We start from the raw sequence: 71,131 nt of genomic DNA, 5'->3' as shown, positions 1-71,131 counted from the left end.
GATTAGTGGCGACTCCTCGATATAAACCACTTGCATGTTAAAAACTTAAACCCTAAGTCGCGATATGGTATGGGCTTGGGAGAGCCCGAGTTAAGTCCCGAACCTAGACTTAGCACGTACCAGGCGAGCCCCTCCCTTTTTGCATGTTGTTTAAAAAAGGGCTCGGGAGTTCGGTCGCGACAGCATTCATTGTGCTAGCGGCAATAGGGAAGGTTAATGATCGAAGTGGCATAGAGATCGGTATTAGTCCTTGCCTTGGCGGTAGTGGAGTTGGCTGTAACGGAAACGTAATTGCGACAATGGTTTTGTAGAAGTGTTGCTGTTGGTGGTAGCGAAAGAGATCGGAGTGTTGAAGGATGATTAGGGTGAGGGCCGTCCTTGCCGTCCACAATGAGAAAAATAGAAATTATAAAAAAAAATTCAGAATTGTTTTTAAAAATTGCAAAAATTATTTACATCATCGCCGGCCATCCAATGTCAGCCACGTCACGTAGGACAGCTGGCATCCACATCAGCGATTTCCAATCAAAATTGATTAGAATGACTATATTGGTAAATCGTCAAAAGATTTAAAACTAAATTAGTCAAATTGAAAGGTTTAGAACTGAATTAACAACCGTACAATAGGTTTAAGACGTTTTTTAGGTTTAATGTAGTAACATCAAAGGTGTTGGTTTTAGAGGATGGAATGTCTAATGTTTTTTTACTTGGAGAACTAATTGGACTGTTATGAGCAGTGCAAACGGGGCGCGCTTCAATAGAATCACTCTGTACTGCGCCATCCTATCGGGAATAATAAGGGCAGCTTTGAATACTCAAAGTTTCATATCTGAAGCAAGTTTTCAAGAAACTATTCGAGTTTTAGCCAAAGTTGTTCTCTGGGGCCGTGTCGATTGGTTGAAAAGCCTAAAAGACAACGTTGTTATAGGTAGACAATACCCATAGGTACCGGATTCAAAACAAAAGATGGAACACAAAGAATGGAGAAAGAAAGTAAGTCTCTATTGCCCTACTCTTAAGCATTCAAAAATGGTGAAAGAAAGTAAGTCTCTATTGCCCTATTCTTAAGCATTCAAATGCCATTGCATTTCGAAGCTCGTTTTCCTAAAGTTGAGTTGTGTCGTAACTTAGAGATCTAATTCAATAGACCATTTAAAAGGTGTTATCTACACTAAATTCCAACAAAAAAAAAAACAAGTGATGAGACATTACAATAAAAAAATTTATTAGGTACTTTGAGATTTAGTTATCTATACTTTCTCGTTATAGGAAAAGAGTTAAATTCTAATAAAAGCTTTTTTCACATCTATTGCAAGCGAAAAATCTTCTCGAGACAACACATGTCCCAGACCAATACTTAGATTGCAACCTTAGGGCACTTGCATCTCGATTGAATAGGCCTTGATGTGCTCAGTTCAATCTAGAATCGATAGATGAAACAATAAGATTCACGAAATATTGGATCACAAATGAATAATCTCAAATGAACAATTAAGAGATGATCAATTGGTTGAGGATGATTCCAATGAATTTTCGAGGAACTCCGGCCATGGAGATGTCGAAGACTTGTTGAGGAAGGGTGGCGCAAGGAAGGACCGTCAGAACCTAGTTATCGGAGCGCCATAACCGGTGAGGGAAGGGACGGCTTCAAGGACCGACATGGAGCACGGTGATGTTGCCTAAGTGAAGATCGGGCTGGTTTGAGGTCATCTGGCGGGATTCCGATGAGACTTGACTTGCGACCAGCTTGAAGACAGCTTGAGGGAGATCGGAGTGACGGCGGCATGCCGAAAACCAGCCGGCAAGTGGCCAGCAACAACAAAGGAATTAGTGGCTGCGAGAGAGAGAGAGAGAGAGAGAGAGAGAGAGAGAGAGAGAGAGAGAGAGAGAGAGAGAGAGAGAGAGAGAGAGAGAGAGAGAGAGAGATCCTCAAATGGCTGAAAGAGAGAGAGAGAGATCTTCAAATGGCTGAACCCCCTAAATTTTGGAGGGAAAAATGCATACATAATATTGCATCTTCGAATTTTGGCCCTTAAATTAATCCAAAGGCTCAAGATGTTTGCTTCTTGAATAAGCAAAACCCCTATTGGTGGATTTTATGTCACATGGATTGATGACATGTCAAAATGGGTGGCCATTATTAAATGATGATGAATGGCCGAGATTGCATCCTTAATGATTAGGGTATGCCTCTCATTAGTTAAAATTTGGTAACAAGGATTGATGGCATAGCTTTAAGGGCAATTTTATAATTTCACCAATGAAAATTGTGTATTTTCTGCACATGGGAGAGGGAGTGGCTAGCCATGGCTATGGCTGATTGGAATGGACACCGGCCGGTCAACGCCAGGTTGACCCTGTCTACCTAGGTTGGACCGGGTTGAACCGACTAGATTGACTCAATTGGATTAAATTTGATTAAATTGGATGAATTTGATTTGAAATGTGGACACAATTTAACCAATTTTAACTTGTTTGGCTAGATTCCCCTCCAAATTCGGTAGAATTACATTACCAAACTAGACTAGTGAACTTAATTGAAGTTTAATTGGCCAAATTGAATCTCAATTTGTCAAATTAGTCACTAGTCTAGAATGGGTCAAAGTGAGTTGTGCTGATTAGACCAATTTTCCTTAAATTTCCCAATCATTGGATTGCCAAATTAGTCAAATTGAGTTCAACTGGTATGACTTTTTTGAAATTGATATCAGAATCGAGTTTTAGTCAATCAATTGTATTCAATTTTGGCTAATTTGAACTAATCATGAAGAATCGATCGCAATCACTAATTGGGGTCTAAATTAGGGGTTTTTACCTCTGCCTTGAAATCTTAAAATTGGCTTAGAAATTGAATGCGAAACAATCTTCTAATCAAATGTCTTGAAGGAAAACTATCCTAAAAAATGACTATAAATAAAGTAATTTTGATTTTGGTCGATTTCGAACCAAAATTCACAAATTGGTTAAAATTCATTTCAAAATCAAATTTTTGTAAAATTGATATAACCTAAGTCAAATTATGGTAAAAATGGGTTGATTTAGGGGTTTTTAATTTTTTTTCAATTTTTTGGGAAAGTGTTGACAAAAAATCAGCTCTTTAGTGATTTATCACTTAAAAGTCAATTAATGGGTCAACCTTCGATTTTTTTGAAAATTGAAAGTGCAAAAGTGAAATTGACACTGTTTTGGGACATTTCATGCAAAAGGCCAAATTTTGATTGAAAAGTCAATTATAAAGTCAACTTTTTGATTTTTCGAAATTAAAGGACAAATGGCTTGTAGATGAAAGGCCAATACTAAATGACTCTTTTTGGCAAAAAAGGGGGCTCGTTGCGATTAGGAATCCCTATTCTCAAGTTTTTACTTTGTGTGACGCATCGGCTAAAAATCAAGAGTGAACAATATGTATATTCGATTGTGGAGAAAAATGTTGGCTCTAACTATAATTATGCATGATATGAACATGAAAGAATGAGACAAGTAGTGAACAAGCACTTTTTTTGGACAGTGGCAAGCATGCATTATTCAACGATAATTTTTACAGTCTCTCAAATTTTTTGCCGTGTTTTGAGTGAAAACATATATCATTTACCATATTTCAAAGTCATTTTCTTTCACACACACAACGAGTGTGCCCATTTGCATATAATAAAATAGGATATTAATGCAAATGGTCTCAGGGCTTTGGCCTAATATGCGATGTCGTCCCTGAACTTTAATTTGCTTAATGTGGTTCATAAAATTTTGGTAAATGTTTAATTCGATCTCTAAAATTATATGAAGATCTGCAATTTTATGCTTCTATTAAATCAAATTTAGGGACAACAATGAACATTTGCATATAATCTAATGACTAAATTGATCATACACCAAAAGTTTAGGGACCAAATTGAACATATTTAAATTCAAGGATGAAATTGCATATTGGTTTAAAGTTCATGGATTACCTTGCACAAATAAAAAATTTAGAGACGACATTACACATTGAGCCAAATTTCAATGATCAATTATGTAATTTTTCCATAAAACAAACTCAACTAACTTTTTTCAATAAGTTCCCTCAAAAGCCAATGGTGACATTATAACAACAATAGAGGGACAAAGCAATAATTCAAACGTAAACCGAATCTCTAGCATTCATGATACCTTAAATTTTTAGCACTTTCCAAACTTGCTCGAATATTTTTCCTTTTCTTTTTAAGTTAATAAGTTTGTTATTTCAAAAGGATTACATTTCACTTTTCCAAATTGGTCAAATACTTAAAGACCTTTTGTCTAAGTACTTGAAATTTGTTATCATTTGGATTGAAAAGAAGTTTTTCAGTATATATTGTTGGACAACTCGGCCACCTCAAGAAGTTTCTTTTGGATCCATTCCTACTTGGAAGTGCCTTGAGTCATACATAACTTTTCTGTACTTTCTTCTTTGGGATAAGTACATTGAAAATCCTAAAACTTGTCATTAAAATGCAATTGAGTCCTAAAACTTTCAAAAAGTGTAATTAAGTCCTAAAACTTGTCACAAAGTGCAATTGAGTCCTAAAACTTTCAAAAAGTGCAATCAAGTCCTAAAACTTATCAAGTTAGTCCAATTGAGTTCTTCTTTTGATTGCACTTTTTAAAATTTTTGGGACTCAATTACACTTTTGTAACAAGTTTTAGAACTTCATTGCACTTTTTGAAAGTTTTAGGACTTGATTGCACTTTCATGATAAGTTTTAGGACTTGATTGCACTTTTTGAAAGTTTTATGATTCAATTGCACTTTCGTGACAAGTTTTTGGACTTCTAATGCGCTTATCCCTTCTTCTTTTGATGACTTGTTTCTCTAGTTTTTCCTTTTAATTTCATTTTGCATTTTGAATTTGTAAGATTTATTATATAACACTTTGGTCTTGGACAATAGATAGACCTCAAAACTATTTATGCATGTTGTGAACGTGGAATGAGTTTGCAAACAAATGGCTAACACGAACTCTTTTTTAAAATGCCAATCATGCATTATTTTCAGGAAAAGCTTTAGCATCTTAATGCTCTAATTTCCAGTCATACCTCGACTGCCTTTCTCCTTAATTAATAAATTTTTCGTTTTGAAGTTTATATGTATATTTGATTGTCGAGAATAACATCGGTTATGGCAATAATTATGCTTGATATGACCATGATAGAATGAGACAAGCGGCAAACATGCATTTTTTTTAGGATAGTGGCAAGCATGCATTATTCAAAGACAATTTCCGATCTCTCAAATCTTTTGCCATGCTTGATATAATTTATTTTTTTTATATTTTACCATCTTTCAAATGTCAATTTTTTTCACACACACAACGTGTGTGGCGTCTGCGAATATATAATAAAACAAACTCAAAGAAGTTTTCTCAGTAAGTTCCATCAAAAGCCTATGGTGACATTACAATGACGTAACATTAATAAGGGACAAAATCGTAATTGAAATGTAAATTGAATCTCTAAAATTCATAATTCCTTAAAATTTTAGAACTTTCCAGACATACTCGAATATTTTTATTTTTCTTTGCAAGTTAAATAATTTGCTATTTAACAAGAATTACAATTCACTTTTTCAAATAGATCAAATCTTTAAAAACCTTTTTTCTAAATTCTTGAAATTTATAATCAATTCGATTAAAGAAAAGTTTTTCATTATTTATTATCACCAACCCAGCCACCCCAAGAAGTTTTTTTGATCCATCCCTACCGATTTGTGCCTTGTGTCATATACAACTTTTCTTCTTTTTTCTTCTTTCAATTCAGTCTCTCTACTTTTTTTATTTAATTTGTCACGCCCCGAACCCCAACAAGCTCGCGACATCCCCTGCTCCGGTCGAAATGATGCGACGTCCCAAGAACATCGCCGACCCAACCCAAACATCAGAGCCACATGCGGAAGCGAATAACAAAACCCCGGACAAATAATGACGACAACGGGGTAGAACAACGTAACAATCCAAAGAACCACATATTCATACAACACCAAATATACAAACATCATATTACGTACATAAATACGTACTAACATCCTCGTCACCGTTTAAACAAAAGTTCGGGGGTTTGGTTATCTTAACTTCACTATCGGATAACCCAAGTTATACAACCCCTAAAACACCCTAGGGAAAAACCTAAGGGTCGCCCTCCTCCACGCTTCAATCTCCGGCTTGAATCTCCGGAACTCACCTGCAGCCTCCACCGGGCACCAACAAGTAGCTCCCGGACTTCCAAAAGAAAAGGCGCACTTCCCGGGTTTAGGGCCGGGGTCTCAAAGTGGCGCTTATACAACCGTGAGACGAATCTCAATAAGTGTACAACCCCAAACCCCACGTAGGCACTCACGTACCGCCAGACGAAAACACACATAACACACAACGATTGGCCAAACTAACAATCACATGCGACCCTACCTGGAATTCATCACGCACGTTCCTGCACGTTAGACAATAACACAGCCAATACATCACAGCAAGGAATCACAGACGCGCGCGTGCCCCAATTATAAGACAGAAACCACTTGGGCACGTCCCATACCGTGCCTAGCAGTTTCTACCCCATAATTAAGCATCACATCGCGCGATACAAACACACTCGCACGCTACTCACACCATGCGTCACTTTCCACAATCCTCTCGCTTGTCTTGCCAAATCCCACTCATTTTCAACCTTTCCACCACTACCGCGCCCGCGTAAAACGCATCAGGCCAACGGTCTTCTGACCTCATCAGGCATCGTCACCCCGTCGGGCCGGGCATCGTCACCTCGTCAGGGACGGCATCGTCTCGCGTAAACGTACACGCCTCAGAATGGAATCCTACACACACTTTCCTTCTACCGCGCCCGCGTAAAACGCATCAGGCCAACGGTCTTCTGACCACGTCAGGCATCGACACCTCGTCAGGCCGGGCATCGTCACCTCGTCAGGGACGGCATCGTCCCGCATAAACGTACACGCCTCAGGACGGATCCTTTCCAACCAATCTCACATTTCCATATCCTCGTTCCACTCAAACCACACTTACACACAACCAGCACACGCACGGCAAAACATACACGCCTCACACATACATAGCCACGCACCAAATTCACATCTCACGTACACTTCACAAACACGCATTCTCATCACACGAACACTACATGATCACCCACACTCGGCACACGAACTCAATGCATATTCACATGTCCACGCCACCACATCTCACGGCCACACACACGGCATAGCACCACATCACATTCGGCCCAAGCACAAACTAGAACAAGCCAATGACAGCAAACTACACAATTAATCCGATAAACCCAATCAAGCTAATACATTTCCAATTAATCACCCATTTAATTCCCGATCGATCCTCGACATCACAGCCTTAACTCAGCATTCCTAAACCTCGAATTTCGTTGCCCAATCAGCCCACAACCTCCAAACATTCAACCCCTAACTTAGTCCCGAAGACAGCCACGAAACAGCCACAAACAGTCCCTAAAATCACTTAAACCGAATTTCAAACGAGTCTAGAAATACTCGAGGTCCTAAATGACATTTGGGGAAAACACTTACCCAAAAAGGCGAGACAGAACGGGGCTGGAACGGGCCGGGACAGCGGCAGCAGCGTCGCCGGCGATGTACTGTCGGCGTGAACAGTAACACCCCCCCGCCCGTACGGACGCGGTGAACAGTGCCACCCCCCCCGTACGGACACTGTACGGACAGGCTGGGGTGGTGGCCGGCGAGGTGCTGGTGACAGCCGCGGCGTCCGAACGGTCCGGCGTGAACAGTGATATGTACGGACGGTGAACAGTACCCGTACGGACACTGTACGGACGGGTGCTGGGCGGCGACGTATGGACGTGCCGGACGGCCGGGTGTCGACGGAACGACGACGGAGTTCTAGCGAAGCTCCTGCAGACTGTTTGTAAAATGTAAAAATGAGAAAAGAGGGAAAAAGGAGAGAGAGGGCTGTTTCTGGAGTATAACCGGGGCTGTGGTGGCTGCTCTTGGGTGAAACTAGCTGCTGGTGGTGCTGGCTCAGCGGGGACAGCTCCGACTAGTACTGTTCCGGCGTGAACAGTACCAGGAAATGCAGAAACGTAAACTGCAGAATAGAAAACAGAGAAAGGAGAGAAAACTTGCGGGAGAAATGGCCGAATGGTCTGCTGGAGAGAGAGAATAACCTGGTCAAATATGGGTCAACAAGTGTGGGTGGATTCCAAGTGTCAAGATCTAGGGCTAATGGACAATTTTGCCCTTGATCCAAAGGCTAGGATTTGCTCTAATCCAATAATTTAGGGGTGAAATGGTCTTTTGTCCCTAACCATGGTTGACCAGACCTGGTTTAATCCCAATTAACCTTGGTTAACCCCAAAATTTTGAACAATTTTCGGAATTACTCAAAAATGGCCTAGGGGCATTTTCGTAATTTTCCGATCCTGAACCGAAATTCCAATTTTCGCACATATGTGTTCCATATGTGCGTGGCCAACATAATATGGCGTCGGAATCGCGAAATTCATCGCGCAAGCCCTCGAAAATCCACGTCAAAGTTTCGGGAATAAAATAATATTATTTTTTCAATTTTTGTCGAAATTCTAATTTTTAGCCAAAACCACTCTGAATGCACGTGGCCACCCCTAAATGACCTTGGCCGCGAAAAATAACCTCAAACGGCCTCCGAATCCAGCCTCGGTGCCGACAGGGGCAAAATCGTAATTTTTCCGGCCCCAGACCGAAATCCATTTTTTTGCAGAAATGGGTGGCCCCAAGGTTGGCCAAGCCAAAAACGTCATCGGCCGTCCAAAATTGTCACTTTCAAAATTCTCGATTCCCGGGCCCGAATTCTAAGAAATGACTAAAATTGGACAATTGCAACTTTAGCTTATCTCTGGCTAACGGGTGGCTCATTGGGATTACGCGCTCTCGACCCGTGACCGACACTAAGTCAAATCACGTTTAATTGCGAGGGTCTGTCACTAGTTCCCTTCGGACACGATCAATCAAGTAGACCGGTCTCGGTTGGCTCAAAACATTCCCCCGTCAATCCATATGGTCGAAGATCGAACCCAGGTCGAGTTCTTTGGTCGTGCGAACTCAATCCCGTAATGGCCCTACCCCTAAGGTTAGCATCCTGAGAATGCGCATTTCCGGGTGAGATCTCACTATAAGTGCATTGATCAAATTCATTTCCTAAATCCTGGGAAAATGATCGAAAATTCAGACTGTTACATAATTTATTTTGTATTTTAATTTGTATCATTTATTACATAACACTTTAGTCTTGGACAATACATAGGTGTCAAAACTAGTCACGCATGTGGTAAAAGTGGAAGGAATTTGCAAAAAAATGGCTAACATGTACTGTTTTTAAAATGGCAACCATGCATTATTTTATGGAAAAGTTTTAGTATCTTCATGCTCTAATTTCCAGTAATATTTGTATATTCGTTCATCGAGAAAAACGTGGCCTCTATGTCCATGAAAAAATGAGACAAGTTGCAAACATGCACTTTTTTGGGTAGTGTCAAGCATGCATTATTCAAAGAAATTTTTTTTCAGTCTCTCAGATCTTTGGCCATGTTTGGAGTGAAAAATTTATCTTTTACCATTTTTCAAATGTCAGTTTCTTGAACACACGCAACGTGTGTGCCCATTTGCTAATATATAATAAAACAAACTCAAAGAACTCTGGTGACATTATAATGGCATAGCATTAACAGAGGGACAATATCGTAATTCAAACGAAAACTGAATCTCTAAGATTCACGATTCCTTAAATTTTCAGCACTTTCCAAACTTACTCTAATATTTTTCTAATTCTTTTTTAAGTTAAATAATTTGTTATTTCAAAGGAATTACAATTCACTTTTTGAAATAGATCAAATCATTAACGTTTCTCTAAATACTTGAAATTTGTAATCATTTGGATTAAAGAAAAGTTCTTCATTATATATTGTCGGCCAACCCAACCGTCCCAAGAAGTTTCTTTTGGATCCATCCCTACTTGGAAGTGCCCAATTTCTCTATTTTTTCCTTTTAATTTCATATGCATTTTGAATTCGTACCATATATTACACAACACTTTAGTCTTGGACAATTGATTGGCCACAAAACTAGTTATATAGGTGGTGAACTTGGATGGAGTTTGCAAACATATGGCTACATGTACTCTTTTTAAAATAGCAACCATGCATTATTTTATGGAAAAGCTTTAGCATTCCGATGCTCTAATTTCTAGTCAAACCTGAACTACATTTCTCTTTAATGATAAATTTGTCTTTTGAAGTTTATATGTACATTCGGTCATCGATAATAACATTGGCTGTCGCAATAATTATGCATGATATGACCAGGAAAGAATGAGACAAGTGTCAAACATGCAGTTTTTCGAAATATTGGCAAGCATGCATTATTCAAAGACAATTTTCAGTCTCTCCTACATTTATCTTTTACCATTTTTGTTATCAAAATCAATTATCTTTTGCCATCTTTCAAATTCAATTGCATTGCTCAAACTTATGATCTTGTAGTAAAATGTACAACCTCCTTACCATTGTACTCAGTGGTATATTATCGACCAATAAAAGGGTGAAATTTTCGCAATACATAAACAAACAAGCGTAGCTATCCGTTTTGTGGGCCTCACTTTACACCTCTTTTTGTCACCATGAAACTGAATGTGGAACTTGTGCCTTTGCTGCTCCTATTCTTCAGTCTTTCTCTGTGTGAGATGGCATATGTTTCCAAAGAGGATGATTTAGACTTGGAAAGACAGGTTAGAACTATGAACAAGCCATCCATCAGGACCTTTTCGGTAATTTTCCTTCAAACCCTCTTTTGCAATAGTCTCATTTAAATTTCATGGAGATATTGGAATTTATCTGGTTAATCTTTGAAATATGATTGCTTCTCGATGAACGACTAACTGTGTTTGATTTTATGAAGTCTAAAGAAGGAGACACAATTGACTGTGTTGATATAAACAAACAACCAGCACTCGATCATCCTCTACTAAAGAATCATAAGGTTTAGGTAATAGTTATCATTTCATCCTAAATCAATTGATAAATATGCAGACCAATATCGAATAATTTAGGTGAAATGGTCTACTTGATACTTCTATAATTAGTTTTTTCTTCCTGTAGACAGAGCCGAATCTACATGTCACTAACTTGCGCAAAACTTCTTCGAATGGAACATCAGTAAGATTTGGGTTGAGAGAACCTTGCCCCATTGAAACAGTACCCATTCGTCGAGTAACAAAAGAAGATTTGATGAGGGCAAGATCCTTGCCCAAGATACTGTCCGTCGCATCTATGAGACAAAGTATTGTTTCTTCAAATCAACATGTACTATCCCTCTCTCCCATGCTCACATGCATATTTACATACATAAGATATCGTTAGTGATTCTTTTTTTCAAATCTATTAATGAGGTTATGTGCATATGAATTTCGTGAGACTACATGTCAAATGTCGACTTATGACAATCTCAAAATCTGTTATTTCCATCATTTATTTACAAAAAGAAAATCAATACATATTTTAAAGTAAGACGGTAGGCACAGGTGAATAAGAGATTATTTAGTTTTCTTTCACTTTCTAGTAGTCTAAGTTACAAATTATCATTTTCAGGTGGTTTCTCTAACGGACAACATGATATAAAATATTAAATATGGAGTAAGTAGAGGTACGACGGTCTACAAGCTTAATGTCGCTCCCAACCAACTTAGTGCACATAATATGTGGATTGAAACTGGTCCCCCAGAGCATATTAGCATGGTTGTAGCTGGTTGGATGGTAAGTGATTTTTTAAGTAAGTCCATGTCATAGTTTCTTTTTCACACAAGAAGTTCAATATACGGTAAAATGATTTGAGAGAAAAATCTCTTATTTTCCTAGGTTTCTCCACAGTTATTTGGCGATATTCGTACTAGGTTTTTCACATATTGGACGAGTGATGTGACATTCCGAATTTCGACCCATTTTTGGGATTTATAAAACGTGTATTTTGTCAGTGTGCTTATGGTAAAATCTCGCCTGGAACTGATCACTTTTGGGTTATTTTTTTAAAATAGAGATTTCGCTAGAATCGCACTCGATCGAATTTGGCCGTTATTTAGAGCCCGAACTTTGGTGTCGAATTTCTCGAAGTTTCGTGACGAATTTAATTAGACGGTGTCGATATTATTGTGGCCAGAGTTGATATTTCCCGGAATTGGTGAAAAGTGAAATTTGGACTGGTGCGGATTTTGAGTAGTAAACCTCCCCCTTAGTGTATTTTATTTAGTGTCTTCTGGTCTTTTTCTTAATTTATAATTTGGGTTTTTTGTGGACCGTTGGATTGACTTCGAGTTTAAACGTGGACCGTTAGATCGCACTCGATTAGGTTGACTCTCTCTCTCTCTCTCTCTCTCCCTTCCGGTCATGTCCCCCCCTCTGCCGCACACGTTTCCCCTCCCCGCCATGCACACATCCCCTCCCCCTCTGCCCCATGCAGACCTACACCCCTCTCTCTCTCTCTCCTCCTTTTTCTTCTTCTTCCTTTCTTCGCCCGCGGCTTCTGCTCCTCCCCTTCTTTGCTCGCCCGCCCACCGCCGTTCATCCCAGCCGCTGCTCGGCTGCTCGCTCATCTCGTCACCACCCAACAGCCACTCGCCTTATCGCCGTCGCCGTGCCACCCAGCTCGCTGGCCAACTCGCTCACCAACCAACCAATCCGTACACCTGCTCGTTCGCCCGTCATCACCGCCGCCGTCGCCCGTCGCCGCCGCCGCTCAGCTCACCCGTCGCTGCTACCGTCACCCGTCGCCGCCACCGTCGCCCGTCGCTGTCACCGTTGCCGTCGCCCGTCACCATCGCCGCTTGCCGGCCGCCTGCCTAGCTTGCCGTCGTCCAACTCGCCCGGTCGTGTCGCCTAGCCCGCTGCCCAGGCCATGGCCGAGCTCGCCTAGCTGTTGCCCCAGCCATGCCCAGCCACTCGCCCGCGCGCCTCGATGTGGCCGAGGGCTACACCAAGCCTGGCCGGCCGCCTTGCTCGTTACGCCCTTCCCCCGCCGAGCCCGTCGCTGTTCCACCGGGCCAGTTTGGCCCTTTGCCAATTTTCCTTGGGCCAAAACCTAGGTAAGTGAACTCCTAATCTCTACTTAGTATTTTGGGTATTATTAAACTTGTTTAGGGGTTGATGAGGGTTGGTTTAGTGACTAAGTTATGTATGGATTAGTTAATTAAATGTGATTGGTTTATGGATTATGTGGTGGTGATTCTTTTTGTGGCTAAATTAGTGATTGATTGAGATGGGTTCAATGATCGGGTTGTCATGGCGTTTGTAGGGGAAATAGATGGTTGAATGTGGCCGACTTGAAGGTCGAGTTGGTGGGCTAATATGGTGAGCATAACTTGAATTTGAATAGTATGACGTGTTAGATTGGTATTGGAAAATTGTGTGTGACGTATGTGCATGAGGAATGTCCTGAGGCGTGGTCACGCGGGACTAAGCCCGGATTGATTGGAGGGTTGCCAACCTGAGGCGTGGTTACGCGAGTGTGGCTAGAAAGGCAAGAAATGACCTGAGGCGTGGTTATGCGGGTCGAGAGAAATGTCTTGAGGCGTGGTTACGCAGGACTAAGCCCGGATTGATCGAAGGGCTGCCAACCTGAGGCGTGGTTACTCGGGTGTGGCTAGAAATGCAAAAAATGACTTGAGGCGTGGTTACGCGAGTCGAGAGAAATGTCCTGAGGCGTGGTTACACGGGGCTAAGCCCGGATTGATCGGAGGGCTGCCAACTTGAGGCGTGGTTATGCGGGTGTGGCTAGAAAGGCAAGAAATGACCTGACACATTGTAACAGTCTGAATTTTCGATCCTTTTCCCGGGATCTATGAAATGAATATTTTGGCCAATGCACTTGTAGTGAAATCTCACCCGAAAATGCGCATTCACGGGATGCTAACCTTAGGGGTAAGGCTATTACGGGATTGAGTTCGCACGACCAAAGAACTCGATCTGGGTTCGATCTTCGACCATATGGATTGACGAGGGAATGTTTTAAGCCAACCGAGACCGGTCTATTTGATTGATCGTGTCCGAAGGGAACTAGCGATAGACCCTCACAATTATATGACAACCGAGGTCGTCCCGGGTAGAGTAAACTTAAATGTGATTTGACTTGGTATCGGTCACGGGTCGAGAGCGCGTAATCCCAATGAGCCACCCGTTAGCCAGAGATAAGCTAAAGTCGCGATTGTTCGATTTTAGTCATTTTTTGGAATTCGGGTCCGGGAATCGAGAATTTTGAAAGTGACAATTTTGGACGGCCGATGACGTTTTTGGCTTGGCCAACCTTGGGGCCAACCATTTCTGCAAAAAAATGGATTTCGGTTTGGGACCGGGAAAATTACGATTTTGCCCCTATAGACACCAACGTTGGTTTTTGAGGTCGTTTGAGGTTATTTTTCGCGGCCGATGTCATTTTGGGGTGGCCACGCACATTTAGAGTCGTTACGGTCAAAAATTGAAATTTTGGCTCGGAAGTGAAAAATAATATTATTTTATTCCCGGAACTTTGCAGTCAATTTTCGAGGGCTTGCGCGATGAATTTCGCGATTCCGACACCACATTATGTTGGTCACGCACATATGGAACACGTATGTGCAAAAATTGGAATTTCGCCCCGGGACCGGAAAAATGACGGTTTTGCCCCTGGGCCCGTTTCAGTTCCGAATTTTGGGAAATAATTTGGGATAATTATGGATAATTATCAGCTGCATTATTAGGGGCCAAAGACGATATTACCCCTCAATTATTTGATCCTATCTCTTTAGAACCGTTAGATTAGGGGTATTTTGGTCAAATTGCGTAGGATCGCGACACGTGGCGCCCTTTAGCCATCATCTTTGACCAGCTTGGACTATTTCTCTCTCTCTCCTCCCCCTCGTTCAGCCAACTCTCCCGATCAGCGCCCCCCCTCTCTCTCTCTCCCTCTTTCTCATTCTCTTCATCCTTGTTCCTCCCATCACCATGGCTGCTGCTGCTGCTGTTCTGCCCATTTCAGCCACCCATTCAGCCCGTTCGTCTCGTCTTTCTTAGGTAAGTGACCTCCCCAAATGTCGCCTAGGACCTCGGGTATTGTTAGGCTTGTTTAGGGCTCGGTTTAGGGTGAATTTAGTGGCTGGTTTGCTCGGTGGTGTGTGTTGGCTGATTTCCAGTTAGGTTGCTGCTGCGTCGCTGGTTTTTGTTATTTTTACTGTGACTTATGTGGCCCGAATTTGAGGAATTTTTCTTCATTAAAGTTGTTCCCAACATCTTGAAGTATAACATATTTTAATTTGGGAATTTTTGGAAATCATTTGAGGCCATTCGGAAGCCCATCTTTGGACCGAAATAAAACTGCCCGATTTACTGTTCACCCGACCTTCGGATCTGTTCGAATTTTTATAAATTTTTCCAGGCCTATTTTCAAAATACTTTCTTCACAAAAGTTGTTGGGGACATTTGTGGCTATAACATATAAAAATTTCAAAGATTTTCAAGGTGATCTGGATGTTGAAATAAATGTATTTTGAGGACAAAACGGTCTGTTTGAGCGAACTGATTTTGGTCTGAATTCGAGGGAAAAAAAGGAATGGTTGCAGATTGAACTGGATTTCGTGTTCTTCATAAGAAATGTTGATCAAGATGTTTTTTATGACATATCCAAAATTTAGAATTTTTGGAGTTCGTTTACTATTTATTTTATTGGGATTTTGGTCACTGTGTAAACTGCCCAGTTTTGACCCGATTTTATATATTCTCGGTTTTTCTCTCTCTCGAGAATTATTCGGTGTTATCATGGCATTTTGACGGGTAGTTTGATGCTTGAATGAGCTCGTATGTGTGATTGTGTGGCTGTGAGGTGTGGTGGCGTGATTGCGCATTGAGTTCGCGTGCCAAGCTTGGGTGTTTGTGTGGTGTTCGCGTGACGAGGTTGTGTAAATGTGAAATGTGTGTGAAGTGTGTATGTTTGGCAGTGTATTTGTGTGGTGGCATGGTACGTATAGAGAGTGTGGAACGAAGGTTCGGATGTGTAGGATTGATTGGAAAAAGGTCCGTCCTGAGGCGTGTACGTTTACACGGGACGATGCCGTCCCTGACGAGGTGACGATGCCCGGCCTGACGAGGTGTCGATGCCTGACTTGGTCAGAAGACCGTTGGCCCGATGCATTTTACGGGGGCGCGGTAGAAGGAAAGTGTGTGTAGGTTTCCGTTCTGAGGCGTGTACGTTTACGCGGGACGATGCCGTCCCTGACGAGGTGACGATGCCCGGCCCGACGGGGTGACGATGCCTGACGAGGTCAGAAGACCGTTGGCCTGATGCGTTTTACGCGGGTGCGGTAGTGGTGGAAAGGCTGAGAATGAGCAAGAATTGGCGGGACGAGTGAAATTAAGAAAGTGGCGTGTGGTGTGAGTTGGTGTGCGAGTGTGTTTGTATCGCGTGGTGTGATGCTCGATTATGGGATAAAAACTGCTAGGCATGGTATGGGACGTGCCCAAGTGGGTTTTGCTCTATAATCGGGCCACGCGCGCGGCGGTGATGTATTTCTGTGGCATACTGGCTGTGTGGTTGACTAACGTGCAGGGACGTGCGTGAGGAATTCCAGGTAGGGTCGCATGTGATTGTTAGTTTGGCTGATCATTGTGTGTTATGTGTGTTTTCGTCTGGTGGTACGTGAGTGCCTACGTGGGGTTTGGGGTTGTACACTTATTGAGATTCGTCTCACGGTTGTATAACCGCCACTTTCAGACCCCCAGCCTTAGACCCAGGAGGCCCGCCTCCTCTTTTTGGAGTTTTGAGGAGTCGCCCAGGGAGCGCAATGGAATTGCAGGCGATGCCTAAGAGGTCTTTCGAAGGATCGAACCAAGCGAAGTGGGAATATGAAGGAAGGAGGCGACCCTTAGGTTTTTCCCTAGGCCATTTTAGGGGTTGTGTAAATCGGGTTGACCCATAGGGAAGTTAAGTTAACCAGACCTTGATGTTTTGTTAAAACGGTGGCGGAGTATGTTCGTCTGTATTTATGTATGTAATATGATGTTTGTATGTTTGGTGCTGTATGAAGATGTTGTTGTTTGATAGTTGTGGTGTTTTACCCCGTTGTCGTCATCTTTTTGTCCGGGGTTTTTATATCCGCTTCCGCATGTGGCTCTGATGTTTGAATTGGGTCGGCGACGTTCCTGGGACGTCGCATCATTTCGATCGGAGCAAGGGATGTCGCGAGCTCATAGGGGTTCGGGGCGTGACACACATAGTTACGCGGGTCGAGAGAAATGTCCTGAGGCGTGGTTACGCGGGACTAAGCCGGATTGATCGGAGGGCTGCCAACCTGAGGTGTGGTTACGCGGTTGTGGCTAGAAAGGCAAGAAATAACTTGAGGCATGGTTACGCAGGTCGAAAGAAATGTCCTGATGCGTGGTTACGTGGGACTGAGCCTAGATTGATCAAAGGGCTGGACCTGAGGCGTGTTGACGCGGGTCATGGTTAGTTGGTTGGACACGCATGCGAAATGTATTTGGTTGAATTGGGTGAATGTACGTGGTTGTGGCGCTCGAGTGTTTATGTTATGTTCTTGAGCTATTATTGCATTATTGTGATTTGACTAATGCGCGGAGTTGGCGTGTGATTTGAGGCGAGGTAAGTGTGCATGAGAATTCTATTATATCGATTGCTAGATTGCATGTTGGGACTCGTTTGGGTACACATTGACCTAGGTGGGGTTTAAGTTGTCTGCTTATTAAGATTTATTCTCATTGTTGTAATGCAAACCATTTCAGATCCTCGACCCTGACTTTGATCATGCCCCCACCTCAGCGGTTTGGGGTCCCTATGCATACGGTGCATGAGGAGATTGAATATCCAGTGAGTCCATATCAGACTTATATTAGGCACCTCACTACGATCTGGGTAGACGTAGGCCTAGACGACTTACAGCGTCACACTTACTTGGCCTGGTTTTATCGTGACCGGTTGGAGTTAGCTGGCCTAATCCGGGGCTTTGAGGGACAGCAGCACGACAAAGAAGATGTCGTGGATTGGGAGCCCGGGGACATGTATGCTCCTGATGGTGAGATTCTGGACCCCGAAGATCCCTCAAAGAACCCTGGTCCCGAACCCAAGCCCGTACCAGAACCTGTAGCGCCTGCGGATCTCGAGCTCGAAGAGGAATTTGAGGAGTCCGAATCTGAAGAAGAGCCCGAACTGTGCCAGAGCCCATGGAGTCTGAGCCCAATGAGGAGCCGAGTAACGAGGAAGAGTCGATCGAGATCAACTCTAGCACGGAGTCGGAGTCTTCAGGGTTTGATTCAGATTAGGCGCCGTAGGAGTGTTTGGGTACCAGACTTAGAAGCTTTTAGCATAGCCCTTTTTGTGTAACCAGCTAGTCTATCTTACCACATGTCCCTTTTTTATGATAATGGTGGATGTTAACCCTAGGAGCCTGATGTCTAGTTGTCTGGCTGAATGTTGTAAGTGAATGTTTTTCATTGCTATGAAATTATTGTCTTATGCTGTTATTATCCCTCTGTCATTGTCTATTGTCTGGGTTGTTATATTTCGCTTCCGCTTGCGTATTCATGTGGGTATTAAGTTTGGATCGGCGACGCGTCCTGGGACGTCGCGTTCGATACGACCCTAAAGGAGTGACACTAGCCCATTAGGGTCCGGGGCATGACAGGAGGCGCCATGCTCCAATTGAGCGGCTCATTCGTTGAAAGGGGCGAATCATGAGGCTAGGGTCTTGAGGTACCGAGAGAAAAGGAAGAACCGGTGGTTTGAGAAGACCACAAAAACCCCGAGGTGAGGCGAGGCGAGGCTCGCCTCAAGAAAAGCCTACGCCGAGGCGAGGCGAGGCTCGCCTCAAGAAAAGCCTACGCCGAGGCGAGGCTGAGGATCAAGGGCTAGTTCACTAAGAAGGGTCCAGTCCTCGAAAGGGAGGAGGACGAAAGCATCGCCGTCAACGTCCACGGAATCAGGGCAGAAGCGGAGTATGGGGTCGTACCCACATTTTCGTGTGTGCTCATCAATTAAACTTAAAGTTAATACCACAAAAAACTCCAAATTGGTACACTTTTGACAAATTTATCAAACACTAATTTTTTAACCATGAAAAATCCCAAACTGGTACATCTGTCATAAATTTATCCAAAACTAATTTTTTTACTACAAAAAACCCTAAATTGGTACACTTGTGACAAATTTTCTAAAAACTAATTTTTTGACAATCAAAAACCCTAAACTGATACATCTATGAAAAATTTACCCTCCGTTAGCTTCCGTCAAATTTTACCGTTAAATTTGTTAACTTGGATGGCACATGGTGACGTGATATGGTGATGTGGCAAGTTCATGTGGAAATCCATAGGATAAATACCACGAAAATCCCCAAATAGGTTAACTAACGAAGGATAAATTTGTCACATGATTACTAGTTTTGAGTTTTTGGTGGTCAAAAAATTAATTTGAGATAAATTTATCACATGTGTATCAGTTTAGGGTTTTTTATGGTCAAAAAATTAATTTGGGGTAAAATGGTCACAGGCGTATCGGTTTGGAATTTTTCGTGATAAAAAAATTAGTTTTGGATAAATTTATTATAATTGTACCAATTTGAAGTTTTTCGTGTTATTTTTTTTATCAAATTTGTTTTTCGTGGTATTAACCCTAAACTTAACAGGGCATGTGAGGTTGTAATCGTCGGTGCAAGTTCAATTCCTCGTGTGAGTTTGTCCTCACCTCTTCTTTTTTTCCCAGGAAACAAAAAGTTATAAAAATGGCACTAGTTGTTCGCATACTTTTTGAAAATATTCACTTTAGTTCTTGAACTTTTGTCTGAATTTGTCCTTTTGTTATAATATATAAACTAGGGGTGTGCAACCGGACCGGGTTTACCCAGAAACCGGACCGGCCCACTCGAAAAACAGGTCTGGGAACCGGTTCTGGTTAAAACCGGCCCGGGAACCGGTTCCATTTTTTTGGAACCGGTTAGAACCGGTCCGGTTTCCGGTTCCGAGTAAAAATCGACCCGGACCGGTTTTAGAACCGGTTTTAAGATAATATAAAAAAAAACAAAAAAAACCCTAGATCTAGATCACGATCACTGTTTCAGTTCTCTCTTCGCCACTCCTCTGTCTCGATTCTCTCTTTGTCTCGGTTCTATCTTCACCGATCGCCGCAAGAACGCAATTACGCAACCGAGGAGGCTCCTTGTTCACTTCACCCATCCGGCTCTCGCTGATCCGTGAGTCCTTCGTTCCTTCAGTCTCTCTTCTTCGTCTTTGTTGCAAGGTCAGATGGTTTCGAGCTCGAGCTTCGAATCTGTTCTAGTGTTGGGGAAGTGTTCGAGTTCGAGTTTGAGGTTTTGCGTTCGAGTTTTAGGGTTCTAGTGTTGGGGAAGTGTTCGAGTTCGAGTTTGAGGTTTTGCGTTCGAGTTTTAGGGGTTTTTCGCCGTGGGCTTGGGTTGGTGTAGAAGATTCTATAAGTTTTGATGATCAGTGAAGGACTTGAAGGAGTAGACGCCATCTGATCTTGCGGAATCCGGCTTGTCTGAGTTTTTTTTTTTTTGAAACTTTTATCTCTTGCTTCTTGGACTTCTGAGTTTGTTTAATGGAAGAATGTAAGCATTGGTTGCGTACCTGACTTCAGTGGTTGGCCTCAACTTGAAACTCTATATGTTGCAAGCTCATTATACTCGAAACTGGTTATTATGATCTTGTCGTCATCCTTTGGATCATTCATGCAAGATCGCCCGCTTTAGAGTTTAGATCAGTGAAAGCTTCTCTCAAATTTTTGGAATTGTCGTAGTTGGTTTGTGGGATTAGCTTCGTGGTGTCAGTGCGCGTGCGTCTCTGTGTGCTCATGTTGGCATTTGTGTTCCCTCTTTTCCTTCAATTTGGTCAATTCTTGATTTGCTGCAGTTGGTTTACTGATTCTGACATGGAATTCTAGTGCTTGTTGTTGCTTCTTGCTCGATTAGTCCGACTGAGCTCTACAGTTTCTTTTTTGTGGTAAAGATTAGGTCCAAGAACTGGGTGTGTTCACATAGTAATGACTTTCAGTGAGATGGTTAATTCTGGCAAGAAATATTTTGTTTCTACATTTTGTTCTTTGTATGCTCAAAAGCTCACAGATCGACCATGTGATGCTAATCCAAACCCGATTGGTTGCTGAAATCAACCCCCTTTGTTGTGTTGTATTTGATTATATCAGGTTCTGATCTCTAATGCATGGATTGAATTTGTTGTGGCTAAGTCTGAAACTCTCTGGAATTCATATCTGTAGTTAAAAATGCATGAAAAGCTTCAAATATGTTGGTACAAGTATCGAGTTCATGTTTGGTTAGCTTGGTCGCATTCCTCTCCCTGTTAGTTTGGTGAGTGTTTGGTGTGCAACAAGTGTGACCTTTAGGCTTTCAGTTTACAAGTTCTTTTGTTTGGTTGTGCAACAATCTTTTGGCTCTTACTTAAATTTGTTTTCAGTAAAATCCTGACATTGTTGTATATCAGATTCTGATGTGTGGATCGGAGCCTTCGGATTTTTGGAAACAGAAGTGAGGAGCTCTCATCATGGCGCAAAATAAAGAGCTAAACATGTTGAACAGATTCCTAGAAATGTGACTCTTCAAGATTTATGCGATTGAACTATGTCTTGCCACATAGTGCTTTTGGATTGTAATTTTCATGGATTGTAATTTCAATTGCCCATTTTAGGGATTGTTACTTTTGGTAGATAGTGGTTTTATTATTCATCTTTTATTCTGAATCGTTTCATTGCTACATATATTATTTTGCTAGAAAAAAAATGAAACCAGAAAAAGGAACAAAAAAAAACTGGTTTTTGGGTAGACCCTGAAACCAGACCGAAAAAACAGGGTCGGTTCCAAAATAGGGTCCAAGGAAAACAGGGTCGGTTTCAGATTCCAAAAATTAAGAACCGATTATAACAGGGTTGGTTTCAGGTTTGGACCCAATCCACTCTGAAATCGATCACCCCTAATATAAACGGAGATGCCAACGTCGAGTGTAGCTCCACGTCATCTCCAAGTGGATAAATAGTTATTATATGAACTTACTGTTGCTGATCGGATCAAATAGCAACAAATTGAAAACATCTCGAACTCGAGGAGAGAAAGAGGTGATGACCAAATTTTCGAGAAGGTACAAAAAAAGTCATAAATCTATTGCATTGATATTTATTCATTCCTAAATTTTTCAGTTGGACCAATTTAATCTTAAACCTTTTCGTATTGGTACCAATTCAGCCAATTCCACCAATTTAGGCCGGAAATCGCTGACGTGGACGCCAGCCATCTTAAGTGGCATGACTGACACTAACATGGACATTTGTTATATTTTTTTAATAATTTTTATTTTTTACTTTTTTTTCCTTTCCCTTTTCTTTTTGCCGGTGACGGGGCGGCAAGGGGGTCTTCGACTAGTTCATGGATTAAGGTCCCCCTTATTTGAAGGGCAAATATGGAGATATTTTCATTGTTCAATTCATTTCAGATATTTCCAAGAAACTCATTAAAAGAAAGCATTATATAAGTAGGACTAAAGCATCCAACAATACAAGAAATGTATAGGGTTAATACCATAACAAACCCCAAACTGGTACACTTGTGACAATTTTATCCTAAACTAATTTTTTTACCACAAAAAATCCCAAACTGGTACACCTATAACAAATTTACCTCAAACTAATATTTTGACCACTAAAACCCCAAATTGGTACATTTGTGACAAATGTACTCTTTGTTAGTTTTCCTTAAATTGAATTAATACAAAAAAAAAATCACAAACTGTTACACCTGTGACAAACGGAGGGTAAAACATAAAACTGGCATATCAGTTAACTCTCGTGTGTCATTTAACAAAATAATTTGATAGTAAAATTTGACAATAAAATTTAACAGAAACAAACCGAGGGTCAATTTATCATAGGTATATTAGTTTGGGGTTTTTGGTGGTCAAAATTTTAGTTTGGGGTAAAATTGTCACAGGTGTACTAGTTTGGAGTTTTTCATAGTATTAACCCAAATGTATACTGGAGAATCATTGCTCAAACACCAAGACCTTTCTGCAGTATACATCTGAATTTCTCAGTGATTACAAGATTCCAGGAGTGGTCAGAGCATGCCTTGATTCTAAGCCATGAGGTTATCATCCTTTTCATTTATCCTTTGATGTAAATAACCAAGAAAACTTGCCCGGTTCTTGTCTGAATCTGTAAGATCGTTTCTAGAACAGAACACATCTCTGAGTCGACTTCATTGACTTCTATTCTGGGGACAGCAGTGACAACTTCGCTAGGTAAGCCGGTCTGTGTTACCAATCTGTCCCATGTCCAGTCATCAAGTTGAGTGATTCAAGACGCGAGAGATGCTTCCTCTTCTACTTGGGATTTCTTTTAAGACAATAGGTACACAAAAACATTTGTAAATTGAATTGAGAAGCACACGAACTGTCTTTTGATTCACACGAACGAAATCATATGGCCTCCTCAGTTACTGCAAGCACCACTAGAGTCACTTAATTGGCAATTGGCATTTGGCATGACATACTGCCTGAGGAAGATGTCTGAAAGAACAGGACTACCATATTTCTTGGTGCATTTTCATAATCTTGACAATTAAGTTAATGTGTATGTAAACGAGCTAACAAGTAACAACCTGTCAATTTACGGGCAGTCATCAAATTTGTACACTGAATCAGGAAATGCAGAGAAAAAAAGAAGTTATATCGGGAAATACATGAGTCAAGCTAGATATCCTCTATGTTTCAGTACCTTCTTCGATAAAAGATTTACATAACTGAGTTACTAATGAAGGAGCTTGGTTTAAAAGCAACTGAATTCTGTTGAATATGCTTTAACCTTGTAAACAAAGAATTTTGATAGCATCTAGAACATGATGAATTGCCAACGCAATCGCCAACTCACACGGAATCCTCCAAGGAAATATCGGTTGGAACCTCGTATCCAAATACCATGGAGTAGTCATCCACCTCATCAGAAGAGAATTTGGGTATCCTCCAGCTTTTGGCTACGTCGGAGTCAAGGCCATTAGTCAGGAGCTCTAACACCTAGTTCACGAGATTATTCATTCAGACAGTGCAAACTTTGTATAGTGACATGCTTTTCCCTAAGCTATAAGGTTTCATGTACCTCACTCATCGTCGGTCGCCATATTGAAGATTGTCTCACACAATAGGAAGCAGTTAATACCACTCTGCGCAATTGACCAGAGTCATACTTTCCCTCCATTTTTGGGTCTGCCAGTTCGGCAATGTTTCCAGATTCCATGAGAGGCATTGCCTACAATGTTAATTAGCTAAACAGTTACAGATGAGAGTGAAAAGGAAAATGAGGAATTAATTATTTTTCTTATCGTTGACATTGAATCACTGCAACGGCCTCTAGGACTGACAGAAATGCAAAAAAGAAGATGATGTACCCAGAGGAGAATGTTCTGCTTTGATGAATTGACAGGCCTACGGCCGGTCACTATTTCCAACAGCAGCACTCCAAATGCAAACACATCTGTCTTTTCGTCCACAATCCCGTGCATGAAATACTCCGGTGCAAGATAACCAAAAGTGCCCTCGATTGGAATCACGGCATGATGAGTCCACTTGTTTGGTAGCCATTTTGCTAGACCGAAGTCGGTAATCTACAGAGAGAACACTAAGTTTGTTCAGAATGGTTGAAAAATTGCTATGCAGCTTGAAGCTGCGAAAATATAATCATTTTCTACCTGTGGTTCGTAGTCAGGGCCGAGAAGGATATTTGACGCTTTTATATCTCGATGTATAATGCGATGCTTGCAGCATTTGTGAAGATAGTGCAAACCTCTAGCAATGCCCACGGCAATCCTGTATCGTATGGGCCACTCAAGTGACTTGTTTGCTTTGCCTGAAAGAGAGAGAACTATAGTACCACTGCAATATGGAATTTTTCAACTAAAAGAAGAACTGTACAACTTTATGAACGATACTTTTGGACAAATAATTCATAGTCTTGCTTACCCTTATCTTTTACTTTGGTTTTTTCCTTCTTTCTTATCTTTCTCAGCTTCTTAACTATGATGTTGATAAGGCTTGATCATCCTCTTGCTCTCTACAGAATGATTAAAGTTTCGGACTTTTTTTCGGCAATTTATGGGCATGACAGTTACTTCGGTCAAGAGAAGTGATACTCACCATGTAACGCAGAAGCTAAATTTCCATTCTCAGAGAAGTTGAAAACCAGGTAGAGCCCATTTTCAATACAGTAACCAACTAAGCTGGCGGTATTGGGATGACTGACATGTCCTATTACGCCCAATTCCATCAGAAACACTCTTTCTTTGTTTTCATCATTGTTGTCTTTGGCCAACCTCTTCACTGCTATTACCTGTCCATTAGAAAGATCGCCTCGGTATACTTCTGAAAATCCACCTTGTCCCACCATATAATCTGCAGAATTAATCGATAATGGAAATAAAAAAATGATACACACATTTCCAATCTTATATGGTGTCATTTTTCGATCATGTATATCTTCATTGTTTAGCTAACACGCGTACATGGAAAAAATCCATGCTACTTGAAAGATTGAGTGTTTTGTCACTTCCAGCTTTGGGAGTTTACCAGGATGGAAATTATTTGTAGCATCCAGGATTTCCTCGTGACTGAAGCACCGCAGCGGAGGCTGGTGGCTCTCTGTTTTAGTATTTCCTTTTCTAAATGGCGAAATAAATAAAGAGTATATCAATTTGCAGAGAGATGCACATTTCCTTCTGTTTGATTGTGCCTTGATATTTTGAGGCCAAGGAGGTGTTGCTGCCACAATAGAGTCTTGGAAGCTAGAGGTATATTCATCTGTGGTTGTCCAAGAATCCTTTTCAAGATCATCAAGAACTGTTCTTGGTGAAAAGCTTTTACTCTTTGTTTCTAGATCAGTAAACTTAACGTGGGATCGTTCTCTGCCACCGCAGATTGTCTGGTTCAGCCATGTTGAACTTAGTTGATGAGTTTTAACTGTCAGAAGCAAGCACATAGATATTTTCAGCTGACAATAACTTCCATAACATTACAATTTATAGATTTTACTAGCACCAACCTTTTGATTGCTTGGGAGGTATATATGTCTGTTCTTTCATGGTACATTTCCCCACCGAGATGACTGCACAGTTTTGAGGTGCATTCTCAAAACAATACCTTAGAATCCCGTGTGAGTATCTGATTTGAATTTGAAGAAAAAGGAAAAGGAATCAGAAATTACAGGTCGTAAAGTAGATTTTCGCACAAAAATTGTTACCTATCAGATTCTCCTCTCGATCCCCGAAGAAGGAGATATTCTGCTGAAATAGATTTCGCTTCTTTAACTAGACCTCCCCCAACACTTGTGCTGAATCCTACTCTAGCTTCCAAGTTTATCTGAAAGTAAAAGGACAATGAGCTCTGAGAAACAGAGACTCAAAATCAATTAATCTGATGCAGTTCCATAATGAATTTCAAGATAGTGCACCTGGTTTGACTGGCAGGTCTTAGCGAATTCACCTAGCAGAGATATAACATTTGCTTTTGCTCTGCGGATTTTCGACAGACACTTCTGGGTAATTTGTCCCTTCTTCGTGTATCCACCGACTGTTGTTTACAAGGAAGGGAATAGATATCATTAGATCAAAGATCACCGGTTTAGGACCTGCATTTGTCAGTAGGTAAACGGAAGCACCAACGTCCTGTTGGCAATAGCAGCACGCATATTTTCTCAACTATTAACATATTCTACTCAAAAGAACAACTGTAGATGGTAAACTGACCCAGGACATGGAGGGCAACAATGTTGTCACGAGGACGAGCTAAAGCAGTGACTGCCCATGAGAGAAGATCTCTGCTTTCAGATGGGTCTGAAGAGATGCCTACTAGTATGTTAGCAGGACTAAAAGGCCTCATTTTTTTTTGCTGACAAGAGGAATCTGCGGAGGGACTTCACTTGCTCATGTCAGTATCTTGGCCATAGGGAGCACTCAAAACCAAGCTTATAAATGAGTGGGAAATCACTAGAAAATGATTGAGGTCAGTGAGAGAGGATACCACCCCAGCTCCCTCATTCCACCAGTCTTGTTTAAGAAGCATAAAAAAAACCTCTTTTGCAGTGTCAGACAGTTGAAAAATGTGATCTCTCTTTCTCTCTCATGGGATCCACAGTACAGTGAAAAAGAACAAAGATTATATCCAACAAATTCAGTCTCCGCAGCGCTATCTCTTTCTTATGGTGGAATCCTAGCTTTCTGGGGATATACAATTAAGTGCAACGGTTGGGTGCTTTGGGGGATAAGCAAAGGTGGGTTGGCGGGATGCATATGATTTGTCTTGCAGTGGAAGCCAAAAGGAAGGCCTCGAGCCCTCCAAAAGGGGCCAGATAAAGGTACAGTTATTGGGGTTTGGTGGAAGAGGGGGGTCTGTGAAGAGCCGGCCAGTCTCCGAAGGGCTCTTCACTCCATGATGAGTGGGGGAGACTTGGAGATGTCATCTACTCACTGTTTTCTTGCCACTTCAGTTATGTGCATGCGACAAAACATCATCCTTACCATGATTGTAGACAACACTTTCAAGTTCGAGTTCGAGATCGAGGGACAGTGCGTATGGCTTCAAGGTTCTCCCAACCACACGTGCTAATGATATATGTCCTCATGAAATGCTGGTGAGTTTGCCCTTCTCTTTTATCGTTGGAATCATATCTCAGCCGCTGGAAAAAAAATTATGGGGATGAACAAACAGGTTGTTTCAATATCGGGTTTGGAGGCAAGCATGATATGGCACTAAACGGAGAGATGTTGGTGTTGATATTTATCTTGCGGCTCGTTCACTTTGGCATTTGTTAAATTTGAAGCATTTGAAATGTTCACAAAATGCAAACGTCAACACGTACACTTTTTACTTTAGTTAATATTTTAAATTTGGCAAGAGTAAATTTTTACTTTCAGCTAAGTTTAAACAAACAACCCCTTCGGCTTGGTTTGGCCACACCAAGCTGGTTCTACTTGCATTGCGAGCGTGACTGATGATTCCATTTGATAATCCCCGTTCTCATTCGAGGAACACTTTGCAATGTGATGTACTATTACCTCCCTCATATCTGTCTTGCCACCAGTCGAACAATATGGATTCTATGCACTGACACATGCCTGAGCTACATTCTGTATGGCTTTATGAGTCATTTGCTGTAGTCTGTCTCTCTCTCCAGCAGATTCGAAGAATAAGTAGAAGAGTAACTTTGTTTGCACGTCGTTAAAATAGCACTTGAATATTGTGAACATGGAGAGAAAAAAGGGTCAAAGAAAAAGGCAATGTCGTAAGTGTGACCTATTTCCAAACATTTCATCCATACTCAAAAGGAAGAAAAGAACTACCAATAAGCAAAGTAAGATCAATTAGACAATACCAATATCTTCATTGCTACCAAAATTGGACACACGGCTGACCATTTTTTTTTTTTTTTGGATGGCAGCGGAAATTTCTAGCAAATAACAATATTCCTAACACATTGCTCTTGGGTTCAATTTCCATTAAAGCGAGTAACTAGGAAACTCCTGCCTTGCACTTCTCATATTACTGGATACAATTACGAACAATGTACAGAATCAAGACAACTCGACAATGTCAGGCCTCTTTTTCGGTTGCTTTCTTGACCGTTCCCTTCCGATTGATCCGTGCGAATCTTCTTTGCCATTTTCAGATCTCCCGTGCTTTACGGGAACGCCTGCTTGGGTAGTACCACAATCGTCATCACCATCCTCGCTGCCATCATCACTGTCATCATCGTCGTCATCGGTAGTATCGTCTGAATCCATTTCACCAAAGCTGGCAGCTAAAGGATTCAGAGGATGATGACTTGCAACTGCAGATTCTGCAGCAGCTACTGCCTCGGGGGTATGAAGATCGGCAATCCCCAGCATTAAGTCCTGTTTTTGTAAAGGTGAAAAGCATCAGGTGACCATTCCATAACCCAAAATTACACCAAGGAAGGTCATAGAGCAGCGGAAAAATACCATTTCTATTATTTCTGACTCATTCCCATCAAGAACTTCAATGTCATATCTTTTGGGATTGTCCTACACAAACCAAGAATTGCTCACGGTAGGTCATGACGAGACAAGCAATTGTGCTGAAAAAAGCAACGTCACAGAGGACCAAGATGATTTCACAAACCTTGACTTCAACCTGCAGTTTTTTATTAGCCTCAGACATGACTCCAAGAAAATCTTTCACTTTTCCAAGTACTGAAGCAAAGCCCAAAAGACAACAATTATTAATTTTTCCCCTTTTTGGGAATAGAAAATCCAATTAAAAGCTTAAGCTGCTAGGTGGAGCAAGGATACAAGTATACATGGCACATACCCCATAGACAAGCGATTTGTATACTTCAATAGGAAACAAACAAGAGAATATGCTACTAAGACCAAGCTTACACATTACACAACCATATCAAATCAATCATAATATTTTGGAAGTCCTCTCTCAGCTGAAATCTCCACTGAAGCCCATAAATCCATTATTCTGAAAGGAATTAATTTGACTAAACAACCATTGGCATAAATTATGAAGAAAAGCATAAAACATGCATTATCCTGATCGCAAAATTAGACAGGCAAATTCAATACCATGGCTAGAAGGAACTGAACTTGTTAATGGCCTTCCATTGGGGGGCGGTTGCTTTCTTTTAGAGTCTGAATCCTTTTCTTTACATATAAACAAGGTGGACTCTGCACATTAAAACACATAACAAAGAAAATAAAAAGAATGGCGCCATTAGACACACCTATTTGACCCATGCGAACAGAAGCCATTGTTACAACCCAAAGATCAAGGTAAAAGCCATACCTATCAATGAGGAAGAGAGACTCTTATTCTCTAATTTCAAAAGCTCTTGACTTGTAGTCTCCATCTCTGCTGGCTATGTAGAAGTACTTTGGCAAAAAGTGAAGTTGAGGGATTGAAGTTGTCACTGAATGTAGAACAGGATCAGATCAAAATTGTTTGGAGAAAGAAGGTACTTAATAGTCTCCTAACTTATAAAGCCTTGGTGAATAAACAATTCGCAGCAAGAATTAACAAAAGCTTGTCCTAGTTGCCTATGATGTCAATCACGTTTCACAAATAATACCGCAAGGACCAAAAACCAATCACGCAAATACAACTCATCCTAATAGAGAACAATTCAAACTTGAAAGTTAACCCACCACTCTTCTTTCAAGTGTCTCGTCTTCACTCCTCTTCGAACCAAGGCTTAGTATTTCATGTGAACACCCAAACCCCATTACTTTCAGCCAAAAAAAAAAGTCTTTGACAGCATTCTGGCAATCAAATGTACATCATCCTAGTCTCACAAATAAATGGCAGAGCAAAATGAACTTCACAGACAGCTGATTCAACCCTGTACTCAAGACAAAAGCCCCTGAACCCTGCCCATAGATCATAGACAGCTAATAATAAGTACACCGCCATCAACTCTTCAGCACCTAAACTAACTAAACAAAGACGGCTAAAAAGAACAAAAACAAAAAGGGTTCCCACAATGTTGTTTTACAATGAACACAACACAACATGGGTCCGAATCGACATCAGTAAGGATCACCCATGACTTGACTCACTAGAAGTCAAGAGCATGCACCAAAAAGAAAGAACCCAAGCTAGTGCAAAACCCAAACTTTTCCATTCCTTCAAGGCATAACTCACCCTTTGCAACTGGAAATTCCTACTATGCACAACTGGGTTGTCAAAAAACAAAAAGGGAATCTAGACAAGGCGATTTCTTGGCAATCAAAAGGGGTGAAACAAAAGAAAAAGTTAAAACTAGAGAGAGAGAGAGAGAGAACCTGTCTATGTCTTTGCAGCTAGCGCTCGGTGCCCAGCGAGGTTTTGGGCGTCTGAGAGAGGTGGACGGTGAAGATGGTGATATTCGGGTTGGACCGGGTTACGGTTAGGGTCGGCCCATTATTCCTCCTTTGTCATTGTTGTATGCGGGAGCTCAATATTTGGACCTTATCACAGAAGATGCTGCAATTGCATAGCATGCCCTTTCATTCGTTTCGCGAAAAATAAATAATTTAAAAAATATTTTTTAAAAAATAATTACTTATAATATTTAGAAGAATTAGTCAATAAAAAATATTTTCATCTTCGATGACAATCTATGCATAACTATTTTCGTGGGCGATGAGAAAATTTTCTGTTCATTTCTTTTTGCAAGCGATATAAGCAATTATTTTTTTAAAGATGTTTTCCAAATCATTCATTTTCCATGAAATGAATGCACTCTTAGTGTAGTAATTTTATAGACTAGTCTTAAAACAACTTTAAATTTTACGGACCAACCTTAATGTCACTGACCAGGTAGCAGCTTGTCATACCGTCCAATGAGGTGAAACATTCTCGACATAAGGGCATTAGAGAGCAAATTACAGGCTCTCCCTAGAAACATTTTGTTAATTTATTGTCGGAATAATGTCATGGGTCGTCCTTGAATTTTTATTCGGTGTTTGATGTGAGTTCCTAAATCATGTTTTTTTTCCTGTTAACTCTCTAAACTTTTTGAATTGGGTTTAGTGTTTTCCGTTCGTTAAATAGACAAAATGGAATTGCTGATGCGCTGATAACACACCCATTTAATGTTCCAGTTGGCATCCCACGTGTCTAATTTGACGGTCGAGATGCTTTGACTCCCTCCATTGTAGGGACCAACAAGAGGGATTGGCCTACAAAATGCTGAGTTGGCAGTCCCCATAAGCTAAAAAGCTCTTGATTTGGCATTTAATCTTACGAAAAAGAGAGCGGATTTTGAAAAGTTCAAGGACAAAACTAAATAAAGAGAGTTAGGGATAACATCGAACACCGATAAAAGGTTGGGGGTTTACCCATTACTTATAACCTATTGGGAGCTTCTCTTCAAATGAAAACAAAAGTATCTGCATAAATCTGAGTTAACGTACTTTATTGTTTTCCATGGGAAAAATGATATAAACAGTCCCTGAACTTTAACCTAATATGCAATTTGCTCCATAAACTTTTAATTTATTCAATGTAATTCTTGAACTTTAGCCTAATGTTCAATGTAATTCTTGAACTTTAGCCGATCCCTAAATTTTTAATTTGTTCAATGTGATCCCTAGACTTTTGGTACATATTTAATTTAGTCTATGAACTATATGAAAAGTTTATGGATCACATTGAACAAATTAAACATGTATCAAAAGTCCAGGGACCACATTAAACAAATTAAAAGTTTATGGATCACATTGAACGTTATACTAAAGTTGAGGGATTACATTGAATAAATTAAAAGTTTATGGAGCAAATTGCACAGTAGTCTAAAAGTTCAGGGACTATTTGTGTCATTATCCCTTTCTCATATTTCCTTGACAAATCCACCACACTGGACCATGTGCTATTTCTCAAAGTCCCAAGACTTGTAGACATTCATTCCTTATCTTATAACCATGGAACGGACCTTGTTCGCTTAAAATACTCATCTCTCTTCCACCTCCATATGCCTCCAAGGCATATGCGACACCCTTGTTATATCGACTCTCGATGATCTGGACTACAGAGTCTCAAAATTTGTTAACGTCTTACCTTAAAGAAGACAAAAACCATTATTCTCCATAATATTAGTAATCATAGATAAACCTATTAGAGCTTATGTCACATCCCGGAACCAACAAGAAAAGGGGATATAACATGGCCGTCCTTCTTCCTGAAGAATGCAACCTCAAACTATACAAAAAACAATCAACTCCCAAAAGTTCCTATCAAAAGTGCTCTGGTACCATTAGCCGTTAACTAAGGAACCTGGAAAGATTGAAAGAAATGAGGTGAGCAATAATGTCACGCCCCGAACCCCATCGGGCACGCGACACCCTTACCTGGTCGATTTATGCGACGTCCCAGGAATATCACCGACCTCAAATCGCTATCAGAGATTTATAACCACAGCGGATACTATCGATTAATCCCTGACAAATAAAACTGGGGAGAATATTCAGGGAGAATAAACATTTTTCTTCTCATTACCAACTTATAGAATATTCACAACTTACAACCTTCATTTACAAAAGCACACCTTACTATCCACCTCCGATAACAAAAAGGACTAAATGACCTGGTATCCTAACTTCCAAAAATGGTACGCCTCAAAAGCTCTGATTAGACCCCTGCACTAATCCCTACGGCCCTTACTCGGCGTCCACTCTGACTCACTGTCCTCGGCATCACCACCTGAATCCTCCTCAGCTGTCTGATCACCCGACGGTTCCGAGTCGGCCTCAATATGCTCATGGCTCAGGCGGGGGCTCTGAAATGTTTGGTTGAAACAACCGTGAGAACACTTCTCAGCAAGTTCACCCCTAAACCTCACATAGGCTATTACGTACCTCCAGACAATTTCACAAAACACAATCACACACTTACACCACATAATCACATAGCAGGCACATCAATGCAATCGCAAGCATGCACAATTCTCATGTCATGCACTCGTTCCGTTCTCATCATGTCTCATCCACATTCCTCGCTAGTGACCCGCGTACACGTACACGCCTCAGGTACACTGCGACCTCTTTTCACATCATTTCCGGTCCGCGTAAACGTACACGCCTCAGGCCAACATCTACCACCTACTGCGCAACCCGCGTAGAAGTTCACGCCTCAGGCTGGCAGTCTTCCGGTAATACCGGGCATCGTCCCGTGTAAACGTACACGCCTCAGGACGGCACAATTTTCCACAATCACACGTCATGCCAAATTTCCTTCTCACACAGGCACATGCTCAACATGTATTTACCAAACACAACTGGCCAATCACACGTGGCCCGTGCACGCATTAATTATACACAATCCATGCTCACTCAGCATTCAACACGGCCAATTTTAATAATTAAAATAATCTGGCCCACACGTGCACCCAACAAACATAATTAACTCAACCAATCGCACAATTACACATTTAATTCCACCATCCCAACTCAATTATATTTCAAACGCACAATAAACACAGAAATTGCTATTTTTCTCTAACCAAACGACGTCAAATCGATTTCGGTCCTTCACGGGACTTTCTCGCCATAAATTCTCAGTTCTAAAAATCCAACTTGCGTCCTGATCAGCCCATCACGGCCCCATGAACAGTAGACCACAGCCACTGCTATTTTCTAATTTCCAATAAATAATGCCCAAATTAAATCCCAAGGCCCGCCATAAAATTTCTACTCCTAATTCATGCAATTCCGCACCTAACTTTTACCAGATTTCGTCCAAAAATCGCCCGTCGATACCCGACGTCCTAAGTTGGGTTTAGAGCGCGACTTACCCTCGTTCTAGACTATCGCGGCTAGAACGGAAAGCGGCGGTACTTAATCGGGAACGGCAGCGACGACGTACGGCTCCTGGGTGGCGACGATCGGCTTGGGTGGCGACGGCGCGGCTTGGGCGGTGGCCGGTGGGGCTCACGGCCAAAAGGGAAAACCGAAAAGGGAGAGAGAGAGAACGGCGGGATGAGGGTGGCGGTGGCGCGGCACGGCGAGCGGACGGCGGCTTGTGAGCGTGACCGGCGATCGGCGGTCCGGGCGGCGGCTTGGGCGGCGATCGGCAAAGAGAGAGAGAGAGAGAGAGAGAGAGAGAGAGAGAGAGAGAGAGAGAGAGAGAGAGAGTATACGGTGGACGGGGAGGGGGTTCACGGCAATGGGGGAAAATTTACGATGGAGAGAGGAGAAAGAAGAGAGAGAGGAGAGAGAAAGAGGGTCAAGGGCTAAATAGGGCCAATTTTGACCAATCTTGGCAATTTACCAAAATACCTCTCTCTAATCTTTTTAATCCGACGGCCGAGATTCGATCCAATCTAAAAATCAACGGTTAGGATTGAATCTTACTTAAAAATATCCAAGGGTAATTATGCCTTTTCCAACTTTGGGCCTAAGATGACCAAAATACCCTTGTCCAACAAAACTAATCATTTATTAACTCTTAGGGGCATTTTGGTCACTTTCTCCGTTTCTCATCGAAATCAAGTTTTTCTGAAGGATTCGGGCGCAACAAAAATTACACGCTACAACCGCAACGTCGTCCTAACGTCCCGTTGTGACTTCCAAATTTTCCGGTGTCCGATTTGGGCTGAATTAAATAATTCAATTCTATTAAACGTAACTCGAGCGTTTCTCAAACTAACGGGCGGCTTGTTGGGGAAATTCGCTTATTCGACCCGTGACTGACACTAAATCGAGTCACTTGCAATTTATTCAGACCGTCACGACTTCGGTTGTCAATAAAATCGCAAGGATCAATTACTAGATCTGCGGGGCACGATCATTCGGTATAGGTTCAGGATCGTTCGTCAATTCATTTCGTGGTCCAACAGTATCACCCGCGATCCACTACTATGACAGTGGCGAACTGACCCCTGACTATCTTTAGATCGGCCAACAGTGGCTCAAAATATCACATCGACGATTTAATGGTCGAAAGTCAATCCACGATCGAATTTTATTTAGTCGTACGAATTTAATTTCCCCGATTAGCCTTTCCCTAATGGTTAGCATCCCAGGAATGATCAGTTCCGGGCGAGAACTAACTACGAGTACATTCATAAAACTCAGTATTTTACAAATCCCAAATGGACTATTTTTCAAGATGTCACAAATAAACTGCTTAGTGAGTAGTGCATCTCTTCTAAGCATAACGAAAATTCACTATGCACCTTTATAAAACAATATCATATCTCATCACTTCCAAATTCAAAATACAATATATGTAATTTATCAAAAGTAATGATATCTTTCCTTCAAAACTTTTTACGTATAATCCAATCAATAACATTAACAATCAATTACCACCCGCCTGGGTGGCGCTGCTGGAAATGGCACTCTTCCTCTCGCAAAAGGTTGGGTATTCGAATCCCGGGCGTCGCAGGGTGACTTAACTGGTGCACGTGTGTGGTGGCTAGCACGTGTCGCCCCCAGGGTTTACCTCCCGGCTGTCGGCCGTGCGGGGGTTCCCTAGGTTACCAAAAAAAAAAAAACATTAACAATCAATTGTCTATTCATTGATTAATTTCAACCAAATCAATGTCAATGATCATCAATTGACTAATTTAATGTTCAACATTTAACTATGGTCTCGTTTAACGCCGTGACAAAGGCGAACAAGTTTAACCCTCTTGGCTAGGTCCATCAACTTTATTAGCTGGTGGTTCGGCTCAGAAGGACATCCCAATCTAGTATGCATACTTACCCCCCTCAATAGGTTCTAAACATAGCGATATATGCATAGTCCATCAACCTCAATCTTCAATAACTCACAACCAAAACCATGAATCATCTCATAAATCGGTTTCACAAATCGGATCATATCACCTTTCACAACCCATTTTATCACATAGAATGTATTTCATAAAGCATTTCACAAATCAATACATATAACCTTTTGTAAACATACTCAAAATCAAGAGCTTTTCGTATTTCTTTCACTAAAAGGTTTTGCAAACCCATAATATATGATCTTTCTCAACTGCATTCATCAAACATAATACGTTTCACAAGTCATTTCTCAAACCATTTAGAATTCTTCATTAATCAAATTCTCCAATCGATATGTATAACCTTTCGTAACATTTTTCATAAAATATTTCTCAAATCATTTTAGAATCCATTCCATAAACCAGTTCGTAACGCAATACATATAGATAAACTTTCACAACACCTTTCATAATACGTTTTTCAACCATTCTCAAACAACCAAAGAGTAGTAAATGTCCAATCCAACATTTTATGCAATAAACATGTCATTTCATAACTCATACAATATATAATCTATATTACTTTTGAAATATGAGTTTCCAAACTCGAAAAAGAGATAGCATTACTCATCTGTAAAAGCTGAAAACCAATCTATTATGGTTACTCGAGTTGACGTACTTGAATCCTATCAATTAATTAAAAAACGATATAAAAAACCGAGTAATACACTACTCTAACGAACAACTAGACAAATTACACTTATTCGTTGATAAAATGACACCTGCACATTAATTAGCGAAGAAACTCGTTAATAACAAACGTTCATCTTTCTCCCATTACGCATATTTTCCAATACGTGTAACTCAAACGTGAAACTTCAGAAATTCGTTTCGATCAAACGTACTTTGGAATCAATTTTCGTTAAACCCCATGGCTCTACAATGCTCTAAACTATCATTTCCATATATATATATATATATATATATATATATATGTATCCATAGCTCGACAACTTCTAAATTGAAAATTACTTCGAAAATTACTCCAATCAAATGAATAATGGACTTGAATATTAGTCACCCGGCATTGTAATTCAGAGTTGATTCAGCTTGTCGGGACGTCAGGATTGGCTACGCGCGTATAATTTTTCTCTTTTCCCCTTTTCCCCCTTTCCATCTCAACGAACGTCTTCTTCTTTCCTCGTTTACTTCGCTGGCTTCTTCACTTCATCTGTTGAGGAAGATATAAGATGGATTGGGCTCGGGCTTTAGGGAAATGGAACGAGTTTTATAAAGGTCTGTGTCGGGACAATATATTACAGCTTAACCCTCAATGATGAATTTAGACATCTATTTCGCCAAATCAATGATATAATCTTCTTGAACTCATTTAGGTGATTTTCAACATGCATGTCCATCTCATTACATGAGATACAACGAGCCATTATCAACTCATTCTTTTCCTTTTCCGGAGTTGTGGGCAATTCATCCTCCTCTCCCACTCCCAGGGCCTTCCACAAACCTCGTGTTCTTAGCATTGCGTGCATCTTGATCCGCCATACACTAACTCTGATCGATCTTCTCCATTTCAAGTTTTGTCGTTGTAGAAAACCCTACAAAAATCACAAGGACTCCTTATCTCTTAGTATTACCTAGACAACACACATCGATAGATCTTTAATCTCCTCAAAATTCTCGAGGAGATCACTTTACCTCAGATAGAACTCTCAAAACCTCTCTCAATGTGTTTGAAATGGCTAACATCAAATGGCTAAGTACAGTTTGCATATGGAACAAGGAAAACATTCTTGCTGCAAAGTCCGTTATCATCATGGTCCTAGATGTGGGTTACGAGGCTCTGGTCACTCATTCGAACCCATTCATAACTCGGAAAAAGTCGACCATCTGAGTATGAAAACTCCATACATGGATTCAGTTTCACCTGCACGTGTGACTTCGGGTTCTACTAAATCCATATCCTCAGTCGGATGGGGATGCTGTGGCCTTAAACCTCCTACATTGCATTGTCCTTTCTTCATTCATGTGAAACTGAGTTAGGCCTCAATACTGCAAACTAAGACACGGTTACCACATATAGTAAAATAGGTAAATGAGAAGGAAATTAGACAAAACAATATACAAGTCATTGGATGGAAAAATATGCATATAAGGAACGTCACTAAAATCATTGCGAATCCAGGAGAAAATTCTAAATATATTCACGTAATAAATGATTAAATTGTCGTATTCTAGAATATGGAAGTCATTGACTAATTTTTGATAAAAAGCGGAGAAAATCGAGAAATTTTACCTTAAATGGAGAAGTGAAAGGATATATTTAAGCCTATCATGGATTCTATTGTACTCAACAAGAGTAGAAGAAGGAGAGCGGGTCGATAAAGCAGGAAAAAAATCTAGCTCTTTTTCATTGTAGATCATAAGATTTGGACAACTTCTTGCAAAGGTTAGTCGATTTCTCTCTTTCTCTCGTTTGATTTTATGAGTCCTGGATTGTGAATCACTGTTTACGGAGAAATTTGTGATTCTGTTGAACGATTCAAGAGTTCTAGAAGTAATTGCTTGGAAATTTCATGCAATTTTGACATGATAGTTTTCAATACAAACGAGGCTATGTAACTGTGCTCTCGTTTGTGTTTTTTCCCTAGCCTCCTCTCTAGGGAAATCGATGAGGGGGGAACTTTTTATCTTTGTTATGTTATCGCTATAAGATTCAACGTACTTTTACCTAATGCTGCAAAAATGGACTTTTGATACGACCTTTCAAAAGTCTTGAAAAAAGCTTTCTACTCGCGGGACAATTTTGACATCTGTTGTTGGCGGCCGATGTGAATGACGATTTGTGACCTAGTTATCTGTCATTGCACAGTATTACATGAAATTTTTTCGGCCTATGAGAAAAATTGGATTCAAATGAGGACTTTTGGATCTAGGTTTAAATTAAAGTCGACAACGATAAGGCTCTTTCTCTCAATCTCACTGCCTCTCATCATCACTATCATTTAAATGATTCCAACATTATGATTTGGAATGTTATCATTGACAATTGGATTCCAATGGTCGGGGGCGCGATTGAGAGAGAGCTTTTTCATGTCTGTCGTTCACTTAAATTTAAACCTAGATCCAATGGTTGTCGTGTAATAAATTACATCAAAGGCCAGAATGATTTTATGTAACAATGTGCAATGACGTGGAAATTACGTCACAGATCGTCATTCACGCCAACTGCCGCATATTTTTTTTAACTATATGTCATGTTAAAAGTGTCTTGGAAGTGAACAATTATTTTTTTTTTTGAGAGGTTCAAAAGGTCATGTTAATCTATATGGCCGTTTGTTTGGATGATCTCTTGAGCCTGAGTACTATGTATGGTTGATCTCTTATCTCTTTCAATGGTGGTGATCTATATGGCCGTTTGTTTGGATGTGTGGAACGTGGAATCATTCAATTGTGCAAGTTATAATCATGTTACTTATCCACATATTTGATTGAGTTTTTCAACAAAGCCATCACATTTAGTCCATTGCACCTTTACGAGAAACAAAAATTGTCGGAAGCAATCAATGAAGAAGTAACGGTAGGGTAGAAGGATACATAGGAAGAGGGGGTCGCAAGAGGAAGTTGGAGATGAAATGAGAATCATTAAAGGTGAGATGATCTATCTTATGGATCACGTAGGGCAAGAGAAGATTTCACGGAGTGTTGAGACTCGAGTACCATTTTATCGTGGCAAAATGGACATGCACTTCATTTCATCTTCAGGGAATGAGTTTATGTCTTGGCATATTGTCACATTGGCAATGAAAGATTTGAAACATTATGTGGACTTCTGTTTCAGGATGAGAAAGAGAAAGCGGAACGATATCGCATGGCACTTTTGCACTGTGGTTGACGGCAACGTCGGACGTGTCCGTTGCAATTTCTGTGGACACGTGATGTGGGGAGGCGTGACTCGACTTAAGCATCATCTGGCATGTATCAAAGGCAACGTGATCCCCTGCAGGTGCTGCCCTCCCAATGTAGTGGCGCAGATTCAGGAACATCTCGGCCAGGGCTCACAAAAGAACGAAGAAAGCGTGGACGGTGGTAGCGAGCAAGTGAATGACGTGAGAAGTGTAGGAAATGAAGGGCAATTACCGCAGGATGATGGATATTGGCCCAAGCTTATGCGTATGGCTGAAGAATTTCTCACCCATTTCTCGCCAAAGAAGGAAGAAAACATAAATGGTGGTAGCGAGCAAGTGAATGACATGAGTGGTGGAGGAAATAAAGAGCAATTACAGCCGGAGCAAGATTGTTGGCCAGAGTTATCCGATGCGATTCATGAATATGTCTCCCAAGGTTTGCAAAACAACGAAGAAAACATAGACGGTGGCAGCGAGCAAGTGAATGACATGAGCTGTGAAGGAAATGAAGAGCAATTACAGCTGAAGCAAGAATGTTGGCGAAAGAGTGCCGGTGACGATATGTTCCCATATTTGTTCGGAGAACCGGTCCGCCGTGGTCGGGTAGCTAGGAATCTAGGGAATGAGATGGAATTGAAGCTGAAGATTGATGAGGAAAAGCGTGCACCCGAGGCTGCGCAATGTGTCGGTGAGCTTACTTTCTGGGGGAATGGAATCCAGCGTGGCGAAGGTTGTAGCGGAACCAAGCCCGTGCCATCTTACCAAGAGTATGGCATGACCGGTACTGATTCCGATGATAGTAGCGACCTAGGGTTCTAAGCCCTGATCCATGTGTGCCTTAAAAGAGAGAACCATCGAGTTAGGTCTCTTCTGTTTCCTTCGTACACTAGCATCTTAGCTATAACTTTGGCATGCTCTGTGCCTATGCAATTGAATTTGGGACAAAGTGACTGTTTATTATAATGTTGGTGGTGTTGTAGCGTGCTTGGGTTAACAGGTGCATGGTGGTATGGTTTAGTTCATTGTTTCGAGATTTTTATATGCGATTTGGTGATACCAAAATCATTTTGAAACATTTATGTGCAATATTGCAATATTTTGAAATATGTCAAGGTCATGAAATCTTATATATGATGATTGATTTGGGTGGATGTTGATGATGACGTCGGAAGTATTAGATACTTAGTATTTAAAAATACTCAAGAATTGCAGATCATATTGTTGGAGATATGTAATAGATGGGGAATTTTTTCTTTTTGGGATGACTTAGATTCAACTTAGGGATGAATAATCTCTTAGGGATTCATTAGATTTTAGATTATTCAACTTTTATTTTGTGCTCCTTGTCGCGACCTTTTCAGAGGTGAACATCAAAAGGAAAGCCCATGGACTACTAAATAGGAAGAAAGGTTCCTTTCACGAGACAATCGCTCGCGTTTAGCATGGACTCTCGTAAGCCCTACCAACCACAACTTGGTACTCGATTTAACATGCAATTTTCTTACCTTGCGGAGCAACCACTAATCAATTAGGATCGATTAGACACTTAAGTAAAATGAGGGAGTACATTTTACTTCTACGAATAAGAGATTCAATGGATTCGGGGCCTTATTAAGCTAGATTATTATAATGCTCTTTCTGTGCATTTTCTGTTTATTTTCAAAAATATTTTGCAAGCAATTTTGATTGATTTTAAGCCTAAGCCAGTAACATGCAAGAGTAATCATGGTGGGTGCGCTATCAAAAATCTAACACTCAATAAACCAAAACAACAAATAAATCACTAGAAATAGGATTAACCTCAATGCAAAGCAAAGCATAAATTCGTTACGATTATGTCTCAATACCTGCAAGATGTTAAGAAGAAACTCATGCATAGCCTAAACATGAATTGCACATGTAACGCAATTCTAACTAATTCTTTTTGGGTTTTTTTGGTATATGAAAACTAAATTACATGCAATGCATGAGAAGCAATTTTAGTCTAAGTTCTATGAATAGTGAATTCTAATTTGAGTTAATGACAAGTGACTCGAACTATCCAAATAACCCAATCCTAATGACGAGTAAAATTATGACATAATCTAACATGACATGCCATCTTATTTATATGAGCCTAAACATGCAATCATTAAGTGACATGGAAATTTTGACATGGAAATATGATGATGTGGAAATAATGACATGGCAAGTGATGACATGGAATTGATGCGGCTAATTCTATATGATATATGCATATTATTTTTGTGATTTTCTTTTAAAGTTAAGATAGGAAAACTACCTAAAATATGTGATTACCTAATTTAAATTAGAAAATAATTTATATTAAATCTTACTCTAAATTATGAAATTTCCTAAATGACTACATGTTTCCTAAGTATGCAATTCTAAAATAGGAAATAACTAATGAATGCATTTATCCTAATATGAATGCGATTTTTTTTGTATTTTTAAAATAAAAAAGTTTACTAAATTGGTAACGTGCAATAATATAAACCCATATAATTCAATATCCACCATAACTCAAAACAAAAAATCAAAAAAATCAAAAATCCAATCTTACGTCTCGCAGTTCGAATTCTTGATTATTGACATTTTCAATACGGGAGCTCTCCTAATTGAGGTTTGCCTAAAAATCCACTAAATCAAAGTTGGAATCAAATAATTCAAACTACGCAATTATATAATCAAATTAGGTTTAGCTCAGGAAATTACCTGGGTCGGAATATTGCTTTCCAACAATGACCGGGGACGAGGAAACTTGCAGCAATTGCAGTCTAGGACGATTCGCGGTAACCGACGAGGCGACGTTCACGGTGGTTACTGGCGAACAACAGCTAGGGAAGTGGGATCGCGGATGCTGTTGAAGTTGGCAAGGCGTTGCCGTGGACGATTCAGATGCGGCTGTGCTGCTGTGGCGCGAAGAACAACATGGCCCGGCGAGGATTGAACAGCAACGTACGTTGAGATTGGCAGGACACAGCTGACGATATTGACAACGTCAAGACCTGCAAAGAAAAGGGTGACTTGCCGGTTTTTGCCGAGAAGTTAACAGGTGCATCGCTGGTTGTTTGCAGCAAGGACTCTCTGGGTAATCACCGTGGAGTATCGTTGAGAGACTGGATCGTGCTGGAGCTGCTTTGGAAGCGGTGAACTGATCTGGATGGCTCGGAAGCACACAGTAGTCACTGGACTCGTCGGGATTTGCCTGCTGGGCGCCGGGACTGTTGGACACTTGCTGGGTTCTCTGGGCGTCTTGCCGGAGGAGCTTGCTAGGAGGTCGACGGTGCTGCTTAGCAGCTAGGCTCAGTGGCGAGGATGAAGTGGCGTCGCTGAACTGGGTGCTACTGGAGTCGCTTAAACCTGCAAGGGAACTTGGCAAAAGGCACGGTGACTAGTTGGTCACGATGGCAGGACTCGCATGGGCACTTACGGACGTTGAGGGACGCTTCAAGAACCGGACGAGGCCACCAGAAAGTTTGGAAAAACACCGGGGGATGCAGGAAACTCGCTGGGTCCACTAATGCTGGTCCGGATAGTCGTGGGATCTGCAAGAATCTGCTGCGCTGCAGGAAGCTCGCCGGGATTGTTCGGACTTCACTTGCTGGTTGCCGAGTTTGAGTGTGTATACTCTTAATCAAACGCCAAGGATCCACGGAAGACCCAAGGCATAATACCATTTTTGCTTTGCAGAAAATCTCTCAAGTCATATGAACTTTGATCAGAAATTATTCTCTCTATTTTACCGATGGTCAAATGAATGGGCTGGATCTCGAAAATTCCAATGCAATCCACGACCGATTATTGAACTTCTCCATTTCAATTTTTGTCATTGTAGTTCACGAAGTTGGCTTCGAACCAAAATAATAAACCTAGGAATAAACATTCAACACGCGACGTTTGCCTAGTTCGGTAAATTTTACCGACATTCACAACAAGAGTAGAAAACCCCAACAAAAATTACAAGGACTCCATGTCTCTTATTATTATCTGGACAACAATTACATCGTTAAATCTTAACCTTCTCAAAATTCTCGAAGTGATCACTTTACCTCATGTAGAACTCCCAAAAAACTCTCTTAATGTGTTTCTAGTGGCTAACATCAGATGGCTAAATACAATGTAATTATGGAACAAGGAAGACATTCTTGCTGCAAAAGCTCGTTTATCATCGCGGTCCTAGATGTGGGTCGAGAGGCTCCGGTCGCTCCTTCGAACCCATTTATAACTCAGAAAAAGTCGATCATCTGAATCTGAAATCTCCAAACAAGGGTTCAGTTTTGCCTGCACATGTGACTTTTCATTCTACTGAATCCATATCCTCAACCGGATGGGGTCCTGTGGCTCCATACCCCATACATTGAACTGTCCTTTCTTTATGCAAGTGAAACTGTGTTTGGCCTCAATACTACAAACCAAGACACGGTTACCACATTTAGTAAACAAGGCAAAAGAGAAGGAAATTTCAATATACAAGTCATTGAATGGAAAAATATGTCGCATATAAGGAACGTCACTAAAATCATTGCGAATCCGGGAGAAAATTCTCAATAAATTCACGTAATAAATGATTAAATTGTCGTATTCTAGAATACGGAAGTCATTGACTAACTGTCGATAAAAAGCGGAGAAAATCGAGAACTTTTACCTTAAATGGAGAAGTGAAAAGATATATTTAAGCCTATCATGGATTCTATTGTACTCAACAAGAGTAGAAGAAGGAGAGAGGGTGGATAAAGCAGGAAAAATATCTAGCTCTTTTTCATTGTAGATCGTAAGATTTTGACTTCTTGCAAAGGTCAGTCGATTTCTCTCGTTCTGGCGTTTGATTTTATGAGTCCTGGACTGTGAATCATTGTTTATAGAGAAATTTGTGATTCTGTAGAATGATTCTAGAGTTCTGGAAGTAATTGCTCGGAAATTTAATGCAATTTTGACACGATCGTTTTCAATACAAGGGACGACGTTACGTACATGTGCTTGTGTAGGTGTTTTCCCTTTCGCCTTCTCTTCCAGGGCAATCTAGGGAGGGGGCACTTTTTATTTTGTTAGGTTATCGCCATTAGATTCAACGGAATTTTACCTAATGCTACAGACCGTCTTTGAAAAGGCTTTATCTCGTGGGACCATTTTGATTTCCGTTGGCGGCTGACACAAATGATGATTTGTGACCGGTTGTCATGTCACTGCACATTATTACATGGAATTATTCGGGCCTTTGAAAAAAATTGGCAGATGACGACTGTTGGATCTAGGTTCAAATTTAAGCCAAAAATGTAACGACGATAAGGCTCTTTCTCTCGATCTCATTGCCGCTCGTCGCCACTATCATTTTAAGTGATCTTTTCTTTTACCATCGTTATGATTTGGAATGTTAGCATTGACGATTTGATACCAATGGACGGCGGCGAGATTGAGAGACAGCTTTCTCATTTATGTTGTTCACTTAAACTTGAATCTAGATCCAACGGTTGTCGTTTAATAAATTATATCAAAGGCCAGAATGTTTTCATGTAATAATGTGCAATGACATGGCATAACAGATTGTAATTCACGTCAACGGCCAAATAGATTTTTTTTAATGATGTTTTGTTACATAAGGCTTAAGTGGATGCCGAAATTGTCTCAATGGAAAAATGTATGCTTCCTTGAAAGACATTTGAAATATCATGTTAGAAGTGTCTTGGAAGTTAACAATTATGTTATTTTTTTGAGAGGTCCGAATGGTCATGTTAATCTATATGGCCGTTTGTTTAGATGATCTCTTAAGCCTGAGTACTATGTATGGTTGATCTCTTATCTCTTTCAATGGTGGTAATCTATATGGCCGTTTGTTTGGATGCGTGAAACGTGGAATCATTATTTGTTCATGTGTGAATGAGGTAGCTTATCGTATTTCTTCAATCTTGAATTTATGCGGTATTTCACCTTTTCATTTTCTTGAATCAACATATTGTTATCAAGAAAAAGAAAAAGAAAAGAACTCCATGTTTAAGCTAGTTATAACATCACATAGGGCAAGAGAAGATTTCATGGAGTGTTGAGACTCGAGTACAATTTTATCATAGCAAAATGGACATGCTTTTCATTTCATCTTGAGGGAATGAGTTTATGTCTTAGCATATTGTCACATTGGCAATGAAAGATTGGAAACATTATGTGGACTTGTCTTTCAGGATGGGAAAGAGAAAGCGGAACGATATAGCATGGCAGTATTGCACTGTGGTTGACGACAACGTTGGGCGTGTCTGTTGCAATTTTTGTGGACATGTGATGTGGGGAGGCGTGACTCGCCTTAAGCAACATCTGGCGTGTATCGAAGGCAACGTGATCCCCTGCCAGTGCTGCCCTCCCGAAGTAAGGGCGCATATTCAGGAATATCTCAGTCAAAGCTCACAAAAGAACGAAGAAAACATTGACGGCGGTGGCAAGCAAGTGAATGACATGAGAGGTGGAGGAAATGAAGAGCAATTACGGCCAGAGCAAGAATATTCGCATAAGTTTGTCAGTGAGATTGAAGAAAATCTTCCCGACTGCTTGCAAAAGAACGAAGCAAACATAGACGGTGTTAATGAGCAAGTGAATGACATGGGAGGAGAAGGAAATGACGAGCAATTACAGCCGAAGCAGGAATGGTGGCAAAAGAGTGTCGGTGATGATATGTTCGCATATTTGTGTGAAGCAGCATTCGATTATGGTTGGGAAGCGAGAAATCTAGAGTATGAGATGGAATTGAAACGAAAGAGTCAAGAGTATGAGCGTGCAGTGGACGCTGTGCAACGTGAAAGCGAGCTTACTTTCTGGGACGACCTAATCCGGCGTGGCGAAGGTTGTAGCGGAACGAAACCTGTGCCATCTTACCAAGAGTATGGCATGACCGGTAATGATTCAGTTAATAATAGTGAGCTGGGTTCTAAGCCCTGATCCATGCGTGCCTTAAAAGAGAGAACCATCAAGTTAGGTCTCTTTTGTTTCTTTTAGACAATAATAGCTTAGCCAACTTTGGGATGCTTTGCGCCGATGCAATTGAATTTGGGACAAAGTGAATGTGTTTGTCATAATTTTGGGGGAAAATTACCAAAAAAGTCCTAAACCTATTGCAATTGTGCCAAATCAGTCCTAAACCTTTTTTTTTTGGCCAAATCAGTCCTAAACCTTTTGTAATTGTGTCAATTCAGTCCATCCAGCCATTTATAACCGGAAAAGTCTGATGTGGCATCCTAATCAGCACCGGCGGCGTCCCGGAGCTGACGTGGCCGCCGGAGAACTTTAAAAAAAATAGAAAACTTAAAGAAATGGTCGGCCATGGCTGGAGTTCCCAAATTGGCTGGATTTCGTTTCCAAAATGAGCTAGGGAACCCTAAATCGAAATCTTCACAAATCGATCTCAAATTTGGGCCCCAAATCTGAGTTGACGCTCGGCTGACGCCTTCGTCCGACGCTCACCTGTTGCCTTCGCCGGACGCTTGCTCGAGGCTTTGCCCAGATTCGCTCGCTCGACGCCTTCGTCCGACGCTAGGCCGACGCCTTTGTCCGACGCTCACCCCTGCCTTCGCCAGATGCTCACTCGAGGCTTTGCCCAGATTCGCTTGATCGACGCTTGACCAAACCCGTCGTCCAGCACCTGACACTCGTTCTACGCTTGCTCAACGCCTTCGCCGTCTTGTTTCTCGAGATTGTGGTATTTTTTATTTACGACGAGGCTTCATTGATTTCGCTGGGTGTTATTTCTTGGGTTGGATGTGGATGGTCACAGGTCTTTAGATTTCGTTGACATGGGTTTGTCGCTATCATGGGTTTGTGGTTGTTGAACTGGTTTGTTTGAAATTGCTGGGAAAATTGCTAACATAACATGGGTTTGTGGATGGTCACAGCTTGTTTGAAATTGTTGACTCGCCCAGAATGTCTCTGTCTTTCATTGATAGTGATGGTGCATACAAAAAAGAGAGAAAATGTCTTTCATGAATGACTCTATCTTTCATTGATGGTCACAGCTCGTTTGAACTGAATGTCTTTGTCTTTCATTGGCACTATCTTATATTGGCTAAGAGGCATCAAAATGCTATTATGTAGTTATAGCTTATACTGATATAACAGCAGTCTAACTCTGCATCTGTACTTCTTACACTGTAGGACAACCTAAAGATATCAACTAATCATTTGATTATTGCATGGTGATTTATACTCTGTTGGTGCTTGTTTCTGATCAAATTAATTTATACATCCTTTTGTAGAACCTTGGGCAAGACTGATCCAACTAGTTCATCAGAGAGAGAATTTCTCGCATATAGTTGCTGCCTCTGGTTCATTTGGGAAGAATATCCTCCCTGGAGCTGCTACCCTCTTAGATGTCTCTCCAGGAATTTCATAATCAATAAAGTTTGTTACGTACAATGGAGTTCCTGACCTATTTAAAAAAGATTCATCTTCTAGTGTGCAATTTGGTTGATGACCATGAGTTTATGAAAACATAATAGGCATCAGTTGCTTGTTGAACTTTGACAGTGACACATCATTCACTATATCACATTTTTTTCACATTTTTTCTTATAAGATCCAAGATAAAGATGATGGGTTACTGCCGGTGTTTTGCCTCAGCTAAACTAGACTTCACTCTAATATTGTCTTATTTCTTTATACTGTGCTCACCATTGTATATAGGAATAAGATAGCATGTTGACTCTATTGCTGTCTTATTTATTCTGGAAATGTATTGTGTACAGTCCGATATACTGGTGCTCACCCTTGTATGTTGACCATCAAATCCACATCTTTTCAGGTGTAATCTGATTCCATAGATTCAAAGGCTCACAAGGCTCCTGTGTTTGACAATCAATGAAGACATCATCGAATTCGTCACAATCGATGACATCAGTCCCTCTAATCAACAACGATACATATGCGTTTTGCTATTGTGGTCTGAAATGTCCTTTGCAAATAGCAAAGACGAAGGAGAATCAAGGAAGAAGATATCACGGTTGCCCAAAATATAAAATTGGGGAAAGTTGTGGTTTTTTTAGTTGGGTTGATGCTGAAATTAGTCAATCGGCAAGAAGTGCGTCAAAATATATGCATTGGAGCAATGTCGAAGAAAAACCAATATCGAGCCATAATGTGGATGATGGCAATTCAATGGACGCTATGGACGTTGAAGTCAAAGCTCTCAAGAGACAACTGAAATGCATCAAACAAGATGCAACAAAGTTAAAGAAACAAATTTCGACATTGAAGACAATGTTGGTTGTGTCGTGGCTGTTTTTTGTAATTCTAGGAAGCATGTTATTTAAAAATTTGAAGATGAATGATGTAATGAGCTTACCATAAGATCTGTTAACATCGATTATGTTATGTAAGCTGTTTTAGTAGATGTTTTGTATCGATCCACATGGAGTATGAACATGAATGAAATGCAAGTTGTTTTGTTTGCAATCTCCTTTGTTCCATATGCAATCTGTTTCTCAACCACAACATGAGAGACATATAATTTCTGCTGTTTTGACCTGCTATTATGAATAAAGAAGTACTTGTCCAGTGAGTATAAAAGAGCAAACGATAGTATGCACAATTTCACTACTTCATGAACAAACAACTACAATACAGTAATCAAGCAAATGACAAATGCACAAACCCATTTCATTGCAATAAAAACACGGTTCACAAGCATAGTACTTCACCAATCCCATCTGCTATAAAAATAGCCATCAAAAAAGTACATACACAACCCTGTTTCACTAATTCCATCATCGATAAAAAAGAACAAATGAATCAATACCACTTCACTCAACCCATTATCACAAAAATACGACCATAACATGTCAAAACTAAACCCACCCCCACAACTGCCACCCCCACGTCTCATCGCTTTTGCTTCTTCGAGCTACTTCTAGCACTTGTACTCTTAACTTGAGCAAGAGGATTCACACTAGTATGGCCACCACCACTACCACTTGCACCTTTACTAGTACGTCTTTGAACCTGCAAAAAGTATATTTGTTTAAAGTCATATTGACAAAGCAAGCATGACATAATAGAAACGGAATTACTAACCAAAATTTTTTGCCTTGAAAATTGTGTTTGCGAAGATGTAGAGCCAATCTTCTTAATTGGACATGTTGAACTGTTGTGTCCCATCTTCGAGCAAGTTCGACATGTCATCTTCATTCCTATCCTTGACATCCTAGTTCCACTTGCCACCTCATCTTCCTCCCTTGATCTTTTCTGTTTACGTCTACCAGGCTTCACCCTAGCTGGAAGTGGTTCAGGTGGTTCCCCATTAGTCTTTTTCCAAAATTTCTCTCCCCGAATCGGCATCATCATGTTCTCATATGCAGCTAAGAACTTGGCCTTCTTATAGCACTCATCAACATGGTCATATGCATCTTCTTGTCTATGATTTATAGCAGAAATAGCATGGGGACAAGGAATGCTAGTAAGCTGCCATCTTCTACAAGAGCAGTCTCTCTTGAATACATCCACCACATACTTTTCACCCTTATCCATCACCTTGTATCCGGTATCACCATTCCATATCACTTGGCAATACGTTGCACCAACTCTATTTTCTTCTAACTTTCTTACGATTCTTGGACCACAGTCCCTTCTCCACTTAGCACATGCATCCCTCTGTGTATGCATTCTTGTCATTATCATTATCCGCATGTCCTATAACATACTGTAAATGGACTTACACCTAGCATGTATAATTCTTCCATTGAATGCCTCACATAAGTTGTTATCAACAATGTCACATTTCACATCAGTGGTGAAGAAAGCCCTACACCAGTGCTTTGGCTCTGTTTGCACCAAGTCATGATATGTAGCAGGACTAATTTTCTTCAATGCTTGAGAGTGTTCATCATACTCTATCATAATACTGCTCTTAGCACACTGCCAAAACAATCTTTGCATCTGTATCCCCTTATACTTCTTGCCCCAATTGGCATAGATATGTCTAGCACACATCCTATGCTCAACTGAAGGTAGCAAATCAGCCACAGCTCCTAAAAGGCCCTACAAAAGATTATTGCAATGTAAAACATATGTTACAAGTCTGACTATCTAATAGGCATAACAAATAAAAAATTAAATAAGGAACTTACTTTTTGTTTGTCACTAATTACAACCCAACCCCGTCCATATGTGTGGAAAATGTTGAGATCATACATTAAATTTGTTAGGAACCACGTCCAAGTGTCTCTGCTCTCAACTCTGACAATCGCCCAAGCAATTGGGAACATTTGATCATTTGCATCCCTTCCAATAGCACACAAGATCTGGCCTTGGCAAATTCCTTTCAAGAAGCAACCATCTAATCCCACAACTTTCCTACACCCACCAAGGAATCCTTTCTTACAAGCAGCAAAACAAATGTACATTCTCTCAAACAATGGCTTAGATTGCATATCCGGCTTTTCAACTTTCAATGTAATATTACTCCCAGGATTTCTCTCCCTAAGCTCCTCCGCATAATCCCATAGTTTTGCATATTCCTTCTTATAGTTTCCCATCAACACTTTATAAGCAAACAACTTAGCCTTCGTACACTGGACTATACTTACATCTAAGCCCAACTGTTCCTTGATTAGCTCCTTAAAAGCAATAGTTTTAATAGTTGGCATTGCTTTTATCTTAGGAAGATAGTGATTTGCCAACCAAGAACTTGTCACCCTTCTATTTTTGAAGCTAATGCTACATGTATGCTCTGAATGGTAGGTCTTCACATGAAATGATTCACTACGAGCATCAACGGATCCAGAAATCTTCCAAGGACAACTTTTATTAACACATTTTGCTCTAACAAACTTCTTATCAATCTTTATAAATTTTATCTCCCTACGCTCAGCTATCGAGTACTTTTTCAGAGCATCTTTGAATTGCTTACTGCTATCAAATGTCATAGCCACGATAAACACGGGCACTACACAATTTGGATCATATCTTGGAAACCGACTTCTCCTTCTAGTAAAATCGCCATCTTCTCCCTCTACGTCAGATCCCAAACTGTCATTTGCATCTGTTTCATAGTATTCCATTTCATAACCAGTTTGAGTATCAACAACACTGTCCACATCCAATGGTTGGGATGGTACCAATGTTGTGGATGGTTCTCCTATAATTAGATCCTTTGTGGCCTTCCCACAGAACTTGGTCATGTTCTTTCTTGCTTCTAAAAGCTCCTCATTATCAAAATCATCATCATCCGTCGAGAATCTTACATCACCAAGAAAATCTGTCTCATCGTCATCGTCATCATCCATATTATCACCCTCTATGCCAATATGATCACCTTCATCAATTGGGTCATCAGGATCTAAACCACCCATGTGCTGAACAACTGTCTCATTAGCTAAACCAACATCATCATGAGCACCTTCTCCGACCGCTTGACCAACACCCTTACTCAGACCAGCACCCTCACCCTCACCTACACCCTCACCGACCCCCTTACTCCGACTAACACCCTCACCCACGCCCACACCGACACCCTGACCAACATCCTCACTCGAACCAACACCTTCACCCACATTGACATCCTGATTGTCACCCTCAGATGCCTCATCGGCTGCAAAATTTTCTCCATATATCTCAATTATCCCATGATCCAAATAACTGAAAAGTAGATCGACAACACTACTCTCATTCCATATATATCTCAATCCATCTTCTAGAGATTTTCCAGGAAACTTAAAATAAAGCTTTTCAAATGTATTATTTACCCCATTCTTGATGTCCCTGATAAAGCTTTCATAGCTCCTTGAAGTGATATCAACCTTTACTAAATCAATCTTCCCCCCTACATATTCAAGCATTGGGCGACGATAAAAATTTCCACCATGGAAAATGCAAACCCATGCTGACTTGTCGTTCATCTTCACCCTACACAAAAAAAACATATTGTATGTTGTAAGCAGCCACATAATGGAGATTTTAATTTGAGCAACCTAGAGTGCTACCAATATGTGAAGATTTTGACTTTAAGCAGCCTAGAGTGCTACCAATATGTATATATAAACAGAATTGCTCTCTAATTTACAAAATTTTAACTAGGTCATTCTACTAACTAATTTTTTGCAAGTATGAATGGTCCTCTCTAATTTACGAGAATTTAACTATGTTAGTCTACTAACTAAAATTTAATCCCTTTGATCCAAGAGTTCAAGGTGAATAATCAGTTTGCTCAGCACAGTCAGTTTGCTTTCAAGTTTGCCAATCATGGGGAAGGATAAAAAATTATCCCACACGCATCTACTTTCAGTTTCAAACTGAACTGTAATAAGGCAAATGGATTATAAAAGAAGACAAGGGTAAGACACTATTTTGGGACCACGACAATATACCTTTTGACCGTTCTTCGTTGAGGTCGGGACCACCACGTAGATTTGTCGTGTTCGCTCAACACTTTCCGACAACACAATCAAAACGGGACCACTTCACTTGCTCGTGCTTGCTGCGAATGGACAAATCGGGCCTGGTCGTGGGCGAATCGATCGGGTCTAGTCCTGGGCAAATCGGTCGGGTCTGGTCGTGGGCGAATCGGGCCTTCGTGATTTGGAGGGTCGGACAAAGGTGTCGACCTAGCGTCGGACGAGCATCGAACGAAGGCGTCGAGCGAGCGAATCTGGGCAAAGCCTCGAGCGATCGTCAGGCGAAGGCAACAGGTGAGCGTCGAACGAAGGCGTCGGCTGAGTGTCAACTCAGATTTGGGGTCCAAATTTGAGATCGATTTGGGGAAGATTTCAATTTAGGGTTCCCTAACTCATTTTGGAAACGAAATCCAGCCAATTTGGGAACTCCAGCCATGCCCAACCATTTCTTTAAGTTTTCTATTTTTTTAAAGTTCTCCGGCGGCCACGTCAGCTCCGGCGACACCGCCGGTGCTGATTAGGATGCCACATCATACTTTTCCGGTTATAAATGGCCGGATGGACTGAATTGGTATAATTGCAAAAGGTTTAGGACTGATTTGGCCAAAAAAAAAGGTTTATGATTGATTTGGCACAATTGCAATAGGTTTAGGACTTTTTTGGTAATTTTTCCTAATTTTGGTGGTGATGTAGTATGCTTGAGTTAACATCCACATGGTGGTATGGTTTAGCTCATTGTTTTGAGATTTTGCTATGCAATTTACTGATACCAGAATGATATTGAAATACTTACGTACATTATTTGCTCTGATGCGACTTCTCTGTAATTTGGTGCTTGTTAGGGGACAACCAAGATTTTTTTTAGAGGTTTTTAAGTGCTAAGAGAGTACAAAATTTTCATCCACCCGAGTCAATAACCATCTAGTGTCAAGTTCATGAATTTTGTTATATGATGATTGACTTAGGTGGACAGTGATGATGTATTTCCGGAGTGGTAAATACTTCTCCAGTGTTTCAAAATACTGAACAAGTGTGGATCATATTCGATGTGATGTTGAATTATGAAGTTGGTTGGAGGCATCTTTGAATCCATCTTGTATCTTTGAATGTAGTCATCTCACTGAGTAAATCAAGCAGGCTCCACAAGATCGAATGATACGGATGTGCCTGAGACATGCACCCCACGGTCCGTGATAACTTCTTGTCCTAGAGAACGGTCACGATTTATACATGAAAGAATTTTTCATAATGACTGAGAATTGCTAATGGGACCCAAAAGCATTTGATGCCTCTTAGGTCCACGGGATAAATGGGATTTTTCACGGGCTCGAGATTTATCTACTTAAGGTATCTTCACAATCATACTAACAATAGAAAAAATCGCCCGACTAACTAACGAGGCAATGAAATGATCGTGTGACCATTCCATACATTTCATGACGATTATAGGGAGAGGATAAAAGTATTATGACCATGACAAATAGGGAGAGAATAGATGATGCTAATGAAGGCAAATGGCAAGGCAAGAATTACAACAATACTTCTTTTCACACATTGGGAAAAGAACAAATCGAACGGTCGTGTTCTTTGGCAAGAACAACAACGATCATCGGATCCTAATGTCCTGGCATTACCAAGATCAGGAAATATAAACCACTACATAAACATGTGTATGTATACATGATTAAATATACCAGACCAGCCAAACTTTCCCTTGGCATGGAAGGAAACAATTGTCAAATGCCTCTCCTATTATTGCCAAACCTTGGGTTGTAAGGTTCTGGCATCTTTTGCACCTCTATTGCACTAAAAATCCCATATGCGTCACTTTCATCAGCATCCCCCCTTTGATGTTGAACGTCGTCGTTGTCGTCATCATCGTCATCGCTGGTTTGATCTTGTGCCATCAGGTCCTCGCCATACTTGACGCTCTCCATCCTCGTCTGCATCGCTTTGGCCTTGGGCTCTTGGCCCTTCAAGATGCTCACCACATCCTTCATGGTGGGCCTCCTGTCGCCCTCGCTCTGCACGCACAGCGCTGCCACGTTGATCGCCTGCTTCAGCTGGGCCTCATCGAAGTTCCCTCGGAGCTTCGGGTCCGCGAGGTCCCGGAACCTCCCCTTCACGATGTACGGCTCCGCCCACTCGGTGATCGTCCTCTTGATTCCCCCCGGGAGCTTCTCGATGGGTTTCCTCCCCGTGACGATCTCGAGGAGGAGGATTCCGAAGCTGTACACGTCGCAGCTCTCTGAGACCTTCCCCCACATGGCATACTCGGGCGCCAGGTACCCCAGAGTGCCCTTGACGCGAGTGGTCATGTGGCTCACGCCCTCCGGGATGAGCTTCGCGAAGCCAAAATCGGCTACAAGCGGTTCGAAGTTCGAGTCTAGAAGTACATTGCTTGCCTTTATGTCCCTGTGGATTATGTGAGGCGTTACCTCATGATGCAAGTACCTGCAGAAGAATATTCAATCACAGGGTATGTAAGATATCACAGACCAATTGATGCCCTTAGCTAGGCAAGCAATTCAGGGGAATGCTTGGGATCTTCTCAAGGAATAATCGATCCGCCAAAAAAAAAATAATATTAATAAAGATATAGCAATTACTTGTTACTAAGGAACTAGACAAGTCAATAAAAATGCCTGCAGTCAATAAGAAAAGAGAAGCTGTTCTGTAAACTCTTGTAAACTACATCAATGGCATATCAAGACATAAATGAGATTCAGAGTCCCAAAAGTACAAATTCTCGTACAGTTTGTGCACTGTGATTGGCTCTGTTCATCATGTCATCCACGGACGATGTCTCCTCAATATTTTTCCCTAAAAGAGACTACTCTAAAGAAAAGGGCATTCAACAGTGTCTTATATATATTATCCATTTAGAATATACTCACGAATACCATTTCTCAGGATCACCTTGTAAGTTTGAAAGGTTCTTCGGTTAACACTGTCTAATAAATCATTTTTTTTTTTTGGTTTTCAATCAATTTATTTGTTTTACGATATCCTATTTATAGAATAGAAATCAAACAGAAACTAATCAATTTAGAGAAAAGAAGAAGGCAAAGGCGACTGATGCTTACACCAAGCCTTCGGCCGACCCGATTGCAATCTTCATCCTCCTTTTCCAGTCCAACTGAGCGTCGGTCGCGAATTGGCCGTGCAAGTGAGAGAGCAGACTCAGATTTGGCATGTAATCGTACACGATCATCCGCTGATCCGTCCCAACGCAGTACCCTCGCAGGCCCAACAAGTTCTTGTGACGGACTCTGCCGAGGACCTCAACCTCCACTGCAAATTCCATCTCGGCCTTCAAGTTCATCGCCTTCAACTTCTTCACAGCTATCTAGAACCAACAGTCGCATCGACATTGCTCAGCTTCCACCATGATGTCAAGAAATACGATCTATACACAATACGCGCTGGAGAAACAATTGAAACAACTGGTTGTCTAACATGGTATCGGAGTTTAGGCGAAACTCAAATTCTAACATCAGTCATTACTATTTTGCTCAAGTTTTCTAAAAGAACAAATGGTTGTCTAGCATGATTAGTCGAATTGAGGGAAGTTCGATAAAGAGTGAGATCAAACTGGACAAGAAAATACTTGTCTGCACTTATTGTACACCAGGTTCTGTTTATCGCGTTAAAGGCATGAAAAACGAGTCTACACAACAAAATCATCTAGGGTTCTAAGTAAAGGGAAATTAATCAATTCACCTGAAGGCCATCGGAAGTTTTGCCCCAGTAGACACTCCCAAACCCTCCCTCTCCAAGCTTGTTGTCATCACTGAAACCATTAGTGGCCGTATGCAGCTCCTTGTATGTGAATATCCTCCATGAATTATTGCCTCCACCTATTCCACTGAACCTAACAATTCACCAAACAAGAAAATAAAAATACTGAACGGAACATAAGAGCTATAAACATGGTTGATAAAGTTAGATGAAGGAATTGATCAAAGACTTGGATCTGAGCTCACCCTTCGTCGACCTTCTCTGAACCACAGCAACTGAGAGATGATCCCATAGCTTCTCCCTATGGGATTTACGAAGTTTGAGCTTATTTAGAGCCTTTTTTATTTGTCAATGGAGTTTCTTCTTTTAAACTGGGCTGTTGGCCTCTGTCGTTTTCACGCTAAATGCCAGCCGACCCCGGCCGGCTTTCTTTTAGGGTTTTTTGGTTTCTTTTCTTTATATGAGTAAGAGCTTATCATGTTTCATATTCATTTCTATCATTACTTATTTCTTTTCCAACGGTTATTACCAAGAACCAGAATATTTTATGAATCTCCAATGTCAAAGTTTGACACTCCACTCCATGATGTGCACAGTGATGAACTCGATACAGTCCAAGAAAGAAACCAAGTTAAACATGCATGGAACCATCCGCCTAGTGCGTTTTAAACATCTCCCCCATAGATAAAATTATTGTGTTTTCTTTTCCTTGATTTCACACCAGCTGTCAATGTTCTACACACGATCCGCCAGTGGTTTTTGTGATCGTCTTGAATGATAGGGGATTGATAAGAGCGTTTACAAAAGAAATTGTCGCTGAGTGTTAGATTGGCATCATATGAACTTTGCTTAATAGGGATGGGTGTTACGTTGTGCCTTCTACAGTCCGATCTCTCTCTGTCTAAGCAATCACTCTCCGTTCTCGTTAGAAGGTCCTGTTGTAATGTAATCTGTAGCAACCTCACTCGTTTCACGGGATCCAAACTCTCAAAAAATAATAATAATAATAATACATCGAGTGACCATTCTGGGTGGTGACTACTTGTGGTGGTTCTTGCTTATTAATCACTTAGTAGGGCCTCTCCCCACTAATGCGGGATTTTAATATATTACAAAGGAATTCAAGAATCATTCCAAAACAAAAAAGAAAATCTCTCCACTGCAGAACTAATCATAGTTGTTATTGAATCGGCAAGGTGTGCCAATTGGCATCATTATTTTTTCTTTATAAAATAGGATGTCCGAAATATTTGACTTGTCTAATCCAAATGGATGCATATAAATCCTCTAGTCCATGGACGTTCTGGTCCATAAGGTGGCTCATGTTACTCCGAAATTACTATGAGCTAGAGACATCATTATTTGAATATAGAATCTAAAGTATCTTTCAGTAAGTGCTTGACTGCTCAACCAATTACCGGCTAGTATTATCAAGAAGACGGCACTTCAAATTTATGGCACTAAAGTTTCATTAGAAGTTTTAAACCTTTTGTTCGGAATTAGTCCAGTCTTAAACCATTTATCTGATGCAACTGATTTGTAGATCTATTCAAAAAGAGCAACGAGTCATTATGTTAAAACCAACTAAGTGGTTGGTCGAAAGGTCCAAGACTTGATTTGCAAGCCAAAGGTCACAAGTTCTATTCCCCAATTTATTCTCAATCTTAAGAAACCTTGGTTAGTCTACAAAAGATGAGTCTAAGCTTAGGTGTATCCCTCAATCTTGAGCTTCCCTACTCGGACCTGGTGGGCCTATGATGACAGGCTCGCCAGGTAGGCAATTAGTGCTTCATTGGCGTCTTAAACTAAATGTTCCGGTAGCGGATGAGGTAACTCCTAATCCTGTCCAATCTCTTTGTACCATACAAAAGTCATTCCGTCAGAATCTGCCTATATTGCGACCAGAAAATTGCCTCCAAGACAGATTCATACGTTACCATTTACTGGAAAATCAAAGAAGTAACAATCGAAAGATTTGATTGCACTTTTTTTAAAGAAAAAGTTTAGGAATTAGCTAAATTAATTGAAAACTCTTACACTCGATTGCGCTTCCTACACAATCACTTAAGACTTTTGTTCTACTTTTTCCCAAATTCAAACCTTTCTTACCATAAAATCACGAACACATTAGACAGGAATTGAAGTTAAACCTATTCCTATATCAAGCATTGGCCTTATCGGCAATAAGTCAAAATTACATACATATAAACTACTTTTAACTCCTACTCTTATATATGACGTTAATCTTGTCCATTCCCTCTCTCCGCGAAGCTCAAGAATGGAAGCCATTGGCAATGTTGACTTCAAAATGAGCAAACAAAAGGTAAAAAGAATGAAAATAAGATAGTTTATATTAGGCGCCAACTTGGTTAGTTTACTTAAATTTTCCAAATTAAATACAACACAAAAGCAACGTTTCAACATGAATTACTCAATTCTTATTGGCCAACCACCTTGCGTTTGAATCTTGAATGGTCAAAGGCTTCTCCAAGTGCTGACGATCGAGTAGGTGAACAGGGAAGATCAGAGAACAGTGCATTAGACTTGTGTAAACACACCACACAAAGCCATATGGACGCATTGCAAGCCCATAATGGACTTCTTTGGGTCAATACGAGAATATGCAAAAGTGGTCCGTCCGTCCAAATGCAAAACGACAACTTCAAAAGTCAGATCTCAAACACAGGCTTGCGTGTTTTAAAAAATGTAAGTTGTCTTTCTAATTTCCAAAATTTGGGAGGGCTTGTAATAAATAAGCAGCAGAAGCTAGAGGTAATCAAGGGATGAGTCCGACTAAGCTTAGGTCTGTAGGTCGGGCCTAATGTGTTGCGCAACCTAGCCCATCATATTAATTTCATGCAATGAACTTTCGGTTGGGGCTGAACCAGGCCTAGGTCAAAGAATAGCGGGCCGGGCTTTCTCGTGTAAGCACATTGCTTGTGACATTCCGAAATTCCACCAATTGGAATTTATTGAATAATTGAGTTTTATGAGATGTGCTCGCAGTAAATTCTCACCCGGAACTGATCATTCCTAGGAATGCTAACCATTAGGGAAAGGCTAATAGGGGAATTAAATTGGCGCGACTAGAGAAAATTCGATCGTGAATGGATTTCGACCATTAAATCGCGGAAGTGATATTTTGAGCCACTGTTGGCCGATCCAAGGATAGTTAGGGGTCAGTTCGTCATCGTCCTAGTAGTGGATCGCGGGTGATTCCGTTGGACCACGAAGCGACTTGACGAATGATTCCGAAATTATACCGAACGATCGTACCCCTCGGATCAAGTGATTGATCTTTGCGATTTTAATGACAACCGAGGTCGTCACGTACCGAACAGACTTGCACGTGACTCGATTTAGTATCAGTCATGAGTCGATTTCACGAATTTTCTCGGCAAGCCGCCCGTTAGCTCGAGAAATGCTCGAGTTGCGTTTAATAGAATTTAATTATTGAAATTTTGCCCAAATTGGACACCGGAAAATTAGGAAGTCACGACGGAACGCCAGGACGACGTTGCACGTGACACGTGTAAATTTTTGGTGCGCTTAAATCCTTCGGAAAAATTCGATTTGGGCAAGAAACGGAGAATTGGACCATTTTACCCTTGAGTATTAAAGAAAGGGTAGTTTTAGGAGCAAGGGGCATTTTGGTCATTTGTGCCCTAGATATTTTGGGTCAAAGCTACTATTCGTGTCTAGACCATTCTAGACCATTCTTCTCTCTCTCTCTTCTCTCCCCTCATTTCTTCTCTCCCCCCCCTCCACCGTGAGACCTCTCCCCCTCCACCGATCACTCTCCCTCTCCCTCCGCCGTTCACCGCCGCGCCCCAAGCCGCCATCCGTACGTCCGCCGGACCGCCGCTGCGCCCAAGCCGCCGTCCTCACCGCCTCATCCCCACCCAACCGTGACACTCTCTCTCTCTCTTTCCATCTCTGGCCGTGGGCCCTCTTAGCCGCCGTGGACACCGCCGCTCGCCGATCGTCGCCGATTGTCGCCACCGCCGCAAGCCTTCGTCGGATTTCAAGTTTTACCGCCGCTTTTGTTCTAGCCGAGAGAGTCTAGAACGAGGTAAGTTGTGATCTAAACCCTCGCCTAGTAGATCGGGTTGTTTCGGGTTTAGATAGACGCGGGTTGTTGTGATTTTGCGGGCTAAGTTGAATTACGGGCCCTAGGTTTGAATTTCGAGGATTTTAGTGGAAAATTTGGGGCCGATCAATGCTGTGAATTGGGGTTTAGTGTGCTGTGGTGTGCTATTGGGTACGAGAATGGTCCCGTTGAGTCCGGCTCGGAGTTTTATGTAAGTATCGTGAAGAGTCGGAAGTGTGATTTTATGGTTCGAGTGCAGAAATTACTGTTCACGAGCTGTGGGTGTACTGTACACTGTGCTGTGGTGAGTCGTTTGACGCGTAATTGGTGCCGTTAGGTCCATCTTGGAATTTTATGAAAATCCCGTGAAGTGCTGAAAATGATTTGAAAACATTTGAACAAAGAAAAATATTGTTTTACGTGAGAATGTGTTTTTGTGTGAAAATGGTGATGTGGTGAAGTGTGGGGTGCAAGTGTGCACGGAATTTGAGGCAATGGCATGAGAAAGTGAGTTGGGATCGGGCCGAGTATCATAAGCTCGGGCAACGATCATGTAGGTCTGTTGCATTTGGCACGGGCTGAGGCTCGAAAGAGCATGATTGAGTTCGGTCCGAGGCACGATCAGCTCGGGTGAGACCGGGATTGGACCGAGGCATTATAAGCTCGGGTTCCGATCATGTAGGCCTGTCGCATTTGGTGCGGGCTGAGTGTTGGTCGCAGTGTACCTGAGGCGTGTACGTTTACGCAGGTCACTGGCGAGTGATGTGGGAAGTAATGAGTGGTCGCAGTGTACCCGAGGCGTGTACGTTTACGCGGGTCATCAGCAGTATTATGGGAAAGAAGAATTGAGAATGGAAAGAATGAGAAAGTGGAGGTGGAATGGGCGTATGTTGAGTGGATCGAAATCGTGTTATGTTCGTTGGGTGAGTGATTTGTGGAAAATTTGTATGTTGTGTCTTGTGTTTTCAAAATAAATTTTTATAAGTGGACTATTGTGCAGGCTGCGTGTGTCGAGAGTCCAGGTATGTGTATTCGTGTGTTTTGTGGTGGTTTGTTTGGTCATGTGCTTATCTATGTCTGGAATAACGTGATAGCTTAGGTAGGGTTTAGGTTACAACTTATTGAGAAGTGTCTCATGGTTGTATAAACCAAACCATTTCAGATCCCCGGCCTGAGCGATGAATATTCCGCCGCCGCCACCAGAACGTTTCGGAGCCCTCAGTAGATGGGACGATACAAGGGGATTCCGACTCAGAGGACAAAGAATCGGATTCAGAATGGACGCCTAGTAAGGGGCGTAGGGAGTAATATCCGGATATGGAATAGGTTTTTGCGAGTACCATTTTTGGATGGAAAGTTGACCAGGTCATAGGCCCTTTTTGTTACTGACTGTAGTGGTGTGGCGGGTACTTGTATTTATGGTGGCTTGTACGTGTTGGGGTGGCTTTGTAATTGTAAATATTTTGGTATAAGTTTGGAAATGAGATATGGATATGTATATTCTCCCTTAATGCCTCCCCAATTTTTATATTGTCCGGGATTAATTGTAATATCCGCTGTGGTTGTAAATCTCTGATGATTATTTGAGGTCGGCGACATTCCTGGGACGTCGCACTCATCGACCAGGTAAGGGGCGTCACGTGCCCATTGGGGTTCGGGGCGTGACATCCCCGTTTGAATTGGTATCAAAGCAAGGTCAGCTCGATCTAAGATTGGTCGAATTGGAGTGATAAGGAACAGAGATTTTGGGGTAGGAATTGAGAGAGACTTTAGTGAGCCATAGATATACCTAGTGCTACACGTATTCCAGACTATCTTTTATGATTGATTGCTTGAATTGAATGTTGTGTTGAGTTGAGTACCTGCTGAGTGGATTACTGCGTTAATTCACTGTTTAGAACTAGATTGATCTAGTTGGTTTAGATCGCTAATTCCTGAGTGGAATTACGACAGGTAGTAGAGTGGTAGAATTGAGACGATGAGCAGTGAAGGAAGAGGCGTAGGAAGAGTCCCAAGAAGGGGCGCAGGAAGAGGAACGAGAGGTCGAGGTCGTGCTCGAGCTAGGACTGTCGAGGACCTCGGAATGGGTGCTAGAGCAGTAGAGAATCCTAGAGTGGATATTGGTGCTGCAGTGGACCCTAGAGTGGAAGTTAGACCCGTTGAGGATCCTCGAATGGAAGTCATTATGAGGACGTTGGAACGAATTGGAAATTTGTTAGAACAACAGACTTAGGAAAGAGCTGCTCTGATTGCCCAAGTTGCCGAGGCCGCTATTGTTGCTAATAATGATGAGCATCAAGGGCAGGGACAAGTGGTTGCTAATAGACCTATGCATCAGTTGGTAGAACAGTTTATTAAGCTGAAACCACCCAAGTTTTCAGGGAAAGGTGACCCGGAGGCTGCACCTAGATGGGTAGAGGAACTGGAGAAGGCTTTTGAGGTGATGGAGTGTAACGATCACGAAAGGGTGACTTTGGCAGTGTATCAGCTACAGGATAATGCGAATGATTGGTGGAAAGCCACCAAGGATAGGATTTTTCCTGAAGGTACTGCCAAAACTTGGGCTGTTTTTACTGAAAAATTTTATGAGAAATATTTTTCAGCTAGTGCTAGAGAAAGAAAACTCGCGGATTTTATGAGACTCCACCAGGGCCAGATGACGGTAGATCAGTATGAGGCGGAATTCGCGAGATTATCTAAGTTCGCGCCGAGAATGGTGGAACATCCTGAGGATAAGGCGCGAAGATTTCTAGATGGATTGAGGGCTGATATCCGCAGCCAATTGTTATTAGTAAACTTGGGAACGTACGAGCAGATATTTGATAGGGCCCAGATTCTTGAGTGAGATCAAATGGATAGAGCCGCTGCATCTGGATCGAGGTTTATCCAGGGTTGGAATAATCGTAATCCTGAGAAGAGGCCGATGGTGGATAATAGGCGTTTCACTCCACTAGCAAAAAGGAATATTGAAAAGCCAATTCGGATTGGGAATGGTCCGTGTAGGATTTGTGGAGGTAGACACGGGAATGGACCTTGTCCAACTAGGGGTGGAGCTTGCTTTGGATGTGGAGGATTTGGGTATCATATAAAGAATTGTCCCAATCCCAGGCAGAATAGGTCGCTTGCTTTGCCGCCACCTCGGAATGAGAATCAAGCTGGAGCGGCCCAGACAGCGAATTTGAATCAGAATAGGCCTCCAGCGCAAGGACGAGTGTATGCGATGGCTAGACGAGAGGCTAAGAACGCACCGGGGGTTGTCACAGGTACGATTTCTCTGTGCAACCATGCTGTGTATGTTTTATTTGATCTTGGAGCATCGCATTCTTTCGTAGCGAAACAGTTTGTTGATTTGATTGAGTTAGAACCGCAATTGCTTGATATCGTATTATGTGCGACGATTCCCTTGAATGATAGGATGTTGATTTCGTTTGGTTGTCCAAACTATAAGACTGTGATTGGGATTAGGGAGGAATTAATCAATTTAGCGGTTCTAGATATGTACGACTTTGAGGTGATAATAGGAATGGATCGGTTGTCTAAGTAGAAGGCCGTAATGGATTGTCATAGCAGAGTGATTCAAATTAATCCTGTTGGATATTCGGAAATTTTAATGGGTAGGAAGTCGAGGAGGACCCTCGATTCCGTTGTTATCCTCGGTGGAAATGACAAAATTGTTATATGAGGGATGTTAAGGATTTCTAGCTGTAATAGTGGATTCAAAGGCTGAAGAACCAAGACTTGAGGATATAGCGGTAGTGTGTGAATATCCCGATGTGTTTCCTCAAGAATTGCGGAGGATTGATGATTTGTTTGACCAGTTAAAAGGAGCTTCAGTGTCCTCTAAGATTGATCTGAGAACGGGGTATCATCAGTTGAAAATTAGAAAGGAGGATATACCGAAGACGGCATTCAGAACGAGGTACGGACACTATTAATTGACGGTGGTGCGTTGTTGAAAGAATTAGAGTGTGTATTGATGCAACATGGGCGGGTGGTAGCCTATGCATTCAGACAGTTGAGACCACAAGAATTAAATTATCCGACGCACGACTTGGAGATAGCCACAATAGTGTTCGCCATGAAGATTTAGCGACATTATTTATGCGGGGAGATTTTAAATTTATACTAACCATCAGAGCTTCAAGTATTTATTCTCACAGAAAGAGTCGAATGTGAGATAGTGACGTGGGATGGAAATGGTAAAAGACTGAGATGGTAATATTTTATATCACCTCGGAAAGGCAAACCGAGTTGCGGATGCGTTGAGCTGGAAATCAAGCATCGCGCATTTGATGGTCAAGGAGTGGATTTTGTTGGAGAAAGTACGAGACTCAGAATCCAAATTTGAAGTTATGGACCCAGAGATACAGAAGGTTGTTGGGATGGACGCTACTAAGAAAAAGCCGCGGTAGTCTAGAACGCAGGTAAGATGCGCTCTAAACCCGATTTAGGACTTCGGGTATTGACGAGTAATTTTCGGACAAAATCAGTATGGAATTAGGTGCGGAATTACGTGAATGGGGAGTGAAAATTTTATGGCGGGCCTTGGGATTTAATTCGGGCATTATTTATTGGAAATTCAGAAAATAGGGGCTGCGAATTACTGTTCATATGCTGCGAATCACTGTTCACAAGCTGTGAATTACTGTTCATGGGCTGTGATGACTAGTTCGGGACGCAAGTTGGATTTTTAGAACCGATATTTAATGGTGAGAAAGTTCCGTGAAGGACCGGAATCGATTTGACGTCATTTGGTTAGAGAAAAATAGCCATTTTGTGTTTATTGTGTGTTTGGAAAAAAAATTGAGGACCGGAATGAACGAGTCTTGAAGAACAAAACAATCCCGACGGTCAAGGTTATCTGGGAGCACCACGAGACGGAAGGCGTGACCTGAGAAGGAGAGGAACAAATGCAACGTTATTACCCCCAACTGTTTGGTAGTTAATTGGATTGTAAATTTCGAGAACGAAATTTTATAAGAGGGGAAGATTGTGACATTCCGAAATTCCACCAATTGGAATTTATTGAATAATTGAGTTTTATGAGATGTGCTCGCAGTAAATTCTCGCCCGGAACTGATCATTCCTGGGAATGCTAACCATTAGGGAAAGGCTAATAGGGGAATTAAATTGGCGCGACTAGAGAAAATTCGATCGTGAACGGATTTCGACCATTAAATCGCGGAAGTGATATTTTGAGCCACTGTTGGCCGATCCAAGGATAGTTAGGGGTCAGTTCGTCATCGTCCTAGTAGTGGATCGCGGGTGATTCCGTTGGACCACGAAGCGACTTGACGAATGATTCCGAAATTATACCGAACGATCATACCCCTCGGATCAAGTGATTGATCTTTGCGATTTTAATGACAACCGAGGTCGTCACGTACCGAACGGACTTGCACGTGACTCGATTTAGTATCAGTCATGAGTCGATTTCACGAATTTTCCCAGCAAAGCCGCCCGTTAGCTCGAGAAATGTTCGAGTTGCGTTTAATAGAATTTAATTATTGAAATTTTGCCCAAATTGGACACCGGAAAATTAGGAAGTCACGACGGAACGCCAGGACGACGTTGCACGTGACACGTGTGAATTTTTGGTGCGCTTAAATCCTTCGGAAAAATTCGATTTGGGCAAGAAACGGAGAATTGGACCATTTTACCCTTGAGTATTAAAGAAAGGGTAGTTTTAGGGGCAAGGGACATTTTGGTCATTTGTGCCCTAGATATTTTGGGTCAAAGCTACTATTCATGTCTAGACCATTCTTCTCTCTCTCTCTTCTCTCCCCTCATTTCTTCTCTCTCCCCCATCGTGAAATTCCCCCCCCCCCCTCCACCGTGAGACCTCTCCCCCTCCACCGATCACTCTCCCTCTCCCTCCGCCGTTCACCGCCGCGCCCCAAGCCGCCATCCGTACGTCCGCCGGACCGCCGCTGCGCCCAAGCCGCCGTCCTCACCGCCTCATCCCCACCCAACCGTGACACTCTCTCTCTCTTTCCATCTCTGGCCGTGGGCCCTCTTAGCCGCCGTGGACACCGCCGCTCGCCGATCGTCGCCGATTGTCGCCACCGCCGCAAGCCTTCGTCGGATTTCAAGTTTTACCGCCGCTTTTGTTCTAGCCGAGAGAGTCTAGAACGAGGTAAGTTGTGATCTAAACCCTCGCCTAGTAGATCGGGTTGTTTCGGGTTTAGATAGACGCGGGTTGTTGTGATTTTGCGGGCTAAGTTGAATTACGGGCCCTAGGTTTGAATTTCGAGGATTTTGGTGGAAAATTTGGGGCCGATCAATGCTGTGAATTGGGGTTTAGTGTGCTGTGGTGTGCTATTGGGTACGAGAATGGTCCCGTTGAGTCCGGCTCGGAGTTTTATGTAAGTATCGTGAAGAGTCAGAAGTGTGATTTTATGGTTCGAGTGCAGAAATTACTGTTCACGAGCTGTGCAGAAATTACTGTTCACGAGCTGTGGGTGTACTGTACAATGTGCTGTGGTGAGTCGTTTGACGCGTAATTGGTGCCGTTAGGTCCATCTTGGAATTTTATGAAAATCCCGTGAAGTGCTGAAAATGATTTGAAAACATTTGAACAAAGAAAAATACTGTTTTACGTGAGAATGTGTTTTTATGTGAAAATGGTGATGTGGTGAAGTGTGGGGTGCAAGTGTGCACGGAATTTGAGGCAATGGCATGAGAAAGTGAGTTGGGATCGGGCCGAGTATCATAAGCTCGGGCAACGATCATGTAGGTCTGTTGCATTTGGCACGGGCTGAGGCTCGAAAGAGCATGATTGAGTTCAGTCCGAGGCACGATCAGCTCGGGTGAGACCGGGATTGGACCGAGGCATTATAAGCTAGGGTTCCGATCATGTAGGCCTGTCGCATTTGGTGCGGGCTGAGTGTTGGTCGCAGTGTACCTGAGACGTGTACGTTTACGCAGGTCACTGGCGAGTGATGTGGGAAGTAATGAGTGATCGCAGTGTACCTGAGGCGTGTACGTTTACGCGGGTCACTGGCGAGTATTATGGGAAAGAAGAATTGAGAATGGAAAGAATGAGAAAGTGGAGGTGGAATGGGCGTATGTTGAGTGGATCGAAATCGTGTTATGTTCGTTGGGTGAGTGATTTGTGGAAAATTTGTATGTTGTGTCTTGTGTTTTCAAAATAAATTTTTATAAGTGGACTATTGTGCAGGCTGCGTGTGTCGAGAGTCCAGGTATGTGTATTCGTGTGTTTTGTGGTGGTTTGTTTGGTCATGTGTTTATCTATGTCTGGAATAACGTGATAGCCTAAGTAGGGTTTAGGTTACAACTTATTGAGAAGTGTCTCATGGTTGTATAAACCAAACCATTTCAGATCCCCGGCCTGAGCGATGAATATTCCGCCGCCGCCACCAGAACGTTTCGGAGCCCTCAGTAGATGGGACGATACAAGGGGATTTTGACTCAGAGGACAAAGAATCGGATTCAGAATGGACGCCTAGTAAGGGGCGTAAGGAGTAATATCCGGATATGGAATAGGTTTTTGCGAATACCATTTTTGGATGGAAAGTTGACCAGGTCATAGGCCCTTTTTGTTACTGACTGTAGTGGTGTGGCGGTACTTGTATTTATGGTGGCTTGTACGTGTTGGGGTGGCTTTGTAATTGTAAATATTTTGGTATAAGTTTGGAAATGAGATATGGATATGTATATTCTCCCTTAATGCCTCCCCAATTTTTATATTGTCCGGGATTAATTGTAATATCCGCTGTGGTTGTAAATCTCTGATGATTATTTGAGGTCGGCGACATTCCTGGGACGTCGCACTCATCGACCAGGTAAGGGGTGTCACGTGCCCATTGGGGTTCGGGGCGTGACACCTCGGTCAAAGAATAGCAGGCCGGGCTTTCTTGTGTAAGCACATTGCCCAAGCCCGTCTATTTAATTCTCGGGCCTTGGTGGGCGTGGGCGGGCCGTGTGGGTCGCTCGCTCGTTGATCACCTCTAGCAGAAGTGGCCTCAAAAGGAATCTTAAGAGTCCATTTGTTTCACGAAAAATATTGATCTGGAAAATATTTTTCTAAAAAATGATAGCTTGTATCCCCTTGTAGAAATGAATTAACAAAAAATATTTTCATCATCAATAAAAATATTTATATATAGATATTTGTTGATAAGAAGAATATTTTTCATTAATTAATACAAGCGATCGTTTTTTAAAAAAATATTTAGTTGTGTACTACATCTTTCTTTTTATTTTTTGGTCGAAAATGTTCTACATCTTTCACTAGTATTTTGGATTTGTACATTTTATTTATAATTTCGACTTGTTGATAGTCAATTACCGTACAAAAGAGATTAATATATATAGTGGATCAATTTTTTTGGTAAAAGTCTATGTAATGCTCTCCGTTTCTGTGACTATTAAAAATTGATTTCTCAAATCTTGGTTGTCAGAAAATCGGCAAGTAGTACTTCAAAATTTACATCATCTTCCTGTCACTTTTTAAAGTTAAGTTGAATACAGATGATCAACGTACGAATACCAGTGACATCATTAAAGCCTCAATTTCTAGTTTAAATACCGGTCATGCATTTCCAATTTCCTTTCTCTAATCAACTTGAATTTCATGCAATACAATCATCTTCTCGTAAATTATTTAAGTGTAAGTTTATCCATCCGATCTTATTTCGTGCACTTTTGTGCAAGGATGAGTAGTCGAGAAGTGATCTCAGTAGCTTCTCTGTCATCTGAAGTTCGAGTTACCTACATGATGTGCTTTGTGCAAAAAAAGAATACGATGTGGATTATCTTTTAGATATAATTTATTAAGGTATAAAGAGTTTCCACTGAAACTTAAGGTGCGTTTCTTTCACGAAAAATGAATGATTTGCAAAATATTCTCCAAAAAAATGATCACTTAAATGATTTATAAAAATGAATGAATGAACAATATTTTCACAGTCCACCAAATTGTTTAGATATAAATTGTTATCAATAATAAAAATTGTTGCAACAGCCCTAAGAATTTTGATAATTCCCAAACTATCCTTGGAATAAAATCTACTATGATAACTGCAAATGTTCATAATGATTATTAAAGACTGTGTGATATACATGATGTGTTTATTGGAAGAATATCGCAAGATGTCTATGGACTGACCATAAACAACATCAACTGACTGAGATAATCGGCTTGTGGTGATTTCTATGTCACTTACGAGGGTATCACCATATGAGAATGTTCAGGATAAAAACAGTAGAAGTGCCATAACTTTTGTACGGCGCTCACTTGAGTGCCATAACTTTTTTTTCGCTCACTTAAGTGTTACATCGGAGTAAAATCGATCATTTGAATATCATTTCTGGCAGACCCTCCTACGTTGATTTTTTTATTGATTTCCCATTCCGACATGGATTTTTTTCATTTTTTCATTTTTTTTATTAATTGTCCACGTCAACGCCAGCGATGTCACGTCGGATTTTCTAGCGAGGTAAATCGCCAATGGCACTTAAGTGATCGATTTTTCAAATTATGACACTCAAGTGAGCGCCGTACGAAAGTTATGGCACTCCTAGTATACTTATCCCAAAAATACTTATACATGTATCCATTGAAGGAGTGATTATTTAAATATTTGGGAAAATTATCAATTTAGTCCTAAACCTATTGTATGGATGTCAATTCAGTTTTAACTTTCCAATTTTGTCATTATAGTCATACACATTTGCACGATATTTAAACGTAGCGTTTCTTGCCA

The 71,131-nt window shown here is 41.3% G+C and overlaps 5 protein-coding genes and 1 long non-coding RNA gene across 9 annotated transcripts; 2 read left to right on the top strand and 4 right to left on the bottom strand.

The window, feature by feature from the left end:
• Positions 1 to 23,764: 23,764 nt before the first annotated feature.
• LOC115679427 (probable receptor-like serine/threonine-protein kinase At5g57670) lies at positions 23,765 to 27,240 on the bottom strand. The gene is made up of 10 exons (XM_030603012.2): positions 26,819 to 27,240; positions 26,524 to 26,642; positions 26,314 to 26,432; positions 26,116 to 26,234; positions 25,644 to 26,033; positions 25,215 to 25,469; positions 24,770 to 24,927; positions 24,470 to 24,685; positions 24,181 to 24,330; positions 23,765 to 24,098 (listed from the first exon to the last, which is right to left on the bottom strand). Exons 1-10 carry the CDS (start codon positions 26,949 to 26,951, stop codon positions 23,952 to 23,954), a joined length of 1,806 nt encoding a protein of 601 aa, XP_030458872.1. The 5' UTR covers positions 26,952 to 27,240; the 3' UTR covers positions 23,765 to 23,951.
• Positions 27,241 to 28,515: 1,275 nt separating this feature from the next.
• LOC115679426 (uncharacterized) lies at positions 28,516 to 30,999 on the bottom strand. Of its 4 annotated transcripts, none has more exons than XM_056310810.1 (7): positions 30,878 to 30,943; positions 30,242 to 30,463; positions 29,883 to 30,006; positions 29,663 to 29,764; positions 29,211 to 29,281; positions 29,051 to 29,113; positions 28,516 to 28,963 (listed from the first exon to the last, which is right to left on the bottom strand). In XM_056310810.1, the coding sequence occupies exons 3-7, from the start codon at positions 29,944 to 29,946 to the stop codon at positions 28,643 to 28,645; spliced, it is 621 nt and encodes a 206-aa protein (XP_056166785.1). In that variant the 5' UTR covers positions 29,947 to 30,006; positions 30,242 to 30,463; positions 30,878 to 30,943; the 3' UTR covers positions 28,516 to 28,642. The 4 variants fall into 4 exon arrangements, with proteins under 4 accessions (XP_056166785.1, XP_056166784.1, XP_030458869.1 ...); XM_056310809.1 differs by lacking the exon at positions 30,878 to 30,943 and adding an exon at positions 30,738 to 30,834; XM_030603009.2 differs by lacking the exon at positions 30,242 to 30,463 and having other exon boundaries at positions 30,878 to 30,999.
• A 16,511-nt stretch (positions 31,000 to 47,510) lies between these two features.
• LOC130138040 (uncharacterized) lies at positions 47,511 to 48,748 on the top strand. Its single transcript, XR_008816465.1, has 2 exons — positions 47,511 to 47,889; positions 48,443 to 48,748. It is a non-coding gene; the product is annotated as an uncharacterized LOC130138040 (long non-coding RNA).
• A 1,315-nt stretch (positions 48,749 to 50,063) lies between these two features.
• On the bottom strand, positions 50,064 to 50,708 carry LOC130137878 (uncharacterized). The gene is made up of 2 exons (XM_056310384.1): positions 50,256 to 50,708; positions 50,064 to 50,183 (listed from the first exon to the last, which is right to left on the bottom strand). Exons 1-2 carry the CDS (start codon positions 50,706 to 50,708, stop codon positions 50,064 to 50,066), a joined length of 573 nt encoding a protein of 190 aa, XP_056166359.1.
• Positions 50,709 to 55,055: 4,347 nt separating this feature from the next.
• On the bottom strand, positions 55,056 to 57,605 carry LOC115679482 (PTI1-like tyrosine-protein kinase At3g15890). Its single transcript, XM_030603079.2, has 4 exons — positions 57,559 to 57,605; positions 57,296 to 57,446; positions 56,659 to 56,921; positions 55,056 to 56,026 (listed from the first exon to the last, which is right to left on the bottom strand). The coding sequence occupies exons 1-4, from the start codon at positions 57,603 to 57,605 to the stop codon at positions 55,309 to 55,311; spliced, it is 1,179 nt and encodes a 392-aa protein (XP_030458939.1). The 3' UTR covers positions 55,056 to 55,308.
• Positions 57,606 to 63,486: 5,881 nt separating this feature from the next.
• LOC130137877 (uncharacterized) lies at positions 63,487 to 64,248 on the top strand. Its single transcript, XM_056310383.1, has 2 exons — positions 63,487 to 63,552; positions 63,637 to 64,248. Exons 1-2 carry the CDS (start codon positions 63,487 to 63,489, stop codon positions 64,246 to 64,248), a joined length of 678 nt encoding a protein of 225 aa, XP_056166358.1.
• Positions 64,249 to 71,131: the final 6,883 nt, after the last annotated feature.

The sequence above is a fragment of the Syzygium oleosum genome, unplaced genomic scaffold, assembly GCF_021117445.2.
Source record: "Syzygium oleosum isolate NSW1041296 unplaced genomic scaffold, Sole_v2.1 Sole_v2.04, whole genome shotgun sequence".
In the NCBI taxonomy this organism is placed as follows: Eukaryota; Viridiplantae; Streptophyta; class Magnoliopsida; order Myrtales; family Myrtaceae; genus Syzygium; species Syzygium oleosum.
This window is presented reverse-complemented; position numbering and strand designations above follow the sequence as displayed.

Bases quoted from the DNA above. Each gene is read 5' to 3' on its own strand.
- LOC115679427 (XM_030603012.2), bottom strand. From the start codon at position 26,951: ATGAGGCCTTTTAGTCCTGCTAACATACTAGTAGGCATCTCTTCAGAC. The intron at 26,235-26,313 runs GTAACAATTTTT...AATTCAAATCAG, and splicing joins TCGAGAGGAGAATCTGATAG to ATACTCACACGGGATTCTAA. The intron at 26,034-26,115 runs GTTGGTGCTAGT...TGCTTCTGACAG, and splicing joins ACCTCCCAAGCAATCAAAAG to TTAAAACTCATCAACTAAGT.
- LOC115679426 (XM_030603009.2), bottom strand. From the start codon at position 29,946: ATGGAGACTACAAGTCAAGAGCTTTTGAAATTAGAGAATAAGAGTCTC. The intron at 29,765-29,882 runs GTATGGCTTTTA...TTTAATGTGCAG, and splicing joins TCTCTCTTCCTCATTGATAG to AGTCCACCTTGTTTATATGT. The intron at 28,964-29,050 runs GTATTTTTCCGC...TTACAAAAACAG, and splicing joins AGTCAGAAATAATAGAAATG to GACTTAATGCTGGGGATTGC.
- LOC130137878 (XM_056310384.1), bottom strand. From the start codon at position 50,708: ATGGATAAGGGTGAAAAGTATGTGGTGGATGTATTCAAGAGAGACTGC. The intron at 50,184-50,255 runs GTTAGTAATTCC...TACTTTTTGCAG, and splicing joins TTTCAAGGCAAAAAATTTTG to GTTCAAAGACGTACTAGTAA.
- LOC115679482 (XM_030603079.2), bottom strand. From the start codon at position 57,605: ATGGGATCATCTCTCAGTTGCTGTGGTTCAGAGAAGGTCGACGAAGG. The intron at 57,447-57,558 runs GTGAGCTCAGAT...GTGAATTGTTAG, and splicing joins TCAGAGAAGGTCGACGAAGG to GTTCAGTGGAATAGGTGGAG. The intron at 56,027-56,658 runs GTAAGCATCAGT...ATTCTTCTGCAG, and splicing joins GGGTCGGCCGAAGGCTTGGT to GTACTTGCATCATGAGGTAA.
- LOC130137877 (XM_056310383.1), top strand. From the start codon at position 63,487: ATGGGTGCTAGAGCAGTAGAGAATCCTAGAGTGGATATTGGTGCTGCA. The intron at 63,553-63,636 runs GTTAGACCCGTT...CAACAGACTTAG, and splicing joins CAGTGGACCCTAGAGTGGAA to GAAAGAGCTGCTCTGATTGC.